The sequence below is a fragment of the Prinia subflava genome, chromosome 1 (genome assembly GCF_021018805.1).
Source record: "Prinia subflava isolate CZ2003 ecotype Zambia chromosome 1, Cam_Psub_1.2, whole genome shotgun sequence".
In the NCBI taxonomy this organism is placed as follows: Eukaryota; Metazoa; Chordata; class Aves; order Passeriformes; family Cisticolidae; genus Prinia; species Prinia subflava.
In genome coordinates this window covers 68,595,078-68,667,166 of record NC_086247.1, presented here as the reverse complement: position 1 = coordinate 68,667,166, position 72,089 = coordinate 68,595,078, and the positions used below count along the sequence as shown (strand labels likewise).

Sequence of the window (72,089 nt, the reverse complement as noted above, 5' to 3'; positions counted from 1 at the left end):
TCCAAGTGCAGTTTCACCAAGCCAGTGAAACACTGACTTTCTGCTGGATGTCTCCCTTACCTCTTTGCACATCAAATGCTTAATATCCTCTTACCCTAATTCTGCTTCCTGGCTTTTTCTTGCTATGTATTCCTAGTTCTTGATTCTCCTAATGTTTCCACACTAATGTTCTCTATTTCTTTACCCAATCCTTCTGAAAATAACCAGTGGCTTGTTCCCTGTCTTTTTTTCTTTCAGAGTTATTATTCTAATGATGGTAAATCTGGACATTATTTACACATTGAAAAGTACACGATATTTCATTGATGAGTAGTTTTCAATATGGGTGAAAAGAAAGATAAATCCTGAAAGACTTTCACCTTTGAAAAATGCCATTTCAGGTAAGGAAGATGTTACATGAACCAACCATTATACAGCATGCACCCAAGATAGCTTACTTGAGAAAAAGTCACAATTGGGAAAAAAATGGAATCTCTGTCTTTTGGGAAAATTTCAGTGTTTAATGTTTATTTTCCAACTAGCATATACCTACTTGTCAGCAGCCAAAGGCAAGGCCATCCATTTAAAATATTTGTAGAGCTGATGGGTCAAGGTTATGAGAACAGATTACCTAATGCTCCTAAGGAGGAGAAGTATTTGGAGAACCACGATGTATTTATCCTAAGTGCTCCAAACCCTTTCCTGGGGCTACAACACTTGGGGTAGTGAGCAAGCACTGCTTCATTTTGCACAGAATGTATAGCTCTTTTTGTCCAGGTGGCAAGAGAGAAAGAAAGCATGATGCTCCTGCAACACTTAATAGTGGTTTCTTAGATGCAAAGGAGGTCCAAGATTGTTTTTATACCCAACAGCTCCAGTAAAAATAGGAACCCTAACCCTCTGGTCCACATTGCTTCTACTTTACCTTGTATGTCAGTAATGCTCCCTCCCCCACTCTTTTGGGAACACCAGAAATTCAGTCTTTTCTCTGGGATCCCCCATGAATGATAGACATTATTCAAGAGCTTGTCCACATATCTAATAATACTTTCCATGCACAGCAATATAAGAACTGGTGCTGAAGACAGAGAAATAAAATCTTATAGCACTGATGGTTGTTAATATATATATAAGTATCAAAACCCCAGGTTTATAACTGGGCATGGGAATGATTAGATAGCTTATGTAAATTTTATTTTGCATTTCTGTGAAGAGAATTGATTGGGCATGCACATTTTCAGATCACACAACACTAAGGGACAAATTCTAATCTCAAATCAATAATTTTCGGTGTGACAAATCTTTACTATCTCCTTGCTGTCATTACAAAAACGAGTTGCAAGAGAACTGTTCACTCATCACGTGAGATTCCCTGTTCTCTGCTTGAAAAATGTGCCAGGAGTAAATGCTATGGATGTAATATACTCATCTAAATTTCTCTAAAATGTAACTGATAAAAAAGTATATATAATTAAAATATTTGTTTAAACCCAGTGTCTATTTGATGATGTAATCTCTTCTCTGCTTCTGTATCTATTTTGTTTCAAAGACTACATTGAAAAAGAAACCGTAACTTTTCCAGTTTGTATAAGTTTGACTATTTTTTTCTATGCGAGTCACAAAGTGATTCAACATAGAAACTTCAAGAAAAATTTAGAGGTCTTTAAGAGCTGTGGTATTCCTAGAAAAAAGTGTTCCATAGATGATACTTTGGAACTGAGTCATCCTAGAACAAAATTTTCCATGAAACATTGCAGAGAGTGCAGTAGCCACATTGTACAGCCAAGTCATTTCTTAAAGAAAGGGAGGAAGAGCAGTATAGAGGAATACTTAGAAGAAATGGAGTTAGAGACATGGAGTAGAAGGATGAAGCCTTCACTAAAATTAATGTTTTAACAATGTTATTCAGCAAAACTGAGGTGAAGAAAATATATTTTCCCTAACACAAGATAACAGCTGGTCTACCTATTTTTTTGTACCTCCTGCCACTTAAGATGTCAACCACTTTGAAAGGTTGATGAAAAGGACAGGGGTTGAGAGACAAATGACACATGGCTTGGCAAGTCAGCATGCTATTCTAGAAGCTAAAATGGGCAGCAGGACAAGCTGGTGGAGAAAGAAAGGGTGAACAGAACACAAAAGGAGTTAAAAAGTAATAAATTTTATTCTCCAAGAAATTACAAAGTCAAAAATTGTAACTTTGGAGAAAAAGAAGAATTAGATTTTTAAAGCATGGCTTATCATCAAATTTCTGTTATCTGCTTTTTCAAAGCACTAACTCATGTTCTAGAGTTGCTCTCAAAAAATATAAATAGTGAAATTTTTTTAAAAAAAATTAAAGCTGAGATTCACTCATTCTGTTTATTTCAGAAAATAAAGTTTATGAAAAGCAGTGCTGGCAGAAGGGATGGGCAAAAATCCAGTAAAAGGAGGTGGAGATGCAATAAAAATTTCTGTCATTAATGCTAATGAATTTAATCCTTGCTGTTCTGGAGCTGGGTTACGTTTCATGGGGGTTTTTTTGGGTTTTTTTGGTTGATGGTCAACTGCAGTATTTTTGGGTCCTTTCTTGTTTTTTTTATTTTTGTGGGGTGAAGGCTAACCTAGGGGTCATGGGGTAAAGAATTTTTTTTCTGTTCCTGCATTAAAGACTGTTTCAAATGGAACAGATAAAAGATACAAAGGACATTGTAAAAACAGTAATTGAAAACAGACTAGAGTTTTACATAAGGCTACAGAGCTACAAGCTTTCTGAGATAGTATGCCATTGAAAGGACATGGACATTTTGCTTCCTCTACAGACCAAGAGTAAATATGAAATTTAACAAGGACAAGTGCTGGATTCTTGGCATAGGGCAACCCTGGATGTAGGTACAACCTGGGGAATGAGATGCTGGGAAGCAGAGCCATGGAAAGGGACCTGGGGGCCTGGTCTGTGGCAGCTGAGCATGAGCCAGCAGTGCCCTGGCAGCCAGGAGGGCCAAGCCTGTCCTGGGGGCATCAGGGACAGCATGGCCAGTGGGGACAGGGAGGGGATTGTCCTGCTCTGCTCTGAGCTGGGGCGGCCTCACCGCAGGTTCTCTGTGCAGATTTGGGTCCCACAATATAAAAAAGACATGAAACTATTAGAGAGAATCCAACTTTGATCATCCTTGTGGGTCTCCTCCAGCTCGGACTATTCTGTGATTCTGACTGCTGTGTTGGTCAATTGGTAATAGCAGAAAGAGTCTATCTTTTAGGAGCTCATCAGAACTTTGTTTTTCAGACTTTCAAGAGCTGTTCATCTTTAATCTGTTGTTCTGTCCTTTCTTCTGGCATTATATCTTCCTTGTAATATTAGCTAAGATATTTGCTGTCTAAAAGTAAAGTAAAATTAAATTACATAAACGTGATTTTATCTGAAACAAAAATGAAATCTTCAAATCAGTCAGTTCAATGACAGGTGTATATTTCCAAGGAAGACCTAAAGGAATGTATTTTACTTCCTATTTCATATGTTATTTTCTAATCACTGGAGACCAATTGAACACTGAATTACTTTGAATCAAATAAAACATTTTATCTTTTACCTCCATACAAGCTGAAAAATCACTTTACAAAGTATGTCTGCACCAGAGGGTAAGAATCTAGCTAGAAGCTAAAGAACAAGTTTACTCTATATTCCTAACTTTGGCAGTATGGCACAAGATTACAAAGGAGCGAATATCTTCATGGAGAGCCCACTAGAGTCCTTGGCAAGACTTCTCCTCCAGAAAGTAGAAGCAGATGTGTTCACCCCATGATGCTATATAATTGCTCTGAAAGATACCATGAAGAGAAACCTCCATATAAAATGTATTGTTGATGACCCACAACCACAAAGTAGAAAAAACAGTTTGCCAAGGGATAAAGAATAAAATTCATGAAGACACCCAAGTGATTCAGAAGCCCACACTGGGCCCAAGTTCCAAAACTGAAGTATGTTTGTAAGCTCAAATCCTCAGGGGAACATTGGACTTAATACAAGATGAAATAAACTCAGTGGTGTCAAAACCACATTGCTACCAGTACTTGAGCTAGTAAATTTAAAATTGGCTTATCTGTGATTGCAAGACTACCCTAAGGGTTATTGACTGAAATGCCTAATTAATTTATGAAAATGGGACTTGGGATTCTTAGCTGGCTTAGGCCCTTTGGAAACATATTGAGCATGACTCAGCCTTATAAGGCCAAAGAATCTTTAACTACCATTGCCATCAGAGGAAAGTGGAAGTATAAGAGGAAAATCAGCAAAACACAAGTGTGAGAATCAACAGAATGAAGAGAAAGAGGTTTTTGTTTGTTTGTTTTAATGTAGCCACTTCTGTACAATGTTTCATTTTTAATAAAATACAAAATTGATTTCATCATAAATTTATCTACAGCTGGACTTGATGATCTTAAAGGTCTTTTCTAAGCTATGTGTTTCTGTGACTGTCTATAACCACAGTGATTATATATGGTGTTTACATTTTTCTACATATATTATATATGTCTGTGTACATTATATATGTCTACATACCTTATTGACACTGCTAAGTACAACATGACAAATAGTTAACCAGGCATAAATTCAATGCACCTGGGCTAGGAAATATACATATAATGATTAATGGACTGAATGAATACCACATATAGAGTAATCTCCCTTCAGAAAATTCCCACTTTAGATAATTAATTACTGATTCATCACATTTTACTGCATACTTTGTCAAGTAAGAGAATGTTTCAAAATATGTATGTACTATCAAAAGGTATCTGTTCTTGTACAGTAACCATATATTTTTAGCCTTGTCAACAAAGAGGTCAGATCAGACAAATATAGTTGCTAATATAGAAGTAGCTTCATGAGAAAAAATTGGAAAACAGTATGTTGTGGTTGTCATGTTCTGAAGATTTTTCAGAGCAAGAATACCAATAGTTTGCTTCAATATTAACCTGTAGCAGTCATATGCAAGGATTGTGTTAAAAATGTTTCCATTTAATTTATGGTGAATACTATATCCTCATCTAATCTATTGAAAGCATCACTCCAGCTAATGATAAGATTTTTCTATGATGTCAAGGAAAAGAATTGCTCAAGAAAGTCAGTCCTCTTTGTTTGATTTCTTGATAATCTTTAGCAGATCACAAGTTCTGAGTGTTACTTGGCCCTGTTTTTCTGATTTATCTTACCACTTGCCCAACAAGTTTTTGTTTCCAGCTGCTCCATCCTATATACTCTCCATCTGAAATTCTTTAGCAATGTTTGGTAGAAAATATTTTGGTTTACTACTTGGATACTTGTAGAGTAACTCTTTTCTAGAAACTTGAATTCATTTTCTGATCCTTAAAGCTGCACTGTCTTTATTAGTGAGGGACATAATAATGTATTATCTGGAATTGTGACTTTACCACTGTTTGCAGTAATGACTTCTAGTTTGCTTTTAACAATGTAGGCACATATTTTTTAATTCTTGCATTTGAGCTTGGTATCATTGAGATTAAAATATATTTGCCTGGGCTCATTTAAGGTGAAGAGTCCCTTCAGTATTCACATTATTACTTTTGTCACTTTCTTCTTGTCTTGTCTTGTAAGGATCTCATATATTAATTTTTCTTCCAGTTAAAATGGTTCAGGTCTGATAGTGCCCTCATTACCCAAACTGTTATTTCTCCCTCTGGCCTAACAAACTGTATTAAATGATGTTTCTTTTGGGGTAGTCCAGCAATGACATTCTGAGTAATGTTTTAAACAATGGGTCTCAAACTGGATTTAATTTACATTTAGTAAGACATGTATGGTATGGAAAATTAATTATTACTGACAGCTGAACATGAGTTTTGAGAATTAATAGTTAAGGAATGAATAGTATGTTTATTATATTGAGGGTTGCAGAACATCAATTATATTTCTTTCCAGTAATGAAGTGCTATTTGTTTGACATAAGTGAATTATTTAGTCAGGTTTAAAAGAATAATTATCTAATCTCTGTAAACAGGCTCTGTTAATTAAAACAAATAGATTGAAAGCTGCACATACACACACACACAAAATCAAATGGATTTTTATTTTTTAACTACCTCTTTCTTTACTAAATTTTTTTCTACCAGAAATTTTGGCTTTCACAACTTCTGCAAGGGACTTCAAATTAAGTATTGTCAAAATATATTTTATCCATAAATTTGTACTCAATCCACTATCAACAAAGGATAAATCAGGTATCATATTTTCAAGATACAGTTCTTTTTAAGATGTAGATTTTAGTGGGGGTTTTGTTTCTTTGTTTGTTTGGTGGGGTTTTGTAGGTTTTTTACTTGGTTGGTTGGGGGTTTTTTGTTTAGTTTTGTTTCTTTTTGGTTTTGTTTCTTTTTGTCATCTTTGCACCTAAATAAATCTGAAATAAACGACTTAAAGTTTTCTTGGTGTATGAATTTTTTGAATTTTTTAATTTTTAAAGTATATATTTCAGAGAAAGTTTGATTCCGAAGTTCTTGTAGCTTAGTAATTTCCAATGATATACTGAAATATATCATATTGGTTTGGTAATTTTGTTTGTGGAATTTTTTTTTAACATTCTGACATTACAGTTAAATTTTTTATAGATATAACATTTCCTGACTGGCCTTTATATCATCTTACTTTTACATGACAAGCCTTGCAAAAATACATTAAAGTATTTCACACAGATATTTAATGAGTGTTTCAAAAATTGTTAACTACTGGCAGTAGAATGGACCTGATTGTTCATCATCTTGCCCTTTCTGCACTCACTGGCCTTTGCAAAGTGAGGGTAAGCAAACGTAAAACATGGCAAAGTATTTTGTTAATTTACCCTAGTGTTCATAAGTGTGAGTGCTTAAAGAGGAAGTAAAAGTGACCCCAGTCACTACAGAATATATCTCTTTTCTCCTACTCCCCATTCCTGGTTGCAAGGCTGATCACATGCACTGACATGTAATTTTAATTCTTGTAGTTCTATTAGAAAAAGGATTTCCAAAGTTTGATACTGTTTATATTTTTGAACTGATACATGTGTATGGTATTAAATTGACCTTTCTGCTAATCTTTTGTTTTGATTGGGTAGCCAGTCCACTTTTTCTTCTATAAGCTACCATAATAAGGCTATAAACAATGCAGGAGTCAAGTGACCACCCAATCAAAGTATAAAATATTGAAAAGGTCAAAAGAGTGCAGCTCACTACTAAGATTCATTGAATATAAATTAGACATTAAACTCCTGATATTTCATTCTCTTGACTAAGTAGTAATGAAAATGGAAAATGGCAGAAAATTAATCCTTTCTCATTAAAATGCTTGTAATGAGAATGTGGAACTTACTAGTAACATAACCTGTTCTCATTACCGTCTTCAGGAAAGGGTCTATGTGGTCTTCTCCAGATGTCATAGCTGTGATCTTTTTCTCCCTAATAAAATAGTGCAGTGACTGTGGTTACACTGCATACTACTCCTCTGCATAGGTTTTCTGCACTGCAGAACTGCCCCAAAGTGACGTAACCATTTTCATTCACTGACACTGGAATTTCTGCTGTACCTACACCTTATATTAATGCAAACATACATCTGTGTCAGGTGTATTTTCAGTGCTGCCTAAACCAGTTGGATGCCCACATCCTATTGAATTTCAGTGTAACTTGCAAACTGAGGTTTCTCAGGAGTGTTTTGCAAAGTCTAGCTTAAGAGAAAATTAATAACCCAGGGGATTATCCAAATAAATATTTGTACACATTGCCATTGATTGCAAATTATCAATGGGATAAATACCAAAAATATGTTTACATACCTACACACAAACAAATTTCTGACAGAAAAGGACCCATGAATATCTATTTTCCATATTAAATTCCTCTGTGCCCACAACATATAATTTATTACACAGAATTTTACTGTCTTCTTGACTTTGAAGTACTTCCAGACTTTTCCCTAACAGTATTTATACTCTGAGACCAGGAAAAGTAAAACCAAACAAAGTAATTGAACTGAACAATACTTTACTTTGTTTTCTGTGAAAAAAGTAGGTATATAATAACTTACTTTGATAGAAGTATATAAGTTAATGTTCCCTTTCATTCTCGGTAACGGAACACAAGTCAAGGAAAAATGAGTACATTTGTTTTTGATACTGAAAAATAATGCCAGAGCACTTTGGTTATGAAATATGAAGAGGAAAAATATATATCACATAGTGTTCAATTAAGTTATCGGAATGACCTGTTCCCTACTCCGTAGAAGTGATGGGATGCATTTGTTCTGGTAGGGAGAGCAATCTCTGCACACTGGCTCTGCACAGGAGTGGATCCTGGCAGATGGCCCCACCTCTCACCTCTCCTGTCCTGGGACCCATGTAACAAGTGTGGTTATTTAGCCAGCAAGGCTGCTCTGTTGTGAACTTTACATGACCACATCGGGAATGAAACCAACCACAGTGCTCCTCTGCAACCCATTCCTGATGTCATGGGAAGGTGTTGTTATAAAAGGTGGGAGGTTGTAATGAGCTAGAGAGAGAAGGTCTTCTGCAGGAGAAAAAATTCCCAAACCTCTCATCTGCATATAGACACACTTGCAAATTCACATGTATTTTTCTAGGTCCATAAAAACTCACATGCCAGAGAGAGGCAGTCAAACTGAGGGTCTTTCCATGCAAGCTCCAGTCCACTTTTGTGCAGTGGGAAATGATGGCATGCAACTCTGTGGCTGCTCCAAATACCCTTGACAGCTGCAGGTTGCAGAACTACCCACAGGCAACCCAGGAAAAACATCTGTAACAGCACAGCAACCTGGCCTGTTTAAATTATGCTGGCAGCAGCTCTGGTTCTCGAAACACTCTCCAGCCTGGAAAGTAGAAGAGGGCTAATCTCACCTCTTCCACCCCATCTGTCTGTCCAAGTGTGTGAAATGACTTCAACTACCAAACTACATGTATTTTCTTGAAGTGGTTGGTGAGTATGTACAATTATACACATGCTCATGTACACACTTTCTTATGTAGCCAGAATTTCCAAATAGAATTGTTTTCCCTGAAAGTGGTCTTGAAAATGCCCGTGGTTTTTTTGCCCTTTTTTGCAAAATTATTGCTAACTTCTAAAAGAAATCTACTCTTCCTAATATTTAATGCAATTAATTTATTAAAATTTTGGTCAACTTCTTTAGCAAAATATTTTAGGATATGCCTAAATAATTTAATTAGGTTATGCCTAAATAAGTTAATTTGATGTCAGTATCTATGAAAAATAAAATCTTTTACATAGAAGTGTTAACTAGGATGACAGAATTGCACTGCAGATCCAAAAAAAACCAGGTACACTGCACATATCTGTTCTCCCCAAGGGACTTGGAAAGAGTACTGTCTCAATGAAGTTAATTCTCTCCAGTGTCCTTGTGCAGCCTATGGGGACACACAACTTAGAGCAGATCGATGTCACTAGCAAACAATCAACCTGGTAGAATCAGCAAATCTACCAAGACCTAAGACCAATGCCATAGATAAATTAGTATCTATAAAGTTCGTGAGATTTTGCTAAAAGGATCCATTTACTTGCAGCAAATTTTTGTCTCTGTACCAAAAACTCACTAGCACAAAGATAAGTGCTCAGTAGCTATCTACCCATTTCTTATCCCACAGGTTTTGGTAAGTGTCTATGGAATATTTTCTCAAATGCAAAATTTTATTTATTTTTTTTATTTTGTTTTCCTGAGAATTAAACTGCAGATTTCATATTTTCCTCTGCCATGGGCCCATGTGATTTCTTACCTTGTCTCTAAATACTCTCTTTCCAACACATATTTTGAAATACTTCTTATTTTATTCTGGTTTTCTTCATGTAGAGTCTCTGAGAATTCATCTATATGGGACCAAAATTTTCCACGTCATTTAATATCAAGAAGTGTCTGCCAGAAATGACTGTTTTCCAGGTATGCTAGTCTGTGTAGTTAAGAGGTGAGAATGGCTCCTTCCATTATTTCATTTCTACTCCAGTAATCACCATTCACAAGTAGCAGCCCTCCTCTTTCCATCTTCTGTCTTTGTAGTATCATACTCTTTCCTCATGAAGCATTTAATTTTCTGGTTTTTTTCTGAATGACATTGTTCTTGAGAACTCACAATATCAAAATTTGCATGGACAGTGGGAGCCATTAAAGATTTCCCTACTCCGTGAAAGTTTAGCATTATAGTTGTGCCCTTCGCCTATTAACCCACTTGTGCAAAATCGATTAAACATCCTTCTCTGGACTCATGTAGTCAACAGCTTCAAAATTTTTATTGTTGTTTGAAAAGTACAGATCCATAATTCAATGCCCTTTGCAACCATAGTTCCTGACCCAACTGAGTGAATTATTGATAGTGGTCAATAGAACTGCATTTGTTTTTGATTAACAGCAAAGCTTTAGAACCTCCCTCCTGAATCAAAATGGACTGCTTTTAGTTTTAGTATAGGGAATCTATTTTTAAGTACATTTAAAAATCCAAAATTAACAGTTGAATATTAGATTAGAATCTATTAAGTGGGAACAACTTCTGCAAACTTAAATGTTTGCAGAGATAGAACATGTTTAAGACATACTGTGTTAAGAGATGTCCAAATGGCTAATACCATTGGGAATGACTCAAAGAATACAGTGATGGAAAAATTCTTTCAGCTACTTGCATTAGTGTTCCTTGGAAAGAGAAAAAAGAAAAGCTGCTAGACAGAAAACTGTCACAAATCTCTTGATCACTTGTACTTATACTGACTTTGACCATTCCATATTTCCATCCTTCCTAGCTAGGCATGCTTAGCTCAGCAGGCTGACTCAAGTAGGATTTAAGCAGAAATTATGCATGTGCTTAATAGTAGATAGAGAGTTAAAAACACCTTTTTGAGCACTAATAATTTTAAGAAAGAAAGTATATTTTGTTTTCAATTTAAACACAGAAATGAGCAGAACACACCCAAATGCAGTACAATCTCTTTTGAATCTGTAGTAGGGCAAAGATGATGTCTGGATCTTCACCATCACCACGGAAGGAAACCTTTAGTAGACTTCATAAACAAAAACTTACCATGTGATTAAGTTACTCCATGTGTTTCCTCTAAAAAGAAATCTTAAGCAAATGAGCAGTACTAATTGATCTTCAAGTCAAACCTTTAAAAAGAATACACTCAAATTCTATTTTTGGGAATGATGTAAACATATATTTACACCACTGTATGGTGAAATAGGGTTTCTTGGAACTTTCACCCATTATCTCTTGGAGACTAGTCTATGATACAAAGACACAAAAGCTGATACTGTTGTAAAACAATTATTGCTTCAGGAAACTGACTTTCTTGAGAAAACTATTTTCTCTCTTCTGTGAAAAAAATGTCAACAGTTAAGTGAAGCTGGTACTAAGGTGAGCAATATGACGAGAAAAATAGGCAGTGGTGGAGAAAAAGGCATACCATGACTATCCCATTTCCCCACTTCTGATCATCCTTGATTGGTGACTAGAAATTATCCTTAAAAAGGAGAATGGAAGGTTACTCTCCAAAAAAAAAAACCAAAACTGGGACCTTTAGTTGTGTAAATTGTCATATAATAGATGCATTTTACTAAAAATTAATTTTTTTGCCCTGTTTCTATTAAATTGTTGTTGATTAAGCAAAAGTTAGATTAAAGCATGTATTAAATGAGGATCCTTAGGCATTTGGCTAAAAACAGCATTAGCTTCTCTCAGGCTACTAATTCTTACTGTGGAAAAGGTCAGCACAATGACATTAGTAAAACAGAGCTATTTCTCAGCCTCCTACTTTGTCTACCATGTATGAAATCAAGAAAATTGTACATTCTTCTTTGGCCAGCACAAGAACATGACCTGTGAAGGAAAGCTGGTTTGGAAGGAAAGATTAAAGTATTTGAAATTAATAAAATCAAAACCAAACAAACAAAAATAAATAAACTTCTGAACAAACTTTTTTTTTTATTCTCAGGGTCAAATTATTCTGTCCAGAAATGAATGAGTTGATCTGAAGAAAAAGTCTGAGCATCTCATGGATGAGTTTGGATTCTACATGTTGACAAAGTATCTCCTTTCTAGTCTCTAGGACCCATGGTATTATATTGTTTATTATCTTCATACTTGTGGATCAAATGGAAAAGGTCACTTGAATTAGTCAAAAGGTCTGCAATGCTCTCAGGAGTCAGAAATTATCTGAAATTATATGCTTGTTCTTTATAAAACTACTTCTTAATAGGCAGCAACACACAGTAGGAGCTGAATATCATTTAGGTATTCCTACTTTACATGCTAGGCACAGTTACAGTGCACTACCCTGCCAAATGATTTGGAAATTCGTACTGTAATTCTTTGAAATACAATAAACCACATACCTTCGTGAGTGCATGGTGCAAAGTCACTTGGCCTGAATATTTTAAAATGTACCATATAATTTTAACTTAGCTTTTAAGTAATGCAGCTATTCCAGCTAGACAAACATCATTCTCTTAGAAACAGATAATTTGAGCTATACTGACACTCAGACATCCTTCATGGACACTTTACAAATAGGCCATTGACTCTTTTCTAAGCTCTAGCTCATGAGACATCAGAATAAACCAGATGTAGACTGGTGATGCAGCTGGCCTGGTGACAGAGACTTTTCACGTCTTTGGATCTTCAGCTCTCCTCAAAAATTTTCAAATGGCCTCAGCAAATACTACATTATCAAATTTCTTCTCTGACATAGGAAAGGCGTGGGTGATAACTTTCTTTTTCCCATTTACTCTCCTTAAACTGAGAACAACTGTTGAGCATTGCCTGGTATGGGACAAGATGTGGGGTTCTTGTCCCATATGCTGTTCCACAGTCACAAGAGCTGCCTGAAGGCCTGGGCAATAGCCCAGAAGAGAATGCAAACACACTCCCTGTCACATTTCTGGTTGATGCTTGGTCTTTGTGTCTTTTATTTCCATTGACTGATGGAAAGCTACATTACCAACCCTGCTTTGCTGGAAGGGGTGCATTATACACGTCAACCCAAGTATTAATCTTTTCTCTATAAAAATAGAAACAATACATCTATATTGCCTGCACCCCTGGAAGCATTCTTTGAGCAGAATTTGGAAATTTAGATTAAAGGAAAAAGATGCCATATTAAAGAGCAAGCCTACAGCTAAAAACCTTGTCCTATGGCATGGGAGTTTCTGAGACACAAAGTTCAGTGACAATAGAACACAATACTACAATATTTGCAGTTTCTTTAGGGGGTTGCAGCGCATAATGTGAACAGGTCATCCAAAGAGAGCTTTTCCACAGGAATTCTATATTATTACTACTATTATTGTTATTACTGTGAATCTGTAATGATTGCTTTGTTGCTGTATATTTCCCTCTCTGACTCTCAGGTACAGAAATGACAAAACGTTTCAACAGATGAAAGGCTGTCCTTAGGGTATTGCCAGCTCAATAAGAAGTGGCAAGTACAAGACAACTCACAAGAAAGCCTATCTTTTAGCAATTTATAGCTGTATTGTGCACAGCCTGAATCTTTTGAGCAGGATCTTTGGGCCACTCTCCTTTTGTCCATTCTGGGTATATCTCCTCGCTTGGAGATATATGTCATTCTTGGTCTTCTTTTTTTTTCCCCTTTCCCTACTTTTTTCTTTAAACAAGGGTAGCTGTAGGCTGCTCCTATAGTTCCACTATACTAAAGTCTAAAGCCTTCAGTATTAGGTTATATCTGTGAACGGTCCTGTTCTGTTATGTTAGAAACCATGAGACAAATCCTAGGTACCTTACAGCCCATGAGAATTTTGTCTTTGACTGCAACAGGACATGATAAAATACAGATGTTTTGTGCAAAGATCCAGGAAAGGAAGAATTTATTTTCCTCCCCATTTAACTCTTTGGCAGTTGATATTTTTGGTCTTTGAATGTATAACTCCTTTGAAATAATAAAATTATATAACTCTGCAAGGTAGACTCTCACACATATGTTTATTAATCCACTCTGCTGAAGGGGTGAAGATCATTAGCTACACTTAACAGATATTAAAACAAAATGAAAGAGGCATTTAGTTATGCTCATCATAGTGACTGTTAAAAGGCAAATGAGCTAAACTCAAGGTTTCTCATTTCAAGACCTATGGAGCCAGAATAGCAGCCAGAGAGAGATGTATTTACTGAGGGTTCTTTCATTGTGTTAATTTAGTTAGTGAAAAAATAAGTGGTGGCTTGTGCTCTGAAATGGGAGTCAAACTATTCCTTCTACTACTACTACTACTTCTGTGTCCAAATCTCAGAAAAAAATCTCATATTGTGACAATCAAGGTTTAAACATATCCATATTTCATTCAAGTATCAAGTCCACAGTTGAACTCAACAGGTAATAACTAGCGATAATTTATCAGACTTAATTAATGAAGAAACCCCTTCAGTATAGTCAGGCATAAGTTTCTGCATGGATCAGAAGTGGGTCAATGGCTCAATTAAACTGAGGTGCCTAAACACCACAGCATTAAAATGCTGCTGTGATTAATCCTGTATCTAGTGGAAACGCATATTTTTTAAAACTGGGGGCTTGCTACCGTAAGGGACTCCCACAGGTTGAATATCTGTGGATTCATCAACATCAGAAGTGCTGCAGGTGCTAAAACTGACCATGCACTAGCTAACAGGTCTAAAAGTTAAATAATCATTTAAACCTGGTTCTGTAATCACACTAACAGGAATAGTGCAATATTGATATATATTGCATCTTTCTGAGAGCAAGGAGCAACATGTCTCTGCTCAGAGCTGCCTTATACCATGATAAGCTTTCCACTTATCTGTCCTCTACTTTGTGCTCTGTTTTGAAAAAAATATCAGTTAAAGGTGCTCAAAGTTATGGTTTTCCAGTCCTGTGTTGCAGAACAAAAGAGGATATCACAGTTTAAATACACAAAAATTTGAGAGAATTCTGTTCCTTGTGCAGTTTTTGTGCCACTCCAGAATGGCTTCAGGGGAAGAAAAAAAGGTAACTGAGTTTATATTCAGTGAATGATACCAGTATGTTTTTCATTGGTTTCTAAGAATTTTGTAGTAGAGAAGAGTTCATGCATTTGGGAGCATAAGATAAGCATTGACAGAAGTACAGAAGAGTATGTGACAGCATGGTTACAATGTTAAAAACCGTAATTTACAGTATTGATTGACTGTGGCCGTGACTCACCAGGGCTGTGCTGGCTGCACACAGTGTGCTGCTGCCAATATCACACTATCCTCTGTTCCTATGAGTACCCAGCTGTAATGCAATACTGCACTGAGACTTTAGGAAAAGAAAGGTAAGCGCACATATATTAAGAATATGGATATAGATTTTACAGAAAGGGTGAGCTACTGGGTCAAATTTTGCCATTGGCTGTTCCCCTGCAACAGCTACAGTGAGTGAAGAAACTGCACAGCTGAGGTTGTTGAATCTCATAAGAATCACAGTTTGGCCTACTTATCTGTACATAGCATTTTTTATTCCTGCTACACTTTCAGCCTGCACACTTCTACCAACAAAAAGTACTCCTGAGTGTAAAAAGTTAATTTCCTAATTCCTCACCTGAGCTGGTAAATGTGGTCCCTGTTTTACATAACTGTGAAGGAAATAGAGTCTTCACTTATTTTAATAAGACATTAGGATGCTTACTGAAAAAAAAAATCTATTACAAGCAACAACCTAGGAAGAAATATTGATATGCTCTTAGATGTAGTCTTACAAATCCTCTACAAGTCTGCAGTTCTTCCCTGTTGGATGACAACTTCATGTCCTCAAAGTCATAAGACACAGCATACCCCCGTAGTGGGTAGACTCTGCTATGCAGCATAACAAAGAGCAAGGGCAGACTGGGCATAACTCACAATGCAGGCTCCTTTGCAATGCTGCAGATTCCCACTGACTTGAGAGAAACCCAAATCAAGAAGTATGGCAGGTGTGTATAAGTTCCCTATGCTTCAGACACTGATGGAGGAGCACCTAGGAAAGACTGGAATAGTGAAATTCCTGCACTTTAGATAATAAATATATATTTGCATTTGTTTGGTCTCCAAGTTCTGTTTGAGTAAGGTTAGTAAAAAAGATTGCAATCAAAAACTTAATGGTTGATTGAACTCCAATTTCACTTAGTGAAAGTCAAGATAAGTTGTAGCATGAAACTGGTTTATTGACTCTGTAATGGACAAAGATCAGATTGTCCATGCTGAGTAAGAACCATTGAGAAAACATTTCTGATACTGTGGCTCTCCAAAGTCGTAAAGAATTGCCTCCAGACTTTCAAGAGAACAAACTGTGTCACCACAACTTGTCATGATTCCTGCCTTCCTTTTTTAAGAAAAAGTTCGAGGTGGGGGTGGAAAAAAGATACAGCTATGAAACAAGTGTCTCGTGCAGATTTTTGCAGCTTTCCTTTAATAACAAACTTAAAACAACTTAATTACATTAACAAGTACATACCTCTACAGTATATGTTATGTTCTTATGCACATTTTTGCTATTGAAGGGAAATAAGCAAGTCCTATCCATAGTACCTTCCGTGAAACCACAGTAATCATCATGCTATCTTCTCTGAGCCTTCAACAGAACAATTCTTGTGCTTGGCTGAGTTTGAATAACCAGCAAGAAGAAGCTGTTTAAGATTCAAGTATAAGAAATAAAGACAGGCATGTACCACAACCTTGTGAGCAAATGAGAAGGAAACACTGAAAATATTAAGTAACTTGTCCAGTTTTGAAATCTCAAGGTTATCTTTAATGGAAAAGTGTCTGACTGAAAAATCAGGAGTTTTTAGTCCTAGGGCCAATGAAGGAATATTCAGAAGTGTAGAAGTAAAATGCCAAAACTGCGCATACATTTCTGGGTAGAAATTTTGTGCATTTCTAAGGACAAGCAGTCATGATTTTTGTACAGAAAGGTGGCAGGTTGAAGTATATGCTCTATATTGTAAAGACATTATAGTTACAGCTTTAAAAAAAAAAAAAAAATTAAACTCTTAAAATAATCACAATAAATCAGGTGACAGAACGGAAGATATCAGCACCAGGTTATTTTGGAAGAGAACCAAACATTGGTTGGTGTAAAATAAATAAATAAATAAATAAACAAATAAATCCCAATTTGAAAATGAATTTATGTTTCATTTCGACTTTGTGATGAAACCATCCCAAATGCTTTTGCTGGCCACTTAATGCCACTCTGAACCTAGACTTTCAGAAGTAAACAGAGTTCTGGTATCTGCCTCTTGCATTATCTCCTTCACAGTCCTTTATGTCTGAGGGTGAATATTTTCAGGCTTTGTCTTATTCTCACAATGTGAAGAGCTTTGTGGAACAGCTTTTCAAGTAACATTTCAAAGAACAGAGCTCTAATGATTTCATTAACATAATGTCTGTTCACAGATTTAACTGTAACTGAGCCAATGCATTGCCATCGCAGTGAGATATTACAAAATTCATTAAACCTGTATGCATTTATTTATTACCCCTTAATTTAAATTTAAATATAAGAAATGTGGAGGACATTAATTTGCTGGCAAATTTGACAATTTTCATGTGTAAACATTTTCAGAAGGATTGAATATATTTCATTTTTTAGAAAAACTGTATTTAAAGAGCATTGGTCAGTACTGCACATTCTTCATAATAACATGAAAATCTAATGAAAATGGGGAAGATGATTAGTAAAATTGCCTTTATTTCCTGAATCAAGTCTGTAGAGTGAATAGCTAAGAATTATGCTGTCTTCTATTTTATTAACAAGTACAGTTTAGTCATTCATTTATTTCTTTTATGAATATTAACTGGATGATTAAATTAAAAAAAAAATTACCAAAGAAAAATCCATCACATTTTAGAAAGGGCATCACCTCTTTCTGACTCAAATTGAATTTCATATGGGGTAGAAATCATGCCAAATGTGGCAAAGAAACACATTTATGTTATTGCAGTTGTTTTAACTAGACAGTAGATGAGAACTTCAATTGAAGGCTTTAAATTGCTTCAGATGCTTTTTGCATTATAATAGTTTACATAGGTGGCTGTTAGAAGCATCACCCTAATTCTGTGCTTCTTTTTTTACCCCTACACATTTCTAAATTGTACCAGTTTCTAGTAATCATTCCTCCACAAATAGTATCAAGATCTTTAGAAAAGCACTAAAAACCACCTTGAACACACGAGAGGATTCAGTGGCATCAGGGTAGCCCCTGGTAGAATGGTAGTTTAAGCTCCATGTTCCTTCCTTTCTGTAAAATCAAAATACACTACCTGGAATCTGATTTACCATAGCATAAAGACCAATCTTCCCAATTTTAATATTTTTAAATGATTTTCTAAAGCTTTCCATTGCACGTCACAAGGAGGTTTTAAATTTTTTTAATTGGTTATGAATGAAATTTTGGAAAGCATGCTCTGAATTTTACATTGTTCCAATGGCTCAGTGGACCCACCCACAGCTGCCAGCATCCTGCAGCAGCTGCTGTGTGTCAGCCTCCTTCAGCTGCTGGCTGTAATGCACTGCCTCTTGCTGTGCAATATCCTTGCTGAGCAGGTCAGGAACATGCTAAAAGGGTCTTGTGTCCTTTTAATGATAGCACACCCTGCAGCAGCTTAATGGTTTTTGCTTTTGCTCTTACTACACCATCTCTTCATCCATAAATGTCCATTCTAACTCTTTCCCTTCTGCAGGCATTTGGGACTCCTTTTTCCACAATATCCTGCTTGTGCAGATTTTGTGAGAAAATAAAAACAAAAAAAAAAGGATCTCAACAGAAATCTCCTTCGAATCAATCTCATTGAATCAATCTAGTTAGAAAAGGTTCTTGAAAAACATCTCATTTTCCCCCTCTTACGTGAATCCTTTCTGAAGCTCACTTTATAATTACCTGTCACAATAAGGTATTATTTTTCTCTTTAGAGCTCAGTATCTTTTTTTTTTTTTCATTCATATATGGCCTATATCCATGTTTAAACCAGCTAAAAAACTTTTCAAGATTTCAACTGGGTGTATACTGAACTTTATCAGTTTGTCCCCTACATTTCCCACATCTTTTCATCACACCTTTAAAGGTTCCTTTTTTATGTTTCTTCATATTCAAGTTATTGGTAATAATCATAGCATCCTTTAGCAGGGTAGCATGGCTGAATGGAGCTAATACTGTTCAGTCTGTGCAATGAGAATCTCGGCAACTAAAGATGAAAATAGAAATCATCATCAATTTCTCATAATGTAACATCTCATACTGTTTATACAGTAGGAAAATCCATTCCTGAAAATCCCAGATAAAATCTTGACATCATCATTACTCTAAATGTCACAAATCCTAGTGACTTATGTAGATGAATACTGTTCTTCTTCTAAAGGTCGAGGTCTTCCTGCTGTTGCTTCCACAAGATTTTCTGGGAAGTCTTGTGTCCTATAGCCAAAGAAAGCAGTTCTGCCATGTCTATGAGCTGGGCACTGATGTTCAAAGTCCTCAGGTCTGTGATCCCTCTGACATGATTTGTCCAAACTTGGGTTTTGTCTCCTAGAGCTTTGTTTTGACATACTTAGTTGCAACAGAAATTTCTCCAATGACCAGGTAGATATCTAATTTTATTTGTTATTTTTCAATGGTAATACCATAATTTTTATATGTATAGCAGTAACAAACAGCTATTCTGGGTAAACTAGATTATTCAAAACTGCAGCATAATGATGCAATGTAGAGAAACACAGACCTAGTATGACAGCAGAGCCCTTGAAGTGGAGGACAAGGGATAGAATGCAGCAGAGGGCTGGCATGGAATGGTAAGAGAGAGGCTGACAGTGAAGACTCCAGACTTAGAAACAGCTCACCAAAGGGCAAGTAAGGAAATGGAACCATGAGAGCTGGTTGAAACAAATCCAAGAGTAAAAAAGAGAACAGCAACCAAGTTCTGAACATATTTAACCCATACTGTATACAGGAAATTTCAGTATGACTTGGATTTGCAGACCAAAGAAGACAAGGGTGTAAAGCATGTTACCAATTAGCACCATGTGGACCGTATAGTGAGGAAAAGGACACCATTGTCATTGATTTCACACTTTTTCTGTGGAAAAAAATAAATTAATATCATGACTCACTTCCTGGTGAGCAGTTTGGGACACTGTCAGATCATTTTAAATAAATCCCCCTTCCACCAGTCAGACTGGAGCTGCTCACCTTAGAATTCAGAGGGTTCTGGATGGAGAAGTGTAAGAGCAGAGAAATGAAATAAGTTCTAGAAAAAGTGCATATTAATTTTTGAATGGTATTGTACTTATTTATTGTTGTTAAGCCTTTTTCTGTGATAGTTTCTTCATTTTCTTTCTCCTTTGTTTTCCATAAACTAATTAGATCAGTACTAACATTTATTTCATTAGGCTTTTAAGATTTCAATGACACTAAAAATAAATTTGTAGCTTTGCATGTAAGATATGTTTCTGTTTTGCCAATGTAATATTTTGATTGTAATGGGCTATCTGATTAATGTAGAAATATTCAACCAGAAATCTATATCTGAACTACTCACCTTAAGCTTCCTTTGGAAGCAATATAAATCAGTCCATGATCAATGGAGTCAAAGATGTAATTCATCTTAAAGCAAATATTTAAATTATATTCTGTTTCTAGTGATTATAAAGGGATTTTCAATTTGTAGCTTTGACAGAACATTTACACTGAGGTCTTCTGAAGTTAGAGATGAGTTTTATTGTGTTTAGTACATGAAAGTTAGCACAGCTTTTGTTTTTATATTGTGTCAGAAGCTTTTACTTCAGTGCACATTCAGCACAACAAAAAGAGTATAGCTTTGAAGTAGCTAATACCATGTTGCAGGGATTGAAGTAATCAAACTGCTTCAGTATTTTGATCAGTAACAACGAAAAGATAGTGAACAGTGAACCTTTATCTGCCATATACACCACAACAGTTTTTGGAGATCTTGTACCCATATAAGTAAACCTGGGAAATCTGCTCTTTTCCGTGCTCCTGACACCCTTTTCTCTCAAACTTTCCTGCAATCATTTAATTCTTACAAGAGCATGTCGCATAAAGATAAATCATCAAATGTTGTAATCAGAGTATGATTGTTAACTATAATGCCATTGGAGTATTTACAAGGAAAAGGTCTGCTCCAATATACAACATAATACAATAGGAAAGGAAAACAGTCACCCAGTCTGACATTATCTTTCCCCTTTTCCAGCCTCCTTAGCAGCAGAGCGAAGAAGCAGTCTTATAGTTTCCCCATTCACAAAACACACAAAAAATTATCATTCAATTGAATATGACACTGCTCATCTGTCATGCTTTCATTTCACTAAGGGAGGCTTCCAAACAGCAAAGATAAATAATAAACAGCAATTTCAAACTTAAAAGTAAATGTGTAATATACCAAATATTTACAATAAGATAATTGGTAATTCTACTCAGCTCTCCCTTCAAGAAATAAATTAATCTGGATCCTGTATGTGCTAAAGCAATCAGCATCCTTTCCAAACAGGACCAACAAGAGAACGCTGCAATTAGTAAGTGTGGGCACAGCCTTGATTTTTAATGAACCATGACATAAAATACTTTATATACATGAACACAAAACACTTTGCATTCTTGCAGTGATCTGATCTTTAAATTTCATTTCCGTGCTTCTGAAAAGTGGCTCAGATCTTTGACTGAAAAACTTTTCACATGTAAAAGACTTTTTTTCTTACTTTCACTAGCTTCCTTTAAGTAATCAATAAGTGTTGCTTGTTTTTCATTAACTAATGAAAGACTAATATAAAATATTGGTGAGAAGTATACTTTGAAACCGCTTCCAAGTTGGAAATACCTAGCTTTACATATATTTTATTATCAATTTGTTGCAACAAGTTACAGAGGGGTTTCCTTTTGTTTTGGTTTGGTTTTTTTAACTGGGTAATTAGACACAAAATCTTCTATAGGCAAAAGGAACATATCTAGAAATTATATTGTTATTCTGATTAAATCTTAACACAACAACCACAGAATTATTATTACTGTCCTACCCACCTACCTACCCTCCTCTGCCTCTCTTACCAAGTCTATCCCTTACTTCTCCACACAGCATTTTTACCCAGGATCATGGGTAGTGCCTTTGACAGAATAAATACTTATTATTACAAACTCTATGTTATATGTCCATAATGTGTATTAATGCTATGTCTATTTTTGTGTCTTAGTAACATACATACATATATATATATATGTATATATATATATATATATATACACCATAGAGTTGTACAAAATTTTAAGTATAGGATGTAAGGGTCCCCCAGTCATTAGATAATTGTTTTTAGATACACAAACTGAAACATGGCTCCAGAAAATCCCAGAGAAATCCAAACATTGTCCAAAAAACACTGAACCATGTGCTGTGAGCTTAACGTGGTCTGTTATTTTCAATGGCAACATCATATTTACTCACTACAAGGTTATAAGTTCTTATAAAATGAAACTAAATATATAGTTTCCAGATAGTTTGGAGATATAATTGAAATAATTTTCTTGGGCAGTATTGTGGCCGTGTTAGAAAGAAAGACCATACCATAGAGTTCTAAAGCATAGCTTTCCAGTAACAAAAAAGAAGACCCATGCATGAATAAGTAAAGATCAATATTCTAAGCAAACTCTCACTGATAAAAAAGTTGTGCTTGTATGAGACAGGATGGAAAACCATGAAGTTGTGGAAACAGAACACTGGTACCTTCTGTTGATGAAGAGGGTGGGGCAAATTCCTTCTTCGTGCCACCAGGCACAGAACAAAACCTAATAGGGATCATTCAAAGGAAGGAAGTTAGATTTATATATCTTTATATATATGTAATCACAAAATTTTTTTACAATAAAGGATACAAAGCAGAATAAATTTCCTGAGAAGGTTGTACATTTCTGAATAGAGAAACAGCCCAGAATAAGCTGGAAAAACATATTTAGATACAACACATCATTATACTCCTTGGACATAGTTGCTGCACTTAGCAGTCTTTAGGAATCCTTCTAGTTTTTCTCTCAAATTCAAGAAATAAAATAATTAAATTGTTGGTGCCTACCAACATTCAGTGTTCCACTTTAAGACACTACTAAGACTTTGGTTAGTATTGCTCATTTCCTCTGATATATTGACCTAAAATGGTGATGGTTCTTGCTGTTTTTAGAGTCATGAAGAGTTTAAGTAGTAACAGCTCAAAAATGTTGTACTCACTGCGGTTTTTCACTACAGCTCTGCATAATCACCACATGCCCAGTTCTTATTTTACCAGCAGTGCTTTAGTTCTAGTAATAGGACTGATTCCAAGGTATATATTCTTGGCAGCCTGTAAGCAGATCCTGTGATTTTAAGCGTAGAGATTCAGTCCTCTCTGAAATAAAATTCACACTATTTTGCCAGCAATTTTTTTGAATTATTAAAGCACATTGTTGCAAAGCTTATGAAGGTAAATCGTAGAGTCTTATCCATATACAAGTACAAAACAGACATTTACTGGACAGAAATTTAAATGGCTTGTGTCTTTAGATGAATTCTTGAAAATATGTTGAGTGGAATGACATTTTTCAGAGAGTTATTACATTCAAAACATAATTAAGTCACAAATGCATACAAGGCTCATTTTTTTCCAAGCAAATGATACTAACAGAACTACCATACATAAGTACACACATGAACACCTGCTTATCCCAGGCAGGAGAAAATGTCTACTCTTCACTCTGCAAAGTCAGTCTAGAAAATGTAAGGCTAAAAATACTAAGCTAAAGCATGCCATGTTACATATTAGTGTTGTGACAAAATACACTGAATCATGGTATGCTTCTGAACTTTCAGAGTTCTTGGGAGGGTTATGTATGTCATATCACTACAAAATCAAATTTGTATTCCAAATATAATTTCAAGTGCATCATTAGTATATAATACTCTCCTTCTTTCATAATCAATTGCTTTCCTAGGAAGAAGATAAGTGAAGTTCACTGGTTAGAAATGATTACCTCAGGCAGAGGGTGGGTCGGTGGTTAGCTGCTGACAATGTTTGTTGAACCACTTACTTTATTACTTCAGGGTTTGAGTGTGATCCTCTCCTTTATGGCAAAACTAGGTGTGTTAATATACTCTGCAGTGATGTTAAAAGGTTTAAGGTGGTGATGCTGTCAAACTAGCTGTGTCACCACATTCAAAACTTTAAAGCACAGTTACAGCTTTAAAAATGATTATAAAACTCCCATATTCCTATCCAGTAGATGTAGTCCCCATATGTACATGATATATATCTGCTTACTTTACTGAATAAAACCAAGCCTTTTTAATATTAGCACTGCAAAACCAAGACAGTTCGGAAAGACTGCATGGGTTTTACTCTGGTGCATATTTCACCATCAAACTTGACAGAGGAATTCCAGCTGAAGAATATTTATTACTGATGATGATATAGAAGAGAGGAAGAGCACAATCCTAGTTTAATTTGAGCAGTAGGCAGGTATAAAAATTCATCTTTTTACTTTCTCTCTCACACACACAAACCTTAAACAAATCAAAATAAACAAAACCACCCAAACACAAAAAAGCAATTAGGCAATCATTAGGACACAATGGAGAATATTTATCCCTCTAATTTTGGTTTTGAAGGTCAGATTTATTCAGAAGAATAAAAGTGGGGAGCTCAAGTCCTCCATCAGTCAATGACAAAAGGTAGTTGTCTGTCTATGAGAAACAGGGAATGTATGCGTTTTGTAAGTGTGAGATTTCAAGTTAGATATTTATAAGAAGCTAAAATGTGGGATGTAAATTTATACCAATATTACTCTCCATCATTTCAATAGTCTTTTTCTGAAGTACCAACACTGTTATGAATATGCCCAGGGGAAATTTCTTAAGCATAACCTTCCTTACCAAGAGGACTGACACTTTTTCTGTGTACTTAACAACATTAGTTTCTGAAGGGTTTTTTGGTTTGTTTTTTTTTTAGGTAGTAGCACATATCATTTCAATAAGTAACAATCTACTTACCTACCTACTTACTTACCTATCCGTAATTTTCAATTCCTTCTTAGTACCTGTATGTATCAGGAAAAATCACTCTGCCATAATAGTTTTACTGGAGTTAGGATATTTACTACTCTTGTCTGTTTGTTCCTGCATGGTTAACATCGTGGCCAGCTAAAGAGAGATAAAAGATATGGATGCTGTGCATGTCCATATGCAGCTGTTTCAGAAACTCTGGGCAACACTGTGCAATGCAAGTCTCAGTACATGTTTGTGTAGGTTCCTCAGATCTGTGACCTTGATGCACTGCACACTAGCTTTTGTTCATTTTGAACTAAACTCACAAACTTTATACCTCTGTACCTTAAAAGAACCTTGATATATTTCATTATCAGGAACCATGTCAAATTAGTAGTTCACTGTAGCCAAAAAACGTTAAATTATATGTATGTAGTCTGCTTTGCAACTCTCCTGAATGTGAAAAAGTGCAGCAAGATTTTCTTGGACTGATGTAATCCACAGCTGAGACCCAAGGACTTTGTTCTTTAGCTGCTTCATTTCTAACCAGTACCACTAATTGTGATATGACTCAGATTAGATAAGAGAGCTACATAAGGCAATGACTCTTCCTTTTCTCTTTATGGTCAGAAAAGAGATACAATTGCTCAGTATAAACTTCTCTCTTAAGAACTTACATGTCAAATTTCAGGCTCAGAAGAAGTAAAGCATACAAAAAAAGGTTGCAGACAACAAACCTTAGGAAGAAACCAATGTGTATCCTTAATCAGCATCAGTTGTTTTATCTTGTACTGCTTCCATGAAGATGTAATTCCAGCATCTGAAATTCAGGCTGTTCCCAGTTTAAGGCAAATCTTCAGGTCTTTGGGAGGTTTTTGAGATCAGATCTATCTCCCAGACATCACAATGTCCACAAGATCCCAGCAATAATATTTTCTCACTAGAACCAATAAATTTGCTGTGCTGCAGGAGGAGATTTGTGAATGTGGATCACAGAATTTGCACAGGTGCTTGGCTGAGAAATGACCTTTTATTGCTTTCAGCGCTAAATACAAAATTCATTTCTTTCAGCTGGCACTAAATACAAAATTCATTTCTTTCAGCTGAGCTTTCTTCCATCAATTCTTCACACATGTAAATCCAATAAACCCTACCCTTACCTACAAAAAGAATCAATCTGTCTCTCCCAAAGGATATATTAAAAGGATTGTTCATTTCTGTTTTAAAATATTAGGAAGGTTTTACAGGGATCAGGACTTAAAAAACATGAAGACTAAAAGAAAAAAAGACACTGAAGCAAAGGCTAGAATCATTCACAAAATTAATATGAAACTATATGTTTTCATAATGAATACCAGAAAAAATACATGGTTGATGACTATTCAGTGATTTTTATTTCTTCCTTTTCTTTACATTTTTTGGTAGGCATCTTATTTTTCTACTAGAATTTTATAGATAAGCAATACACAATACAATATATGAGGGAAAATAAATGGTTTATCTCTGGAAACCTGTTAGCTCACACTTGACCAAAAGTCCAGTAAAATTTAAAAAACAAATTCCAAAATGCAAAGGCTATTTCTTACTCTCCTAACTGGCTATTTCAGGACAATACAGAATCATGTGGGTATGGATATGTGGTAGACACGTGAAAAAAGTCAGAAATAGTGTTCACACAATTCAGTTTGGAAAAAAACAAGATTAACTATGTTTCCACAAAGCTGACATACCTGAGATATTTATCCTAAATCTCACGTACAAACACTTCTCACACTTCATCACACTTTTCCCTCTGAAGTCTTTTTCCCTGTTTCACTTGCTCAAAGTATCTGTTTTTGTATGGCACCATCCCTTGGATGGAAAGGCATGATTATTTTGCTATGGGAGTCCTAATTTCTTTTTTGAAGTACATTCTGAGGCTACAGAAGGGCTTATCTAGAAAACATCAGGCAATCTATAGGAAATATCAGGAGAACATTCTACTGACTTTGTCAGTGGCTCTGAAACTAATGGAATGCACCCATCAAAAAATTTTGACAGATGGCTTATGACACCAGGTGACTCTGGGATTCAACCAGCTCCAGCAGCCACCATACAATTTGTTGTTGGTAAAATTGGCTGTTGGGAGCTTGGCTCTCAATTTAAAAAAACCCCTTGTCTTTGGATATAATTAACAAGAAAAAAAGTGAGGTCAAATTTTTCTTAATAATAATTGTGAGCACAGTTAATTTCATTTTCATATTAGCTTGTAGGCATATTCCACATATATGCCATTAAAAACACCCCCAGTGCCAGAAAATAAAAGCAAATGACAGACATGCAGAAAAAGTCACCCCTGCAGTGTTATTTCAGTGTTGTGTTTTTTATTACTTGGTCAATCCTTACATGTGACCCCAGTCTTCCTCTGTAAAAGGATGGAGTCCATTCAGGGAAGTAATGAGGTGCTCTTTTTTTTTCTTTTTTTTTTCTTTTTTTTTTTTTAATCTTTTTTTCTGTAAAGTATGGCCTTAGGTCATGTTTGCACTGCATTATTTAAACTCTCCTTTGAAGCCATTTGTTTAGACTTCTCTGTGGTGCCCATGACAATATTTCATGAACGGCAATGCCTTTAGTTTTACAACTGCCTATAAAGTATGACTGCAATATTCTCCTCATTTTACACTGGGTAGCTAAAGCACCAAGATTAAGAACCACTGATATGGGGAACTCACTGTGTGGGCTGCCTCAGACTTGAGTGCTCTGCCTGCTCACCCTGCTCAAATCTCACTTCCCAAAGGCTGCAGTCCATCACATCCTCCATGTGAGTCCATAAACACCAGATGCTTTGCCATTTGGGGAACTCCTACCACCAAGTATCAAAAGCAGGTTGTAGAGAAATGGGAAAGGTTATTAGTCAGCACTCTAAAAATGTATTTTAAGTGGCTTGCCTAGCATCAGACAAAAATTCTGCAGCTGTATCAGGGACAGAAATAAAAATAAGCTTTTCAATGACCTCATCAGGAGGTAACCTTTGTAGACTTGCCTCATGCATGGTACAAGTTCCAGCTTCTGTAAGAGAGAGGCAGGGGGCCCTAAGGAAGTAGCCTCCCTCATGCTCCCAGACATTTCATTCCGAATTTCCAGTCTGCCCTCTCTGAGACTGAAGTTGTGTCCTGTGGTATCAAAGAGCTCAGAGATGTGTCATGAAGTGTGGAATCTATAGGAAGTGGGATCTATGCTGGAACAGACCAAAGGTCACTCAGTATCATGTCTAACAATGGTTAATAGAGGTTACTGAAAGAAAAACTACAAGAAACAGTTGAAATATGGACTGACATAACTTTCTACCGTGCAAAAATAAGAAGCTTAAGGTTTCTCTCACCTATACCCCCTTCTCCGTCTCCTTCTTCTTCTTCTATATTTTTTTTTTTTAAGGCAGGAGTTGCATCCAGGCTAGTGCATTTAACAGTCACCAATGGACATTCATGAAATAAAGCCACCTAATTAATTTCTAAACATTTTTGTTTCCTGCACAATATCTTACAGCAAGAACCTTCATTAACTGAGAACTATAGCAAATATATTTATCCAAAAATAGCCTACAGAGCTGTTTAACACATTGTCCTTGTGGAGTAGAACTGAACATTTGAAACCCTTGGGTTCAGAAGAGAAATTATACTGAATCCTGCACATTAAAGGATGAGTGCTTTAACACAAATGTACAAATCAAGATAGTGATTGCCATGTGTAACCTAAGACAATGAATGAGTCAGGTAAGCTGTTTGGATGCATATACTATTCTGGCATCTCAGCTCTCACTACAGGGAGAAGTTTCTCTGATAAACACCATCCACAGGAGTAACTCTTTAATAATGTCTTTTGCATTTCCAAGCTAATACAAACACAAGGTGTTCACAAATAATTAAGCAGCATTATAGACTTGAAAGCAAATTATATCAAGAAGCTTTGCTGATATTGCTTAATACACCTGAATGCCCAGTAAAAATAGTCCTCCCTACTTAGTCCCCTTGTATAAATATACATGTCTACATACAGAAATTGCATGGGCATTTTAATACTAAAGAAAGGGTGATTTTGTCTCTGAAACAAAACTGGAAGATGTTAAAAATTCTTTAAAAATAATATGTATTTTTTAAATCTCCTCTGCAGATACACTAGATACCATTTCACCATATGATGAAATGTTGAGAGCTTCACCTTAAATTTCTTTCATTGAGTCCATAGAGATTGCTAAAACACTAAACTCCAAATAATTTATGAATATTCAACTCACATGATTAGAAAGGTTCTGCTATGTACCCTTGAAACAATTATGTCTTGCTGGTAGGTCAGAGTAGTAGCCGTACAACAAAACCATACAGGTATCAGTTAAATGAACCACAATTTAAGGATAATACGAATTACTGTCCTTTGTCAGGTAGTCATAAAAAAGAAAATCAATTATAAATCACCCCCAAAAGCTTTTTTTAAAATTTCAGACACTGTTAAGTCCACTATAATTATCCTAACTTATAAGCAGTAAAATGTTTTGTGGGACAGTTTAAGGAGGCAGAATCTCTGAGAGAAATTATGCAGTTAATGAATAATTGCTTAAGGTGTAATTTACTAAATATCATTGTAGATTCCTTGGGTCAGGCTCCAATAAAAGGAAGATGTTACTAAATTAGTTTATACTGGTTAATTAACTCCTAAATAATAACTAACTATACTTTTATGCAATGCAAATCCAATATTTTAAGCCAGACATCTAAGGTTAGATATCCAAAGTCTCATAGCTGCTGTACAGATCTTTAACTTATAAATGGCTGAAAGCAGACAGCCACATTTGAATATTGCTTTGTCACAGCTCTGCTGTACTGATTCAACAATTAATACAATTTGTTACTTAATTCTGATTGGCCTCTGTATATCTGACATACTTGCTAAAATATTTGTTCCCTGAAAAATGAAAGTAAGGATGAAAAATGAAAACTGGGATTTATGTGGGTTATTATAAACACTGCACTAGAGTACAGAGGAGCATAGTGTGTAGTTATTTATTTGAGTGGCACATATTTACTTGAGAGTGCTGGACATTCTTCAATAATGCATATCGCCTCAAGCTAGGAAAATGTGACTGGCTAAAGGCAGGGATGCAAATGATGCTGTGTAAGCTTTTTCTTCCTTTCTTCAGTCCTTTATTTGCAGTGGGGAGGGGGGCAGAAGGAGATGGGTGGAAAGAATTTATAAGAAAAAGCTTGGTGTGTTACATTTGCTTTCTGGACTTGCTCCCGCTGTTTATCTTTAAAGTGGTCTTACATGGCTGGTGCTCTAAGAATAAATAAATAAAAATAAGTTTAAAAAGCATCACATTTTCAAAGAATTTGTTTTGTGAAAACCTTGACAGATTTTTAGAACTAGCTAAAAGGAAAAGCAACAGGAAGAAAAGTCACACCTGCACCCCGGCCTTAAAGAGAATCCAAACCAAGTTATAGTTAATAGTTGAAAAGGTCAGTTTTGCTTTTTTTTGGATATGGGTACAGACAATTGGTCTGAATTTAGGCTTCAGGCTCTGCCAGTGTCTGTGTGAAAGGCAAGCGAGCAACTTTCTCATTCTGGCCTGGGAAAATCTTAAGGAGGAATTCAAACAAACCTTAAAAAGTGAGAAACCATCCGCAGGTGGTGTTTTTCCAACATGTTTACTGGCAAGGTTGTTGACAAAGGTGTAGACTCTGAATAACCAATCATGTTCTTTGTACTGAACTACTCTATAAAAAGAGAATTTAGAACAATAAAGATTGCTCTCATCTTCACCATCATATCGACAGTCATGTTGTTATTCTGTGCTGTCCAAAAATCATAACAAGATTTGGGCATCCATTTTCCTGCTCATTATCCTTTCAAAGTGTGGAAGAAAAAAGTCCCTGATAAAAACAATTTTTGAAACCATGCAGGTAATTGTCTGTCCCAGTGCATTTTTAATACTAAGACTACAAGATACAAACTGACACAACTCACTGAAGCTGACAAGCCTGAGGATATCACTTGAGGTTTTTTCATGTTGCTCCTCTGACATATGGCATTCCCAGGAAGGGCAGTACCATGCCAGAAAACCTCAGTTAGACCCTGACATTACGACATCACCCTCAGAGGAACTGGGCACAAAACGTAATGACATAGTGCTGCAGCAAGCAGGGCATTTTAGTGAGTGACCACTGGCAAGTTAGACTTAGGACCAATTCATTAGCTTTCACCTGTGAATTCCAGAATTCTTTGGACAGAGTTATCATCTTTTAACTCAAATCTGGATAAAGGACTTCTATGCAGCACTCCCAATGCAGGGAAGGTCAATGCCAGAATAAGGATCAGAGCTGAGCTCCTCTGAATTTGTGCCTGATAGGATTTAACCATCTGGCTGGACTGCAGAGTTTTGTCAAAACGTTATAAAACTTTATATTGACATGCAGATAGTTCACTGAGGGAAAGAAACTCACACTGTTGGTTGGTGTTTCCTGATACTTACTGGGCATTTCAGATCGATTTAGGAAAAGATAATGCTGGGGTGGAGGCTGGCCTTTTATTTTATTTGTTGGTCAGTGATAGACCAAAAAATCTGTATGATTTCACAAAAGCTGTCACTAGTCACAGTGCTAAAGTCACCCTGCTCTCTGCCTTGCATCCTTCCTGTGAGCTGCTGGTGGGAGGCATTTCTCTGCAAGCATCACTTTGTGGTTTTCCAGGACAAGGATGGAGTCTTTTATTTTTTTGCGTAAAGCAAGGGTAGTTGCTGCTGCTGGGCAACTTTTAACTTCCCTATTGCTCTTCGCAGTACTTGCTAAATGAGACCAGTGTGTTCAGAAGAAAAGTCCATCTTTCTTTATTTTGTGCTTTCACAGTCCTTTACAATTTAGCAAACGTTCCCCAGGGGTCAGCTCATGCAGCAGTGCTGTGCATTATGTGGTCACTGCCATGGCAGTACTTACACCGGCACCAGAGAGAATTACACCTGAAACGCTCACTTTGGTTTTATAGCACAGAGCAGTGCCCTCTGCAATGCCTCCAACTTTACACTACAAAGAGCTAGGATGATTCACTGTCCTACTTCAGATTCGAGAGAAAGCAGACTTTTGCCTTGCTATTAAGGAAAGGGAAAAAAAAAAAAAAAGAAGAAGAAGATAAAGCTTTTAGACATGTCCTGTTCCAGCTGTAAAGATGTGGCAGGCAATGTAAATTGAGAATTCTTGGCAGGTAGCTTCTTCCTAATGTTTATGGGTCAGGTTGTCAGACATGAACAGCAGGGTCAGCCAACTTCTTTCCTACAGTAAGTGACACACATTTTTACTTGTAGAGATGTGATTTTTTGCTCTGGCCACCTTTTTTTGTTTTTATCCCTGTTTTTGTTTACCAAGTAAAATTTTAAATGAACTTTTAAATTATATTTTAAATTGTCTTCAATCAGATGGGTATCTAGATGCAGAAGGCATTTGATTTTACTTTTTTCTGATTCAAGTACTGTGCCAACAATTCAGATTTTCTTAGCATTACTTTGTAATAATACAAACCAGCCACCACCAAACACATTTACTGCTTGTATATGCAATTGAAAACAATTAAAACAATTAAAAGCATTCCGTAGATGGGATTTTCTGAAGGAGCCTGTATAGAGATGTGAAATCAAAGTTCATTTTTTTCCTCCAACTTGAAATTTTTTCTTCAGCATCTTCTGAAATTAAAGTATCAGATTATTAGGAGTGCAGGATAGCCCTTGAATTCATGGTGAAACACCAATGATACGACATCTCTCCTGGCACCAGGAGGCAAAGTTTTTAAAGTTTAAAGAGATAGCTTTTTCTTCCAAAACCCTACAAAAGTCTTTCTGAGGAAAAAAAAAATTATATTTATATTTATTTATTTATTTATTTATTTATTTATTTAACCTAAGAGAGACTTTAGGGAGAGTCACTTGATCTCAGTAACAGAAGAGTCATAGAACCATTTTCCCAAAGCTTTCCTCTGTTACCAAAACTTAATATCATACATTTGTACAGAGAACCAACATCTTTCCCAGAAAATATTATTTCCATAAGGATTTTGTTTGATTTTTCATAGATTTCTGTATCTGTATTCCATCTTATGTTTTTTCATCCCTTTAAATGATTATATTAGTATAGATAAATGTTAATGTCTTTCTCTTGGACATTTATTTTATGGAAGAATGAACAGAACCATGGAAATCTTATAAATGCCTAAGCATATGTACCTTGTGCCTAGATGGCACCTCAGGATATCCAACCTCATGTCTAGCTGCACTCTCAAACAGATTTAGGATCATCTGCTCTGTCGTGAAACTGCCAACCTCATGCCAACACCTGGAATTGTCTAGGAAACCTAGTAATATCAGTAGACACCTTTAGGATACGCAGCTGGGTTGCTCTCCTATTTCAGCGAAGTGTTAAAGACCCAAGTCGTGCCAGTAAAACAGGACTTAAGAGTTGTTACTTTCATAACCCTTGTACCTAGAGAGCAGTGGCAGAAACAAGAATGAAGTTCAAAATACCTCCTGGTTCTCCTTTTAAAATACACCTCATGTAGTCAGAGGAAAGCTCACTGCAACACAGGCTAGGTCCCAGAATTAGAGAATTATCTTGGACAGACATCCTTTCACTCTTCCAAATGGTGTATTAATTAAATTCTCTTGTAATCTTCTGGAGTGGCAGCAAAAAGCTTGTGTTGTGGCAACCCTAGAGCTGTCCCTCATGAACAGGCTCATACTGAAAAATTCAGTTTACAACAGCTTCTTCTAAATAGCTCAGATACTTGGCTTTACTGGTATTGCAGATTTCAGAGTAATTGTGATATTTTATTTGTATGATTACAGAGAAAATATAAATATTTCAACAGAGGGATGGAGCCAGTTTCCATTTAGATCAATTAATATTCTCAAGTTTTTCTTCTGAAATTGTATCAAGCCCTTAATAAATAAAATTTTATTTCAGTTAAATGGAATATGGAGTGGCAGTATTCTACAGAAGGTAAAAGTGGTCTTTTTTTTGTTAATATGTCTGTATCTGCCGTTTTCTTCTATTTTCAACAGATGCAGTATCTTCATGTTTCTATTTCGTACTTGATGTCATAATATGATATTAAAACCCCCAACCCTGGTTTCTCATTATGATGAGCTTTACTAGCATAATTATTCTTCAGGCTTCACTTAATTATATGCCCCACCATGTGTTATTTTCAACATCCTAAGTGGTACCACCTTACTGCTAGGAATATTAAACAATGAAAGACAACACTCTTTTGTTTGGTTACACAGCATGCTGTGTCTGAATTCAGTCTCCTCTCATAGATCCCTCTCTCATCTTCTGAATTATATCTTTTATAAGGTTTCAAAGAAGAACACTTACAATCATACTTGTTCTAAAATGTTAGGTTTGTGTGCATTTTTTTTTGTATTTCCCATATCCCAGATATTCCCTGGTTATTCAGAAGGAAATTTAGAAATTAAAAAAAAAAAAAAAAAAGAGCGCGAGAAGAATGAAAAAAGAAAAAGAGAAAAATTGAAAGAAACTACACACATTCAGTTTTATTTCAGGTAACTTTTTTCTTAACCTGTTAAAATGACAAGCTAGTAACCAAGGTGAAAAATAAAGCATTGGAAAAACTACTTATCTGCAAATACTTAAGAATAAATGAAAAAAATAAACAAAACAGAGAGTGATTAAAAAGATACTGAAGTTCTTGATACAGTTAGAATCACAGAATCAATTAGGCTGGAAAAGAACTCTACAATCATTGAGTCTAACCTAAGACCTAACACCTTCAAGTCAACTAACCCATGGTAATAAATGACATGTCCAGTCTTTCCATAAGCACCTCCAGTCCATCCAATGTTGGATGAGAGTTCTAATCAAGACTTTTACATTCCCAAAGTTTTTTCATTATAATCCAAAACCACAATCTTTTGACCACATAAAAGTTAAACTTTGACAGTTTGACTAACCAACCGAGAAAATGCTCGTTTTAAATAAGAGTGTGTTTTTTCCTGAGAATAAGTTTAAAGAGTTTGAAATAAGAAACATATTGGTAATGCCCAAGTAAGTGAGACAAATGGAATTTTTATATAGTCAACACTCTACCATTTGGAGAAACTGTGAACCCTTGGCCACTGAAGTAAAAAGTCTCCCATTAGTTAAATCAGCTTTCTTGTCAAAATGAAAATGAGGAGATATTAGGAATATCACAAAGAAGGAAAGCTATTTTAATATATTAGCCCAAATAAAGTTCATTTTGCTTTATTTTGTGGCTTATTTTCTTTCATAATATTCCAAGTCGTGATTCTAAAACATAACCTCTTCAAAAACAAAAAAGGAAACCAACCAACCAAAAAAACAAAAGCTCAAATTAAATCTTACTGATAAATCATCCTGAAAAACAAAGTAACCTGTCAATCATTTCCAATCAACAAATCCTAACATTTAATCACAAGCATATTCACACTTGAACATGGATCCACTTCTGTCTTTAAGCTTCTAATTAATAATTGTGTTGTCAAAATGCAGAATCATGAATAGTCCTTAAGGCTTTTCCTGTACAGAAGATGATGAATACTTGTACTTAGCCAATCAAAAGTTCATTTAGTTGTTAAAGAATATTTGTCTTTAAAGTAGAATCATTTAATTATAAAATTATTACAGTTGGAAAAAGCCTTTTAGATCATCAAGTCCAACCATTAACCCAGCCCTGCCAAGTCTACTAAGCCATGTCCCCGAGTAGGTTCAAACATTCAAAATCACAGGTTTTTGCCATTTTAAATATAATTTTGAATGTTAAAGAAAGTGAATAACTAATTAATGATTATTGAAAAAGGCACTTCTCTGTTGGTTGTGGACTACTGTTCCACGGATCTTACTGGATCAATAGTTCAAAGGATTTATTGCACTAGGGTGGATACTATGGGGAAAATTATGTCACCCATACTGATACTTCATATCAAGGATGTCATTTTCTTTACAGAGTGTAGATGCATGAAAAAACAGTGGAAATAATTTTTACTGAGTCACTGGATAATGAAGACTATACAAACATATATACATAGAGAGAGATAAAAACCAGATTATTTCTGAGGTGAGTATGTCAAATGCTGGACAGTTTCCCTCTGCTAAAGCTCAGATGAAAATTAGTCTTCAATGGGTTTCTGCTTACCAGATACCTTTGAAAGAAAAGCTTTCTCATTTTGCAATTAACTCTGGAGCTTCCAGCTCCCTCTTGGCTTCTCAGTCCTGCATCATGAAGGACCTCCCAGTTATCAAATTTACTTGAAAACTATTGTCTCATAGGCAGGCAAATGCAGTCAAATAATGCCCAAAGACAAATGCTAACACTCTTGCTTTTTGCCTCTCAAGAAAATTCCTTTCAAAGGCTGAAAATGCTACGGTAGCTGTTTCATTGATCTATATAAAAATTAAAGCAAAGGAAATACCTGTAGTTAAAATAATGAAAGTGAATTTATTTACTGAAAAAAATGAATAATTTTGTATGCAAATAGCTGAAGCTTTGCCAGTGTTTTTCATCATCTCCTCTCTGAAGTTTTCCAATGTGTTGAAAAGGCATTACAGTAGGCATTTTGCATTGTCATTGGCTTACCTCAAAGGGATATGCAATATCCATTGTTGACACAAACAGCTTATTTTATTTTGAAATTCTTATATTTCCTCTCATCAGCAGCATAATGAAAGATTACAGTTTTATTAAATCAGAGATCTCTCCCTTTTCAAGCTAAATGTGCTTCACTACATTGGTTTATGAAGCATGCTTTTGGGTTTTTTTTGTTGGTTTTAAAATTAACAAAAATGCATAAAGGTATTTGGGGAATAGCTAAAAGGAACTGAATTCTTTAGCTGAAAATTTTGCACATGCTTCATGTTTTTCTGGATAAATAATCAGGAATAATGTTCTTATCCTAGCTGATCACAGACAGATAATGATCAAATGGTACCTTTCACAGACTGTTTTGTTTAGGAGTTGCACTGACTGTCTCAGTTTCCAGTTTCCCAGCTTGCTGGAAAAAGTTGCAGTAATCTGTTCCTATCCTCAGCTTTCTCCTTCCTTAAAGAACTGTCCACAAGAGGGCTAGGCATAGCATAGATTAAAAATACAAAACAAGATTCCTTAAATATTTAATAAAGACTGAAATGTCATAATTTAATCCTGATGTAGACTGGGATTTTACTGAAATGCAACAGTTATCGTAGAAAGAAATTCATAAGACTGTAATATGGTTAAACTTGTACAACTTGTGGATGTTCATAAAGCTTAACTGACAACTGAAAATTGCAATGTAGCAAAATGACCAGAGAGCAGCATTGTTCATGAAGACTTATTTGACTAATATTTTGTTCCAAAACCAAACAATCAGATAACAGGTACTATGAAACAACAGAAGAAGTATTTTCAAGTGCTAAATAAGTAACTTGTCTTGCAAGAAAACAAGTTCTTCCCTAAGGCTACTCTCTATCTTCATAATTTATTGTAAGCCTCCAGAACTGGAAGAAAAAAACAACACAAAAAGGCAAAAAAATCCACAAAAAACAAAACAAAAAGCTCACAAAAAAAGAAAAAAAAACCCAAAAAATTAAAAAACCCCACAAAAACACCAAAAAACCCCAAAAAACAACCAACCAAACAAGAAGAAGAACAACAACAAAAAAACACCACTAAAAAACCCTAAAAAGCACCCAACCCAAAAAACTAAAACCACCAAAACCCACCCCCAATGTAACATCTATTCTGTTTTCTTTGCTGCTTTTTCAGTGTGCACTTATACCCAACATGCCTGTGCCAGTGAAGACAGGGGAAAAAAGAAAAATTAACAATGTGAAAAATAGAAATTCACTAGGATATATCCATCTGTTACTCCTTTAAGAAAGTTAAATATGCTATTTTAGCCCTATGAGAACACGTTTTTCCTTCATCAAACTGACAGGTCTTAACGAATCAAGAGAATTTTGGAGCCAACTCTATACACAAAAGAAAATCTAATTCTTCCATGGATAGAATATTGTTTGCTTTAGCACTGTCCAGAGAAGGGAATGAAGTTTTCTATCTGGCCAGCCTGATAATTATCTCCAGCCATCCCCATTTTTGTTTTGGACATGGTGAGCACACCCCTCACCAACAGCGTTCCAAATAGCGTGGACAAAACAGCCTAGTTACTGTCCTGCTCTCCAATGCTGCTTCCTTCCAAGAAACACCCCCAGCTTCTATTTTGTTTGGGACCAACAACCTCAGGGATACTAAGAGCTGAAAAAAGGGGGAAATCAAACTGAAATTTCAGTGAAGGTTGAATTCAGAAAAAATTGCAGTCAATATACATAAATCAGGCAGTATAAAATCCCACCACAGCATTTCTGCATCTAATTTTTTTTTGTTTGGTTTGTTAAAAAGTTCTGATCATGATTCTAAGCAACTTAGGAACTTGAGGTTTCAAAAACTTTCCTAAGTCAAAATAGATGTATCATACTACAAAGATATTTCTACATTATTCTGTGTATAAAGAAACTGGGTGGAAAAAAGTTTATAAAAAGAAGATTTATAAGAAGAGTGAAACAGCATCAAGGTTTTCTCTATAAAAAACTTAGTTTCACATGTTTTCTATAAACTCAGGCTACAGACTATGTTTAATCAGTTTTTTTTTATTTTTTTTTTTCTTTTCTTTTATAAAAGCTAAGAAAAATCAGGAAAAAGCATTTGGATTCATGCCTAAAGTCTCATTTTAAGGTTCTGTGAGCTTTTCTCCCAGCTGTTTAATGGTAGAGAGAGACAATGGTAGAGAGAGAGCTATAAAATGTTCTACTATATGTAAAAAGCTGTATTGAAAAGCCATTTTTAAAGTTTCAAATCAAGTATTCAAGAGACAACAAAGCAAGAATTAACTCCCTCCCTTCACATCCAAAATTATGTAGTCTTTAAATGTACCATGACACAGGGATTTTTTTCCAGATCCTCCCCCCATCTCATATTGAGTATGGGAAAAATGGAGTTAAATTAATCAGCAGATTTTCAACATTCTGTTAATTTTTATTTTTCAGTGTGTGTCTCTAGGCCTCACCCATGCACACCACTCTTACACTGAGCTGAAGACAGAATTATTCATTCCCTTCTGGGCTTCCCTATGGTGCTCATCATGCAAAGCTCTGAGAGCTTCCTGAAGGTTAATTTATCTTAACAAAACCTCTCTGAAGTGACAAGGTAATATATTCCACTTTACAGACAGGCAGCAGTGACACATAGACAACAGTCAGTGCTGAGCTACCCAGGGTCCAGGCTGTGGGATTTTGTCACATTTTATAATTATCTGCATCTTCAATCATGGCATCCATTCACTTTAATTGCAACTGTGACTTCTCAGTGCTTCTTCATCTGAGCCATCAGGGTCCTGAGGTGGGCATTCAGAAATGAGAAACACATTGTTATTGACCCTATGTGAAACATCTGCTGTAAGGGACTGTGAGAGTCCCTCAGGAACTCTGATGGTCAGAGACAAACTCTGCTTCTGGGCACAGCTTAACTGCCTGGAGAGGAAGGCACTCATTCTCTTCCAATGCAGAAAAGCACAATGACCACATATGACAGCATCCTTTACTTTCCAGGCCTAAGCAATAATCCATTCTTAGACTAGCAGAACTTTTTCTAATGAGTGAAGTATGAATCCAGGTTAAAAATAGGAAGGGTTCACCTGAAGTAGATCATAAGTGCCTGGAATGAAAGGAATGGATAAAGATAATGGACAAACTTCATTATGATATTTTCTAACCTTCAGCCTTTAATTGATGCCTCATTTTGTTGCAGAATCATTCTTTTCTCTTGCTGTTTCCTGTTTCTCCAGATACTAATTGCAGGGGGGTTGTGCAGCTTGTTCCTTTGCATGTCTGTTCACTCTGTGGAAATGTCATATATGCACTAAGTCAGCATTCAGGGCTCTGAGGAACTTCAGCACCATGAATGAACACAGACTTCTAAGGAATGTGAGCTGCTATTGAGTATATGCAACTCATATTTATTTACATTTTGATATTGGCCAAATGTGCAGGAATTTTCATAAGAGTAAAATGTCCAAACACAATTGATAGCTCTGTAAAATATCATGCTTCTCATCTGAAGAGAAATAATGTAAGAGTATTTAAAATAAAAGATCTGAAAATTAAAAATAATTTCTAATATTTTTATAATCCTCTCCTCTTCCACTTCTGGTTTCACAGGTAGTTGATATACATTTGAATAAGTGGAGAAAACCCAAAGGTAACAACCATCACATGAAACCCTGAAAGGCAAATCTAGCACAGAAATATTACAACACAAATATCTAGTTTCACCAAGTATGGAACTAGAAACTATGAGTATGGCTTGGGTTTATGCTGAACAGTAATCAGAACAAGCAGTCTCAAGGAAGTAACAAAAATCATCACTTGGCAAGTGTTCTTCAAACTGGCACTTGTCTCAAATGCTTCTGGTTCTGAAGGATTCTGTTTATTCTCTGTCATGAGCGAGGTTATGATGTTGCTTTCATCATAAAATAGTGGTCAATTGTATTAAAATTTCGGGGAGCACATGGTGACATCATATACATATGTGAGAAATTCTTGTCCCTAAAGAACTTAAGACATAAAAATTTGTTTAGATTTTCTCTCTTTAAAGGTCATAAATTCTCTGAGGCTGTCATTGGTTTGGGTACTATATAATTCTATGGATGTGTTGTCTCCTTTAACTGAATGAATATGCAATTGTGTAACAAGCCCCTGATACTGTCAGGTTTGATAGTTAACCTGCACAAGTTCTTTTCCAAATTATTACCAAAATAATTACTACTGAGTCATGATGCTACTTCTGATATGTAATTACATACTGTTGAAAAGATACCTCCTGGGAGAGTCTCATATGAGCTCTTGGGTTAACAAAACCGAAGAGCATTCCTCAGTGAGGAGAACCAGCCTCCATTTCAACTTTTATAAATCACAAATTTCTTCAGATAATGCAAAATTTGCCTTGAAATTGTAAAGAAAACTTTGAAATAACGATGGAAAAAGAAAAGCCAAAAATATCGAACAGTAGAAATGAAAGATATTTAAAATAACTTGTTTTTGTTTTTTTTTTATTTAGCTTGTTGGATAGCAACACAGTCATGGTCTCAAACATGCGTTGATCATTTTCCTGCAGGGCAAGGTAGCCCATATGAGTCCATGTCTTTATGGGACTAGAGCACTCCAACCTTATTGCTGATTAGATGAGCAATAACTTTCATTTCTAACCTTTACTGAGCTTGGAATCACAACCTCCATAATACTTTTTTCCTTAAGAGTTAGAACAGATGCACAGACCTGGGATCTGTAAGCTGGGCAGGGTGATGAACATGCAGAGACATTCCTGATTTTGAACGAGCATTTGATCTGGAACATGTATTGAAGTCATAATAAGATACAGAAGAGATCTACATAATTCAGCACCAAGGCATCATACATGGGTCTTCCATTATTACATGTCACTGGCATGTTTGAAAAGTAATTCCACTGTGCATGGATGGGTTTTTTTCTGACCTGGGAGGATGTCCAGTGATGCCTCATCTGTTAGAATCATTGTGAGGGAGGAGAAAAGGCATCCGGAAGCTCACATGAACCATATCATGCTGTTATAAAGCACAACTGATACTTCTCTCTTAAGTTAGACTACATTAAAACTCTTTCTACAGCACAAAAGACAGAGATTTCACACAAGGTAACTAGACAAATTCACTGCCCAGATTCATACAGCATGGTTGATTGTGAAGAAGTCATACCCATCATGGTGAAATTTAACATTGATAACATAAGGTGGATTATTTCTGCTTTCTATTTGAAGTATTTCATAGAATCATATGGCTTGTTGCAGCACATGAATAAAATTAAAATAATAAACATGTAACCAAGGTGTAGGATTCTTTCCATTAAATCCATTTCCTAATACATCCTCTGTTCTGATATTTTAATAACCATATATACTATTCTGTACATCCCTGGGACAGTAATTTAAGATTTCATTAGTTCCATTGACTCCAAGATATTTGGGAGAAATATTGAATCTGTAAGAATACTTGCTTCTAAATTACAAATTGATAAAATTAAATTTATCTGTCAAGTGTCTTGAATTGGAATAAGGCAAATAAAAGAGAAAAAAGTGATCTGTTTTTGTTTTCTGCATTCCTTCTAGACCAGGTGATACTGCTTAGATTCTTTTTCCTCCTGTCTAATTTACATTTAACTTGTCTGCTGATAATATGTCTCTAATTTGTAATTTTAACTGATTGCTGATGACGTACATGGGTTTGAAGTGAATCCTATAATCAGCCTTTATTTTCAGGAGTGACTTAGGATTTTGGCTACCCATCTGAAAAGGAACTGATTTCTTTTATAGAAATTATTGAAACATTCACAGTCTGAACCTGTAAAGATCTCTACAGTGTGTATTTAATCATTGAATGACTGACAAACCTTGACTATTTCTGTTAATTTAGGTCTACCACCTTCAAAGACTGGTGCTTTAGTTTTGTTTAACAGGCTTTCTTTGGTTTTGAATATATCCATCATGACCTCCTTTAAAGTAATTAAATCTCTGTGCTAATAGGAAATCTTTCAAGTAATACAATTCTTTCCCATTTAGGGGATCACTTTAATAATATAAATTATATTTAATTTATTGTATTAATTTTTTACTCAGAATTATTGCTAAGTTTAAGTTATGAGTGGAGTAGGTTAATGCCATGGAGAAATGGCTCCCTTATTTTCATAAATAAAAATGAGAACTCAAACAATTATAAAAAAAAAAAAAAAATTTAGACCAAAAGATCGTTCTCCAGTCAGATATCATTAGTCTGTGAAACAGACCTCTGCAGCTGTGTTAGATGTCTTACATGCATACAATAATTTGGCTAGTGCAGTGAGTAAGGTGAAAGTTGCATTTTGTGCCATTGTGCAACTGCTGCACTCCCATTGCCAGAATGACAGAACCTGTCCTGTTCCAGAAAAACATACTGCCTATGCAGATAAAAGTCTCTTAATTTGGTACCATCTTGTAGCTGTTTTTAGTTTGTGATTAGCAGTTAAGTTCAGCTATTTGGCTGTCTGAGTGATTTTCAGGTGCTCTTTTCAGTTTCTATTTAATCTTTGTCCCAGCCTTCAGAAGGTATTTGGTGATTTCTTAGTGCAACAAGCACTTTCTAGATGGCTTCTTACTGCAAGCAGCAGGGCGATTACAGCCAGAGAACTTCTCTCAGTGCAGATGTGTTTCAGGGTGTTTTGAATACCTAACACAGTCAAGGTTAGTCTCTTATCTGAACATTATTAATATACATAGGCATAAAAGAGGGAATGAGGAAGAAAATATTCACTGCAGAAGGAAGAATTCTTTAATATACTGTAAACACCTACTCTGGTGTACATAAATGTATCCATTAATGTGAGTAATCTGTAAGATATAAAAATCCATTTTTATCTAGCTAAATATTTTTTCTGTAGAAATGTCTATAATGCAACCTAAGCACACTCTAAGTATCTTCCTCTTTATCTGCCTTTGAAGACAAAATGAAGTAATTTTAATGTAAGATGCTGGAAGCATAGTTATTTGGAGCAGGCAATAGCAGTGCGACAGGATTACTGAATAACTATTTTCCCTTCAGATCCTATAAGAGGGAAAGAAAAAGGAGAAAACAGAAACAGCTTAAGTCACGAAAAATCAAACCACTGCATTGCCCTCTCAGCCACTGAATGTTTTGGGATGAAAGACCGAAGATTACATCAAAAAAGAAAGATACTTCCTCTAAGCTATTAAAAAAAACAAAAACAAAAACAAAACAAACCAAAAAAAACCCCCAAAAAACCCTAAAGAAATAAAAGAAAAACCCACCAAAAAATCACAGATTACCCCAGCATCAGAGGCAGTAGAAGTTAGAACAGGTAGGGGCATAGAGTATGGGGAGGGAGAGGGAAGGGTTAAAGGCATTATCGCAGCCATTAGAAAGAAAAGTTGTAGCAATACAAGCACAGTAGACTTCTCTTTCCCCCCCTACTCCCCCTCCTTTTCTTTCCCCTACTCCTCTCTTCCCAAGCTGGATCAGTGTGTAGGGAGGGCAGTCATCACGCCATCCTGAGCAGCAAGAGCTGACGTTGGACGAAGCTGCCAGGTAGCTGAAAAAAGGCACAGAAGGCAGCTGATACCCACTTTTCAACGGTTTGTGTTTTTTTCTAGTCTGTATCTGGACTTCAAGCAACACAGCGCCTGAGACAGCTCATCTGAACCACACTGTATTGCAATACTCGCTCTTCTCAAAGAAAAAGGCTCCACTGAGCAGCAGAATGCTGCCAGTGTCGCAGCTAGGGCTACTATACAGAGCCTTTTTGTAACATTGCAAATTTCTTTCTGTTCAGAGATTTGAAACACATACATACACTTATATATCAGTTCTTTCTTTTTTGAGGACACCTTTGGCTTTTTTTTTTTTTTTTTTTTTTTTTTTTTTTTTTTTTTTTTTTACCCTGATGTGACTTCTTCATCTTGGAACGATGGGGATCTTTCTAGCTTATATTGGATTCATTTTCTTTTCTGTTATGTATATTCAACAAGGACTTTCTACCCAAGGTAAGATCATTTATTGTCAAATATGTGTGTGTCTGGTTTGCTATGCTAAAACAGACTGAGAACAGGATTGGGGTGGGGAGGGGGGGTGAGGAAAGGAAGAAAGGGGAAAAAGAAGGAAAACAACAAAAATATGTAAGAGATGAGGGCACCAAGCATTAGGCTTACATCTAGTTTGTACAGACAAAATTGTCTGTAAATAGGAAAAGAAATGAGAAGTTTCCCCAAAGTAGAAATATGAAAGGCTTCCTTTACTTAAATGCAAAGAGGGAAATAGCAGGCACCTTGCAGAAGAGTGAAGGGGTGCTGGGGAATGGACATGCATATGTTTGGGTTGTGATGTTGCTATACAGGCATGTTTGCATACAATAAACACCTACCCGTGCATGCATAATTATTGCATTCAGACCAAGTACCAGCTGGATAAGCCTACTGCTTCTCTTAAAATATTGCAGTCACCTTTCGTGCTGCGTTCCCTTTCCTCTCCTATTATCCTGCAATCCTCAGAGTGAGACCCTTACTCTTATTCCGTGACTATGTGCATTTCTACCACTCTCAGCCCCCCCAACAAAAAAAAACCAAAAAAAACCACCACACACACACACACACAAAAAAAAAAAAAAAAAAAAAAAAAAAAAAAAAAAAAAAAAAAAAAAAGGACAAAATCGACTTCTTTGAATACCGCCCCCACCCCCGTCGCCTCCCTCCCTCCCTCTCCGCCGAAAGGCGCGCCTTGCATTTCAAGCAGCCCCGGCGCTGCGGGAGCCGGTGGTTCGGGACCCCGAGGCTGCGGCGCCGCGGGCAGCACCAGGGACAGATCCCGCCGGCAGCACCAGGGACAGATCCCGCCGACAGCACCACGGACAGATCCCGCTGCCCTGCCCGCCCGCTCCCGGCCCGCCGCCCCCTCCCACCGCCCTGCCCGCCCGCCCCTGCCCGCAGCTCCCCGCGCCTTTGCGCTTGGCGGGGCCGCCGGGAGGAGGCCGGCGCTATTCCCCTCCGTCTCCCCGCGTCGCTCACTCACACTGACCAGAAGGGGAGAGAAGGAGCAAACCGCAAAAAACCCCCAAACCCAAAACAAACTTACTAGCCCCGAACACACAAAATGCACGGTCCTTTTGGCAGTTTAGCTCGGAGACTAGCAGTGGCTGGCTGGCGGGGCTGGGGGTCAGAAAAAGGGGCACCGTGGAATGTCAAGCTTGAAGCTTTGTAAGTATTTGTTGCCAGGCACAAATGTAAGGGGAAAGAGAAGTAACACTGGTTACCAAATTATCCCACTAATTCCAGGTTGGCTAGGAATACTGTATAAAGAGAGGGGGAGAGGGGAGGAGACAATGAGCAATATTTCTTTCGCATCACATTTCCTTCCGATCATAATATGCTCTAGTCAATCTGTAGCAATTCATAACAGACAGAGACATTGCAGAGTCTTTCCAAATTTTCCTCTTCCTGAACCACAGCATTTATTTATTAGATTGTTTGTCTGCAGTCCCCCTCACTTGACTATCATGATTCATTATGTTGCACAATTTTAAAGTGAGTGATAGGAAGGATGAGAAGGAAGTAAAGACTGAGACTTACAGAATTACCGATGTCTTGGACAATGTCTATCAGCATTAGCTTTTATACCTAGCATTGGTAAACTGAAATGGGCAGATCCTGTTTGTTGAAGGACTGAGATACACATATGAAGGTTAGTTCTAGAAAGTGTCTGCTGGGACTGAGAAACAGAAGGTGAGTTGATTTTTGGTCTGATTATGCAAGGAGAGGTTCTCAGAATCTGACTAAGTCATGTAAAGCCTTTGAAAAGGACATTTGACAAGTGATTGTAACACTCACTCAGAAGAGTACCCAGAGGTGCCTGTGCCAACAGCTGCTTCAGCTGGCTGTGGAACGTTTAACAATTTACAAGTCTACATCTCAGCCCTACAAAAACAATAAATCAGTATGATGTTTTTCCCTCTCCTAAAGTGGTCTTGTACAAAATCCCTCAGTGAGTCTGGTGAAATACTGCATTATGCCCGAGGGTATTTGGACCTAATTATGTGAAACTTCACCAGCTCATGGGAGCAAGCAGGGGGATCTATAGCTTTCCCATGAGCAGAATTGAGAGTGTAAAGAGGGTGGATTTGTGCATAGGGGAGGAAAAACATACCTGAGTGTGAGAAAAACCAAGGAAGATGATGTGTAGGAAACTCAGGGGAAAAAAAAATGAAAGGAGTGGGAATAAGAAAAGAAACAGATAAAGTAAAAAGGGGGGGGAGAGGAGGGAACAATAAAAAAGACGACACAAGAAACAGAGCATAAACAATTAACAGGTAGCAACGTGTTATGCATTTTTTTTACAGCAAAATTCACAGAGTTTCCCCGAAATGTCACGGCCACTGAAGGGCAGAATGTGGAGATGTCTTGTGCTTTCCAAAGTGGCTCTACTTCGGTGTACCTTGAAATCCAGTGGTGGTTTCTGCGGGCAGCTGAGGACCAAGAGACTGGAGCTGAGGTGACAGGCACTCAGGTACTGATCCTCTGCCATGGGGTCCTAAAACCATCGGGAGAATGCTACAGAAAGAATGGGGAGGAAAGAGAAGAAGGAAAGAAGGGAAGAGCAGAGGGAAGGAGCAGACAGAGGTCCTGTATCTCCCTAGTGACTTAATTTTGACTATGAAATAAGAGCAGGAACCTGCAGAGAAAAATGCCCACCTCAGGGGTTGGTGGCTTTGGTGCCTGTCACTTCCATGATGCAGCTAGGGCTGTTCACAAAACCACACAGGTTTTCCAAAGTCTACTTCCTACTTCCCCATCTCTCTTTTTTTTTTTTTTTTTTTTTTTTTTTTTTTTTTTTTTTTTTTTTTTCTGTTCTCTATTTTATCTTCCCTTGGAAAGCAGCTGTTCAAAGCTTGCTCCTTGTGGGAATTTTGCATTTCCCATGTGTCAAGATCCTACACGTGCCTTCCAATTTCCATCTAGCGCAGTCGAGTTGGCAGCCCTAACTCCGTATGCAGCTGCCACAGGAGGGCACACGCAGGAGGGGGCGGGGGAGGCACGGCGGAACCCATGCCCCTAACGAAGTAAAAACCTCAAACCAGTCTGCGGCGTGACTTCATCCTTCTGAGTGGGACAGGAAGGGCCCTGTCCACTCACACTGCCATCCGGGGACGCTCCTCCCTATGGCCGCTGCTATCTCCTCACCCGGCCTCGGCAAAAGACCCCCCTGCGAAGGCGGAGGGCGGAGGGTGCGGGGGTCTGCGCCCCTCGGCCGCCCGTGCGGGCTGGCCCCGGGTGTTCCCTGGGTGTTCTCCGGCTGTCCCCCTGCTGTCCCTGTGTGTTCCCCGGCTGCCCCCCGGTGTTCCCCGGCTGTCCCCGGCGCGGCCCGCAGGTGGCAGGCGTGGAGCGCCGCTCCACAGGCCCCGCGGCGGGGCGGGAGCGGCGCGGAGTGGGGTGCGCAGTGGGGCGGGGGCCGGAGACCCACGGCGGCGCTCCTTTCCCTGCAGGTGGAGTTCCTGCCCGAGCGGGACCTGGACAGCGACGGCACGAAGATCAGCGTAAGTGTCGAGGAGGGCGCGGGCAGTCCCCGCCGGCCGGGGGTCCCTTCCCCAGTCAGGGCCCACCCCGCCTCCGGGCGCCGGGTCTCTTCCTGCCCCGCGTCTCCTCCCCATCCGCCCCGCAGACTGCGGGTAGCCCGCAGCCCGCAGCTCAGCGCTTGGACTCGATGATCTTAAAGGTCTTTTCCAACCTAATGAGCTGATCCTATAGTTCTGTGACTATTCCTTGACGGCCCTGGCAAAGGCTGTCAGGACAGCTTTTCCTCATGCAGCCCCCCACACCCCTGGACACGGGGGCATCGACCAGCCTGGCCGAGGCAAAGTCCATTGGCAGACCCTGTTTGTACCCTGTGAAGAGTCCAGTCTGCATCCATGCTTGAATTTCTTGTTTTCACTTACCCTGGGCAACTGCTGAGTCTGCCTTAGCACTCCAAAGTTGTTTTTAAGGCTGAAATTTGTCCATGAAACTGCACTTTCCTTTAGCGGGATGTGCAACTGCTTAAATGGGTGTCTTCTCAGGTCCATACCCGCTGGCAGAAAGAAAGCTAAGAAAGGCTTTGGAGAAAACCTCCCCATTGGGAGCAATCTCAACCCTTCGCCACTGAGACTCTGTTTTACAAAAGTGCGATTCTGACACCAGAGTAACCAATCTGCTGCTTGGAGATTAAACCAGAATCTTATCTCAACAGAATTATAAAGCAGCATTGCTCCATTCCCCCTCCAGCGGTTCCCTGCAGGGAGAGGATGCTTTCCACAGCCGACTCATGTCCTGAGTCAGGCACAGCCAGAAGGCTACTTCTGACCTCAGAATAGGTCAGATCCTCCTCCCTCAGCATCCCAAGAAATGTATGGTGGTGGGATGATGGTGTGGTGCTCACTGCAGTGGAAAGACACAGATACACAGCAGATATTGCAGCATGAATATTCCCTTTGAGCCCAGAGGAGTTTTCCCTTTCTCTAGCACAGTCATTTTGGAAGTGCTTTTTAGCTGAAGACAAGGCTTTAAGTACCAGCAAAACTTAAGACAGCAACAAATAAATGGGAATAATTTCTGACAAATCCTTTACTCTGCTGTTTTTTTGATGCCTACAAATAACAAAACAAATAATTAAGTCAGGTCAAAGTACACCTAAGTATAGCTGAAGGGCATTTATAAATGAAAACTTAGGTATGCTGTGTTCAATACAATACATATTCTAGCCACAATTACATTTTCTGGGATACTTCTCACCATCAGCTAGAAACGATTTGTGTCATGGACCATTTCTTCAGTTGCATTTGTAGATGGTCTTACAAGTGAGGCTCCCATGAGGCACCCTTGGATACTATTCCCCTAGACACAGGGCTAGCATAAAATTCATTCCTTATCAATACTCGCTCATTTGAAATCCCTGAAGTGGTCCATAAGAACTGAGACACAATATAGACTGTAAAGCTTGTCTCATCTTTGAAGTTACAGATCTCTTTCATTATGTTTAATAATAATTCATGAGAAGGTATTTACAGTGCTCCTATAAGGTTGCATAAAACATTTATGTTATATTTGTAATAAAAATAGTCAACATTATGTAGATGTCTAAATCTACTTTTTATCTACTTTTTACAAATGTAACCTTTTTTCTTTTTGAAGGCATACACAGCTCCATTAGTGCTAATGTAAATTATCATTATAAAGAGAAAACTAAAGTACATTTATGTCTATTTAATAAATATTTTTAAAAATGCTAGATATGTGCTGAAATACACCATTTCTATTTGTTCTAAATGATACAGCAGCACAAACTAAAAACATGCATATATGTTGCCTGCAACAATTTCTAAATTTCAAATGCAGAAGTCAAAACCAATTCTGTTTCTCACCAGGACTATGCAGCACCGTTAACTTTGTGGCCCTTGCATAGGAAAAAATGAAGGCACAATACGACCTACCAATCCTCTTTCCATTCATATGAATTGTCTTTAATCCTTTTGCTGAAAATGAATTGTTCAGTAGAGATATATTATTATTGAATATGTTTTAAATAACTATCCAGCACTTTCTGTGCAATTAATATTGCATACATTATGCCTGTAAGTATGTAATCCATACTTTCAACTCAGTTTGCCAAGTATAAATTCAGAGCTGGGTACAACACAACAGGCTATAAAGTCCATCCAATACCTTAAAGCAATGACATATTCACGACTATTGCTCTTCAATTTATCAAGAAGGCAGAATAGGTGCCTTGCCAACACTAGTTACTACAGCAGGCAAAGCTATCAGAGGCAGTATATTGTACAATCCCCAATAACAAGTGTCTAGCTTCAATCTGGCAATTCTCTAATTTTGTGATCTACCATGCATCATAATCTTAATATCTCCTTATTGGCTGTCATTGGTATGACACAAAGCAACCTTTGCATCCATGTTTATGTAATAGTGGAAGTAAACCAGGTTCAGAAGTTCTTCAAAGCTGAAGATTTATATCCCACCTTTTAGCTTGCATCCTGTGGGGCAACAGATATTAATTCAGATAGAGAGTAATAGAAAATTAATTAAAAACAAATTCTCTAAAGTGATGAACATACAGAAAGGAATCTATGTTAACTTTTCCCAATGCCTCTTAATACCTATCACGTATTTCTGGATGTATAATTTACTCGTGTGTTTTAATTATCTGAACTAAAAGTATGTTATGTTGGTCTCAGATATTAGATATAATTAAAAATAAACCAGGAGTCTTATTTTAGCTCACAACTCTTAAAACAATTCTGAATATGTGCTTCTAATGAGTACACAGATAAACAAGACAAAAGAAACAACCTGAGACAATATGACTTTTTATCATTAACAAAAAAAAAACCCTACCAAAAGTTTAGACACATTTGAAGAAGACAAACTGAATGTAAAATATAGTTTCAATGTAGTGAAGAGTACAAGCTAATCTAATAAATAGTTATTAATTATAGTAGTTAAAATTTATATAGTTTAAATTTAGGCAAACATCTGCAACAAAATTGTTAATGCACTAGTTCAGAAACTGAATTATTCAATAAAACCAACTAACTGGAAAGGTTTAACCAATAAAGTGCACAGATACTAAGTTTACATAAGAAATCTCATTAAGAATGTTCATGATCTTAAGCAATTAATTGGAATGAACATGGTAGTTTGGGGTTTTTTTCTGAGGCTAATTAGATTTCAGAGCAAAGCATCTAAGCAGATTTGGAAAAAAGATGTCAGGCATCCTCATAGATACAATTAGCCATACTCATCCTTGATGTAACTTCCCTGCAGTAAGCACAATCACACCATTTAGTAAATTGGTGTTATGCCCATAGACCTTTTCCTAAGAAAGAGAAATTCATGACAATGTTTTTTTCTCTGTTTCCTCCCCCGCCCCTGGAAAATTTGCAGACAGTGAAAGTACAAGGGAATGACATCTCCCACAAGCTGCAGATTTCAAAAGTGAGGAAAAAGGATGAAGGCTTGTACGAGTGCAGGGTGACCGATGCCAACTATGGAGACCTTCAGGAATACAAGGCACAGGCATTTCTCAAAGTCAATGCTAACAGCCACTCTCGGCGAATGCAAGCCTTTGAGGCATCCCCCATGTGGTTGCAAGACATGAAACCTCGTAAAAACATCTCAGCAGCTGTCCCAAGTAGCATCCACAACTCTGCCAATCAGCGTGTACGTGCCACCTCCAGCCCCGAAGCAGCAGCCAAAATCCCCAAACAAAGTCCACAATCAGGTATGGTAAAGCATTTTGAGCTTTCATTTGATTGCTTACCAGCTTGTAAAAGGAGGCTAAACCATAAGGTAACCAGGAATTGTGACTAGGAGGAGTATGGTGCTCATTTGTTCTTCCTTCTCTCTGGTTCTATTCTTCCTGCTATCTTTTTACTTCCTAAAATCTGAAGAATAAATTTCTGAGCAGAAGCAGCAAAAAACCCTAAACTTCTACACGTGGTTTTTATCTCTACCAGTTTTACCCACCTAAGGCTAGCTCTCAAATCAAAACTTAGTTTTCCCTGTAGGGTGTGTGAAGAGACAGGGGTATGTAAGCGAATGACTCATCTCATTTTAAAATGTCTGTGCATGATTAATTAAATAAACCACTCATCCAGATGTGTTTCTTCCTAAGTTATTTTACACCAGTCACCTAACATATCTTCAACATTTGTTAAAGTTAATTTATTTTCACTGTCAATCCTATTTTCATAAAGAACTTGACTTCTAAATCTAAGCAGACCTTAGGTAGACCAGGTAGTTTCTCTCTTGTGTAGGCTTTCAAAAGACCATGGCTGTGTCAGAGAATGTGTGTTTGTCATTTTCAGGTGCTTGATCATTGGCTTTGAACCAAGGGTTAAAATAGCAGTGCCTCTATTATCTGTCACGTAGAAATTAACATTCTATACATTTTGTTGGGGGTTTCTTCAGCATTGGATACATAATTTATAATCAACATCAGTCTTCATTTTCTACATTGATACTGTAAAATTCACAGTTATGCAAAGGTACATGAACATACAGGAGGTGCAGTTCTGTATGATGGCAATAGAGAAATGGACAAGATAAAAAACAGATGTTGTAAATACTTAAATATCCTCTGGAAAAACAAATTGCAAGTTTAATGGTTTACTGAGTTACTTGTATTTACACTGAGGGCCAATGTAAGGCACAAAATCACAACCTACCTTAAAATATGTAATGGAAGCTAATTAACTGATGCATCATTTTTCTGCTAGTGTGTTGTTAAATTAAAAACTGAATACAACAAATTTCACAGCACATCTCTTGTGAAATCACTTCAAAGTTACAGCCGAGACAAATTAGAAAGATTTTTTAATAAGGAATATGTATTTCCTTACAGATTGGAACAATCTGTATTATTCATATAAAAATTCTTATTGCTGTTAAAAAGGGTGATGCATATACTATCACTCTGTATATACTTTTTAAAATTTATTTAAGTTACATTCAGTTTTCTTTCCCTGAAATGGAGCCACTTTCATTTTTAAGCTCTTTCAAAACTATCTAAGCTATTAGAAGAAAATAATTATTTCACTTTATTTTAAACCACCATTTTACCATGACTTGCCTTTCAGATAAATATATATACTTCTTATTTTCCATTGGACTCATACATTTCAAAGCAGCAGACTTTTCCATAAAGGAAAAACTCTGCTTTCTATTCCATTCTACATGAAATCAATTAAAATAGTCAGAGGTTTATGAAATCTGTAGCAACAGACTATACTGCATTGCAGCCAAAGTGTGGACAGAGCAGCTAATCCACTAAATCATTTTGGACATATAATTTATTCTATAGAATTGTTTATGTTCTTAGTCCAACCAATATCTTTATTGATTAATGGACATTTCTTATTTGAGATCTTGTAGGTTATTACATGGAAAGATCCTCATTTAAAAGAAAAAATATTTAATTTTTTAGTTGAGCAAAGATTAATGTGGATCAACTACAGGCAAACCTAATCAAAAATAATTTAAAAATTAAACAGATGAAATATAATTTAGTTTATTAGTTATTTTTTATGACAAAGTACAGACAAATGCTGGATTCATCAGAGGTGTAGCTTATGTACTGAAGAAATAAAAGTGTACCAGAAATCATCCATATGCTTAATTTCAATTTAATGGTCACTTGCTCCACAAATGATAGGGGATATTTTTGACATCAGATTTTAAACATCAGTTCAACTGTTGAGATGCAAGGTTTGCTTTCCTTTACTTGAGAATATCCTGAGCTGGCTCTTCCAGCTGTGGTGAGATTTGGATTTTCATTCAATTTTACAGTTGTTCTACAGTAATAGAAATACCCACAGGAGCACAAGGAAGGGGGAAGTTTTAGCTTTACCTAACTTAGAGAAGCAACTTCAGTGAAGAGGGGATATGTCAGTTGTGAGACCTCAAAGAAAGCAGAAATGAGGCGTTATAGATGTTAATAGTCTATCTTTTTATGATACAGAATCAACACAATCTCCTTAGTTTATCAAATGAGAAAGTCTTCCCCTCTGTAAGATCATGCTAACCATATTTATGCATGCACAAGACTGCTGTGTGATTACATTGTATGTAAGCAATGTATCCATCCAGGCTAGAACTTAAAAAGATGTTCCAATACAAAGGTATCATAATTAAGTGGATATTTGTACTTGAAAGAGGTACAGGTTGTGATGTTTGTTCATGGTGAGTAAAACATTGACTTCAGCACTATTTTTAAGAGAAAAGTACTAATAACTATAGGTAATTGTATCAAGTACTCTCCACTATAGAGAGCTGGTATGCAGTTATTGGCAAACAATAATTTTTACTGCTCACAGATTATTGTGAAATACATTTACAACAAAGAGAAACATGACACGGTGGAATTATTGGGAATTCTATATTCCCAATATAGAATATTCTATATTCTTCTGCTGCTGAAGAACTCAACTACTAATATATGAAAAATGGATTCTGATTATATGACTATTTTGTCCCCAAAATTCATTTTTAAAAGGTAGATAACACTCTACTTGACTCCTCCTAGCCTGAAGTACACTGCAGAATTTTGTTTATTTCTTAACAATGGATATTTACTACGTATCTCTATAAAAGCATTTTACAGTCACTACCATTTAAAAACATCAGCACGTCCCAACATATATTTCTGCTATTCTCTTACTTTGCTCAAAAGTAAGAACATCTGTGATAACTGTCAGGGAGCTGTATAGCCACAGCTGACAAATTAAAGTGCTACAAGGCCCATTCGGTATTTTGCACTGCTCTGAAAAATATTATGTGTATGTAAAAAAAAAATATTTGTTACTATAACCATAATAGAGATTCAATAATGGAAAGAAGAAGAAATAGATAATGAGAACATCTCCCACAGAGAGTCTTCATATAATATACTAAGAAACACTAAATGACTATCTCAAAGTTGAAAAAAGTCAGGAAAGCAGAAGTTAAAGCCAACACAGCTTGACCCTTTCATTTCATAATTATGGGCCGCAGCAAATGAAGTAATTTGTCACAGCTTAATAGGAATCTGAGTAATTTGACAGAGTAATCTGCATACTTCCGAAAATGTCCTAGGCAAGTGGAGTGACAGACATTTTTTTTCCCTGAATAATTCATAACAACCTATCTTAGTTTAAAGGTAAAAGTACAGAGGTGTGACAAAGCTTTGCAGTTCTAAAGAATTAAATGGGGTCCAAGAGCTTAAATGAAATCACGTGAAAGGAAGGTAAATAATCTCCAAGCTGCAGCAAATGTCATTGTTTCATGGATACAAATCTAAACTAATTCTGCTGCCTGCATTCAAATCACTCAACATTTATAGCAACAAAACCAGCCGAAGAATTTGTTGTGCTGAGAATGAGTATATCCCCCAAGTTCTTTCTGTTCTGCCAATGCTCTGTTAAAGTGCTCAAAGCCATTACTTGCTTTTCAGACTCAAGAAGAGCAGTCTCAGAGAATTACAAATGAAGAAGTGATGATTAAGTCAATTTTCTGCCTGCTTATATACAGACTCTGCACATTTCTAGCAACTTTTTGTTCTTTTATGAAGTAACAAATTCATCCATTAACCTATCTACATGCCAAAACTTCCTGTGATGGTGGCAGAGTTCCAACAAGTGACTTGAAAAGGAACTCAAAAGAGAAGGTGGTACTTACCTAAGCAGAATCACCTGGATTCTTGGCATCATAAATCACACTGAGAAGCTTATCATCAGGCACGAATGCAAAAAAAAAAGTATAATTTTTTTCTTCAGTCTGTTTGTACTGATAAACTGAGGACATTCTTTCTCCATTCTTGTCTAGAGAATCTAGGAAACTTTTATCATCAACCTATTTTAAGCACAAATTTTATGTCCAGTTTGGCATCTTTCAGGATATAAACCAGTTTCCATGTTGGGATTTTTATTCTTTTTAATTTATGTTCCATCTCATCTCAAAGCAAAGGAACAAAATGTCTGCTCTAGCCTCCACCAAGGTGAAAGCCACCATTATTGCTTTCTTCCCTAAAATGATCTTTGGCTTTCATTGTTACTTCTTTAGAAACTGATTACCCATAAGGTTGGGAGGCACCAGCCATGACTGTGATTGTGGGATAGCAAAAAGTCAAGTTTCTGTTTCCTTTGGACTTCATGAAAGTGAAAGCCCAGTGATGGTTTTGTTCTTGTTCTGAACCTAATTCACCTGTTTTCAGAAATGGTTGCAAAACCACTGTTCCAATTTACAGCTGTATACACTGCAACCTCTGTTTTTACTTGAAATATTCGTTTTATTCCCTTTTTCTGCTGCTCTACTTCTTTTAGCTTCTCAAAATAATCAAATCAATTCAAACCATGTTAATTGAAATAGGCCTCATAAGTAGTTAGCTCTTGACCTTGAAACTGTAAACATCTTCTGAGATATGCTAATATGCTCTAAATAAATTCATTGACAAAGCAACATCTTTACAGCAGCTAACCCTCCACTCTTTGTTTTTTAAGGCCAGCATTTCCAATGAAAAATCAAATCAATAATGCCTTATGTTTCTTTTAAAAAACCCACATGTTAATTTCTACTCTGTGTGTACTTATTGATAGAACAAAATACATACAAGTACTTAAAATCCCATTCCTAATGCTCAGTTCATTTAGACCAAGAAACAAACTCTTCTTGGTGTATCTGCAGTCCTAACTCCTGTAACAAGCACAACATTATCTACTTTTGGTAAACCATCCCTCATTGTCATTGCCAGTCACTGATACTATACCACTGTCAATTTCTATTAATTTCTATCCTGCTTATAAAAACACCAGTTAGAGAATTAAGAAGAGAAAGGAATTACTAGCCAGTACTTGTTTCTCTTTTTTTGTTCTATAATTTTGGGCAGTTCTGCAATCCCACATGCCCATATCAGACTGAGTACTTGGGTAACATACTCTTTCTGAAATCAGAGATACTATTTTCAACCTTATTTATGCCCATGGTTAAACACTAACAATAAATCAAAACAGAAAATAATTCTGAAATTTCTTGAGACAATAATGGGATTTGAGGTTAAATATGACAGCATCACTGTAACTCATATTTCTGTAAAAATGATGGTATTTGGATGCTGCATTAGTTATTTTTCTTTTATGAAGCCAGTCATGTGAGAACAGACATAGTTGAAACGAAATGTACAAAGTCTAAGAAAATAATTTTGCTCTTTACCCATCTGAATTGTAGTTTATATAATGCACATGTACTGAGATCTTTCCTATTCTAACATTACTAGTGTGTTTCACTGTCTGTCATTGTTACGTAAGCACTTCATCATACGTCTTCCTTTCTTTTAGCACTTAAAATAAGCCTTTCAGACTAACATTACTTTTAGAACAAAATTCACATACAAAAATCTGGTAGGAGACCACTTAAGAGCTCTCAGAATAGCAGAATCACGGTAGTTCTGTTCTACATGCTGATACAACTTTCTTTGGTAAATACCACTGGAAAGATTGCAGGTAGGCACACATTCAGTAAAAAAAGAGAAGAAAATGAAGGAAGAAGAGAAAAAAAAAAGGGTGGGGGGAAGCTGTGTATGATTTGTTTGTCAGCTCACTCAAATTGCTTTTCATTGCTTCACAATCAGACAGATTGCACAGGGTCATCAGAGATTGCAACATATGTGACAGGGCCTGCTCTTGAAATAACTGATGGGATTTCCTTGCTTCAGAACACAACCCATTTGTTACTTGACAGATATACAGCAAAGCAGAGGATATTTTCGCTTTTTTCAAATGAGGAGCAGGAAGTTTCCCATCTATGGTGCCCTACTTCATTATGAAAATCCTTTGCATCACATAAAATGAAAAAGAATGGGTGCAATTATCTACTGGCTGGAACGGATACAACTCTGCTGAAGTCTAAAGGATGTCATTCATCTAAAATAGCAAAAGAAATTGGCTAAAGGATGAGGATGAACATGAATTCTCTTCTACTCATTATGTGAGAGTGAATTAGAAGAATTGAAGCTTTGCCCTGCTTGTACCACTGGAAAAGGTTTAGGACAGTGAAGGTTTCAGGGAACTGAATGAAGGGAAGGAAAACACCTGAAAACTGCTCTTTTCAGCTCACAGATTCAGGGGGAGATGGCATTCTTGATGATGGATTTTGTTGCTTCATTCTTTTTCTGTGTGCTTTTTCTTCACCTTTGATCAACTTTTTTAAAGTGTTTCCCTTTGAAACCTTTGCCTAGAGTAGCTAGAAAGCTCAACAATTTCATTATTTTCTTACTCCCTAAAGTGGGATTTTATATTTGAATAAATCATTTAAAAGTTTCAAAGATATTCCAGATATTATATTTGTGCTACAGTAATAATCAATTAATTCTCCTTTGTTGATGATGAAGCTGGATGGTATTTGAAGAGCAACTAATGATCTTGCTGCCTACCTTGAGAAGAGAAGACTCTACTCCAAATTCCATTTTACCCTATCATAAGGAAGTTGCCACTGTACTTTTTGGCAGTGCAAATTGTTATCCTGTCTGTGTGTGGGTGTTCTAGTCAGATCCATCTCACTGAAGTTTGTTCCCCCCACCTACTCACAAATGCTACTATCTTGGAAAAAAGCCACCTAATTTTCTGTGAATAAAAATGTGAAAGTTATTTGCACAGTCCCGTTTACAGCGCTTCAAACATTCAATCTGTGTGTTCATCAACCAACAAAAATACAAAGCAAAAATCTGGATGCTGCTTCTGCTGCCATTCCTATTTTTACTACTGTTATTACCTCAGCTGCTGTTGTTTTCTGTGACACTGACTGAAGACTTTGGCCACCAAATCACAGAGTGATAAGGATTATAAAAATACAGGGCAATAAGGATTATAAAAATGACTTCAACAGGACTACAGAAGATGGAGTGTCCATCTCCAGTTCACTTTGTGCTACTGAAGGAAAGAGTTGAAAAGAAGATGTTTTGTCAAGCGGCAACAATAAATCAATCATGAATCCAAAAACTAGCAGTAGGTCTCACAGGGAGCTATAGATTCAGAGGATGCAAGGCCCTTTAGTAAAATTATAATGTTAGATAATATGACTACATAGGTTTGTGCCTGAAATGCTGAGAAAACAGGTCAATTATCTATTTTGTACTTTTCTGAATTATTACTACACATTCAATATCTACTATTCAGTGACCATCTTTTACCTGAAGAGTCTTTCAATATTGACTAATGATATTTCAGGGTTATGATTGATCCCACATCTCAGATGTATTCCGGAAAAATACTTTGAGCTTCATTCTCACAATCCACTATTTTCAAACAAGTGTACTGTGGTTGTAGAGGTAATTTTTTTTTTTTTAATTTTTATTTGCATCCTTTAAAAAAATATTTGCAAAACAGAAATAACAAGGATGAATGCTTTGGATTATGAACACTGATTTAGCTTTAGCAGTTCAAAGTGTTGCCACACAAAGTATTTGTCTTGCTCCAATCAGAAGTTATTGCCCCAAATCTGGATGGCAGGAGGAAATAGGTGTCCACTGCTCAGCTTTCCTAGTGTCAAGCCTCCAGATTGTCATAATGGCATCTTTGACAGCTGTTAAACTAAAACAGAGCTCTTAAATCGAGATAGGTGAAGAGATTACATGGGGTTTGCTTGTATCACTTCTCCTATTGGGGATTTAATTTCCATAAGAGGGGGGAGGCAGAGATGGAGGCACTATCATCCTTAACGGCTCCAGCTAAGCCCATTAAAAACTTGTGAGTCATAGCTCTTAGACAGAGGCACCCTGTGTTAGTCAGAGACATTGTTCTTATCTCTATAACAACTGCATCGTTCACCAGGCAAACAGGATCAGAGGAATGGACCCTGCCTCAAAACACTTACCATCTAGGAATGAGACAGAAGAAAACACATTAATCCAGTGGAAACCTAGCTGAATTCCATGAAAATAGCTCTTATAAAATGATATAAACGGAAGGAGACAGGGTTGACTGTATGTCAAACATAAGCCTAAGTCTAGGTGTGAAAAATGAGAAAAGAGGGACTGCATGTCACATATTGAAATAGTTACAAAGAATAATAATTTTTATTCTGTTTTATAATGCCCTCTTTGTATATGTTTTTCATGACAGTGCTGGTGAATATGATAGTGTAATATTAAGTATCACCCACTTAAATTTTCTTTCCAATAGATGAAACAATTAACAAGATACAAAAAACAAAGGGTCAAAAAGACAAGTGCAATTCTCTTTTTCTTCAAATAAGAGTCCTGTTGTAACTTTATGGTATCTTTCAAAAATGGTTCCTTTTACTGTTTAATTAAATGTGGCATATATCAAGTATACACACATTTATATACACATTACAAAAATGCTGAGCATTTTGTGTTGGAGTCATGTTTAGTTACAACAACACAAGCTGGCTACTAAATAAAGAGTCAATTCAAGTATTTTTGTTAACAGCCTAAATTCCACCTTCATTCAGTATAGGGCATAACAATATGAAAGATGAAGATAAGTTACAACAGAACAGTCAGAAAAAACTGCATTTGCTTTAGAATCAGCCATTTCATACAGATAAATACATATGCATAATTTTATATTTTTTCTGTCACACTTCAAAAAGCTCTAAGATATTTTTTACCCATGGTTATGAGAGATAGGATGAAAGAGAAGAATGAGAAGGAAAAGTGCCCAGTGCTGATAAGAGCAGTCAAAAAAACCTACAGCCAGTTGTTTTGAAACACTAACAATTATCAATTGCATTTGGTTAAGCTTGCACCCCTCCCCCTCAGCTGTGAACTACTGCAATAGACATTGTTTCCTGGACTGCTTCTCACACAAGTTTTATTTAAATAGCTAACACTGATATTTCACAGACTATATGCAAACATCTCTTTTAGCAACCATTTTCCTAAAAATTACTCTCTCACTGAAATAGAAACAGCTGAAGTCAATGCATTACTTATACCTGTAGAAAGATTTTAAAACTTTACAAGTCCAAACACCACTTAAAGGAAGGAAGAGAAAAAAGGATGTCTGCTACAAATGCGTGATGTTTGGACATTTGTGACTGTAGGCAAAATGTCATTCTCCTGAGAAAGTCAGGGAAAGTGTAGAAATTGTCTAAGTCAAGTACTCTATCCAGTTAATCTTTCTGAAATTCTGAAATTCCATGTTCAAACTCAACAGTCACTTTTGGCTGTTTTCATTAGAAAGGTACAAACATCTATCAATGTTGATGAGCTGCCCATTTTAATTGTATGTTTAAGGATCTCACACCTCCCTCCTGTCTGTTTAAGGCAAAAGGATGTCAAGATTGAATAATTTTGGTGATCTCGTTTTCATCTTTGAAAAAGACATTAGAGATTCTCTTAGCTCCTTCATAGTGCATGATGGCCCAATTAGGAAGCCTTGCTCATGAGATTAAAGAATGGGATATGAACAAGAGCACTTTTTTAAGAATTAAACAGGGAATGATGACTCTCAAATATGTTCTAGTAGAAAGGCAAAAATCACAAGAATTAAATGTTTCTCCAGGTAGGAGTTAATGTCAGGAATGATGTAGAAAGTGATCTGAATGTAAAATTCCAGGTTATTTCACACCACTATACTGTTAATTCTACTTCTGTTCATCTTTGCATTGTGAAAATGCAGAAGTCATTCAAAGTGCCACTCCTCTTTCTTCTCCTTTTATACTGCTGTTGTCCTTTTATAGTTTTACTATGGCTTGTTCTGGATTACTGCCTGAAACCAAGTATCATTATTCCTACATGCCACCAATATTTGAAGTCTCCTCTATTTTTTTTCTCTTCGAAATATTTCTATCTCAAGTTTGCATTAGAACATGACCTGAGGTGTAGCTGGCAGGAAGGTAAGGGCTGTGACCTGCCTTAGCCACAAAGGGCTCCAGAAGTTATAGTGGCTCAGATTTCTGGAGGAACGCTCTCCTCTGTTCAGGGTTGGAAAGTTCTAATTTTTTTTCCCCCGTTAAAAGACTGAACACCTCTGGGTGCCTTATCTAGTAAAAGCTAAGGATTAAGCATCCATCTAGAATCTCATCTCTCTCTCTCATCTCCTCTTCTGGGCATCACTAATAGAAAAGAAATAGATATCAGATGAACAGAGCTACATGCTGAAAGCAAAGTCTAAGTAGACATCAGGAAAATTCATAATAAAAAATACATAAAAATACATAACCTGTTCTAAATTTCTTCTGCTGTGTGAGACAAATTCTTTTAACCTCTGCAGTATGTGGTGAACAAATCTCATGATTTTAAGCTTATTACTGTACAGCCAATGGACAAAGATGGAGTAAAAGCCTAAGTAAAAGGGTCTTCATTGGATATGAATGATACTTACTGCTCATCTTCATTCAGTCATTCAGTTCCCCAAAATCAAACACAGACAACTGAGCCCTAAAACACAGTTGTGAAGTCATTCCCCCAAATAGGGAAAGGGGGACTTTATGTTTGTGGATAAGAAAATTTCTTCCTGAGTGTGGGTATATTTATCCCATCACTATAGAAGATATATACACAATTGTGATTAATGCATTTCAAAGGAATAAGAATGATAGCAATTGGTAGGCCAGAGGGAAAGAATCTATTTATTGAAAACCTGTGTGAGACATGTTCAAATAAAATTTCAAATAAAATCAGCCATACTTGGTTTTACATACCCTTATGGAAATAAAACTGCAAATATCCTCCAAGTAATCCTATGGTTCATTTATGTCCCCAGTAAAATTAAGGCAGATGTCACATGAACTTTTACTTACTTTATGTGGAAATAATGCAAAATTATGATTTTGTGTGGTTTCAACTGGGGCTGACAAGAAGATTATTTCAGTGTAAAGCAAAGATAAATGTTGCAAAACCAGGCACTTAAAGATAGAAAATCTCAGCACAAATTTCTGAAAAAATGAAACTTTCAAGGTTTCAACACCTCTGTGATTTCAGAAATCAGTAGAACAACAGCATTAACTCATACCATCACAGACCAAATATATGTCTCTGAAATATATGCATTGATATTTTGGCCTAATGTAATGTGTACAGAGAATTTGGGATGAACTTTGGTGTGACTGGCTGTATTTCTCCTGTACTGGTCAGCACAAAGCCAAGACTCTACTAAGGCATTACTCTTTCCTGTGATCAGTGGGCTACTACTTAAAGGAAACTACTTAAAGGATATACCCTAACTAAACTTATATGTTTCATAAAGTACTAAAGAAATGCTGTTGAATTTTCGGATTCCTTCTGTTTTTTGTATGAGAATACACTGTGCATTGTACACACAACTGTAAGGAAACAATTTTCAGAGGCTCTGACAGGTGTTGAGGCTCAGAATGCAGGATGCTATTACATCCCAGAGAAATCCTAAACTTTGGTAAGCACAAGGAATGTCAAACTTGCTAAATTTCAATTCTGACAGATGCAAACTGTTTGAGACCCTGTGTGCTTTACCATGTAAGGCACTCTTACAAATAGAAGATGCTAAAATTTTAGTTCCTGAGGCAGCTGTTTTATTCACAATTCAGTGTTTCATCCAGTTGTGAAAAATAAATAGGCAAAATTATTCAACCTTCTCTGCTTGCATCCCCAAATCCCATGTATCAGTCACAAATTTTGTCTGATCAATATCTTAGTGAAGGCAAGGGATCATGCCTGATTGCATTCAGGCATGGAACGATTAACTGCAGTTTTGGCCAGTTGCATTTTACTAAGAATTTATAACTTCTCATGGCTTTATTTTTATATTTAGAGACTCTAAAATCAATTTCATCCACAGGGCAAAATTGATGTTTAGCTCTGGGGTTCATTCACTATCAGCCTTGAAATACAAGCATTTGTGACAGAGATTTTATTTTAAACACTAGGGTCACAATTATTTATGACTATTTTTTTTCTATGTGTTCCTAATATTTAAGTAAATTATAAGTTTGAATAAAACATAGTTTCAAATACTGTAATGGCATGAACTAATCTTTTATGCTGTTGCACAAAAACTTACCATCACATGCCTTTGGCAGCATAGCATTTGTTTACAGGAGAAAGCGAAGTATTTCAGAGACATTTGCCCTTTTGGATGTATGTTAGAAGCAGGAAATAAAAGACAACTAATGGGGATTTACATACCACAGGAAGAATTTAACTGGATCCCCGTGGCTGACAGGTGAAACTGTGACAGTGGTGAGAATGTCTGACCCACACATCAAGTGGAGTTTAACTAATAATGTAGAAAAAATACACACATACATCACATGACATTTCTTCTCCTGAGTGACTGTCTTTGAGGATTACATAATTGCAGTCCAGCTTTACCCAGTGTTGTTGACCTGCAATAAAATTTGTTTTAGCTCTCATTATGTTAATTAGAAAATAATGCTTGAAATGGTGGGATAATGAGTAATCAGTTTAGCAAATCCACAGCCACATAGACAGCTTTTAACTTACATTAAAATGCTCACAGTTCAGGTGATACTATTCATTCATATAAACCATTCTGATTCGTAGTCAGAATGGTAGACTAAAACCACACCTGCAGGGATGTTTGAACTTGGATACAGTGGAATTGAGTCTCTGATTTAAGCACCCTATGACTTCCAGATTCTAAATCAAAGTGGAAATCTATGAATACTTTTTGTCACTTTTTTTCAAGATGAAAAACAAAATATGAGCAAAAATGACAGAACAGCAAAAGGAAAAAAATATGAAAAAGCTGCTTTCAGTTTTGCTATGTTCATGTTGTACCTTTGCAGGTTTCACTGTTGCAAACTAAGTCCATGAAAGAAAAAATACAATACTTTGGCTCTGGAAAAGAAAGATGAAGCTTTAGTATACTTAAACTTCAATTTTATTTCATAAAGCATCACTGAAAAGATGAGTGCACACTTAATAGCCATATGTGTCACTGTCTATTGCAAGTCCATTTTATGTGGGCTGATATATGACCAAAAATTTCTCTGTTTGGATTAAACAGCATTTTGGAAACTATTAAACCAGATTAGGATCTAATAACCAATTCCAAAAACCTTGCAGAGGACGCTGTCTATTACAGTTTTTTCCAACAATCCTAATAGCCTCTTTCTTCACATAGAAACAGAGATTGTTTTAGCTGTTATTTCCCCTATTTTTTTCCAATATTTTCAGAATTGATTAGCTTGCACTTACTGCATGTACTCTAATCTAAATCCCTTGCAAGTTAAACAAACTTGCTGTTTAGAGAAGAACATAGATGTAGAACATGTGAAATGAATTGAAGTCATGATTTATGCAGAAACTGAATATTATAATAAAAAGATTCTGTGTATGCATTATACATTACCCCCTAATTTGGGGATCTAGAGATTGAATTATTGAAAAAAGCAAAATTAAAACAAAAATCAGAGAATATTTGGTCTGCAAATATGGTGCTGCTTTTCCCACTGTCACATATTTTAAGTTAAACTTACTTCATATCATACTTTCTCTCTTCTGCACATTACAGCTTAAAATTCTCAAATTGTTACATCATTACTTGTTTTAAAAACTCTTTTAAAATACATTAATGAGATTCTTCCAAGTTCCATTACATCTATTTTGTTTAGATGAAATGTATCTCCAAAGGACTCTTTAGAGCTGTATTGAGACATATTTCCTTGGTTCTGTCAAAAAGAAAAAAAAAAAAAAGGAATAAAACAAGTAAAAATAATTTAATACATCAGGAAATGATCTAACACTAACAAAGATTCTAACTAAGTTTTGCTAACCTCGTTAGGGAAAGAAAAGCCTTCATAAAAATCTGTCAAACAACAGCTTTTGCAGACAGAGAGCATCAAAGTCATGCTGCGATAAAACCAAAACCAGAAATTGAACTGTTGAGTTCAAGATCGTAGATACTATCTGTGTGAGAACAACACAGAGGAAAAAGTTGCAGCAAATTTGCTTGTGCATTTGCTGTTTGTAATACAGAACACAGTTTTGTAATACAGTTTGCTGAGAAGCACAGCAAACTACAGCAGTGTAGTACAAGTAATGTTATCAGATGGGCAAGAGAACAGTAGGTTTCCCACTCATGTCTTCTTTCAGTAGAAACTAAGCTCAAAGTTCCCTTGGACTTGGAAAAGTGTTAGTAATGTCTTTGAGACAAGTTTTCATTTAAAAGTTAATATTTATTTAGCAATTCAGTTCACACATGTATAATTGAAATATCACTATTACTTAGAAGGTCTTGTGTATGTGATAGAGAACTAAAAGTGTTTTATGGCAACCACTACATATGAAACATCACATCATGTATTTGCCAAAGCAAGCAGTGTTTATCTAAAATCTGTGGTTTGGTTTAATCCCCATTTCAAGAAGAAAAAAATTACTAAAGATAGGAACAAAAATACTTCTTGCTTCACTTACAGTGAGCAGATAAAGAAAATGGTGTTATATCTGAAAATTTTAAAAAAAGAGCACTTGCCTGGATTGCTTTTTGCTTTCATTGTGTATACTCCTTATGATAAGATAAATGTGCTATTGGGGGCTGCAGTGAAATCCATAATTTAATTTAATATTAACTTCTTTACAAAATGATACATGATTACATGATACATTACATGATACGTTTCTTGTACATGCTTAATAGATTAAAAGAAACAAAATTAAACAACAATTTATTACAAGTCCATCGTTATTGTGGATTGCTTATAACACCATTGTTACCCTGTTATAGAACTGATGCCTCTAACCATCAATAATATTTATAATTTTCAAATATAAGACACAGATGTAAAATCTATTAATCATGTATCGACCTGTTATAATCTGAACTTCTACATACAGTGCTACTAAATTGCATTTATAGATTTGACCTCAAGTAATTAGTTTCAAATTCTGAATGTAATTCTAGATGATATGGGGAGTTATCAAGCACTGAGACTTGACATGTAAGACAACTAAATACTCGTGCCCTTGTTGTATGAACATTTCAGTTTAATCAGTCTAGCCCAAATGGTTTTATTATACTAGCATACTAAATATAAAGTCATGGGTTTAGAAATAATTATATGGACCATTGTTTTATAGCTTTTTAAAAAAAAAACAAAGTCTGGGGTAATATAATTTCTCAAAAATAAATAGTCCAAACCTTTTGGCAGTCTGTTTCCTCCTTGTAAATAGCACAGCCATTTGCCTGTATCTCCTCTGGTTTAAAAAAACCCACTCTTTAGCCACTAGATGACTTTTATGTTAGCAGTCAATGATGTCATGCTGGAAATGATTTTGTAAAGAATACTCTGAGGTGGAAGGTGTTTGGCTTTGTTCCTCTTGGTTTATGGTTTCATAGATAATATTGTATAAAAAGACAGACAAGAAAAAATCAAAAACAAAAACAAATCAAAACAAAAAAAAACCTCCCTGGGACTGAAATGCTTTGTATGTGTTGTTATTTGCAGTGCATGCCAAGACATTCATGGGCACCAGAGCCAACCTGGCGAGCTAATTAAATAAATAAATGTATATGTTTAAAACAGCCTTATAAGGAGCATTGGAAATCTGCAAGATGAGCGAATATCTTATAACTTCTTCCGCAGGTGCGAGGATAGCTACAAGCCATGGACTTTCTGTCCTGCTTCTTGTTTGTGGCTTTGTGAAGGGTGCTTTGCTTTAATCTAAAAGTGCTGACTTTTTCCAATATCACTTTCTCTTCTTAAAGCAAAGAGCAAATCGCCTGTAAAATCCACGGAGCGGACAGCAAAGTTGACCCTAACCTCCAACCACCACTCTGCACCCAATGTACTCTAAATCTCTACACAAGGAGCACCTTCTTCAGGAAGTACAAACAAAATTACTAAATAAATAAAATAAAATGAAATAAATATTATAAAAAAGAAGAGGATACCACGTTTTCTTGATATATCTTATTTTCTTTGGCGTATCACTGATATTTTATTTGAAGAGAACTGGTGTGATGTAATCAAACATTTTGTAACAGCAAGACCTAGTTTTCCTTTTCTTTCGGCAAGGAGAAGCCTCATCCTTGACTTCTCAGGGGTTGGCCTGCAAGTCCTCAGTATTACAGAATTAACCTTGGATGACATTTGGTTTCCTACGCTGAAAGAACCATTCCAGCCTGGAAGCAAAAAGAGGCCAAATAATGAAACAAACCAGAGTGATTTAACATAAATAGAATACAGACAATCTTTATCAAAAAGACCTTTTTTTTTTTTTTTTTCTTTTTTTTTTTTACACGAGGGATAGGGAGGAGAAAATATATTCTACAAAGCAGCTCAGCAGACTAGGGGATGTTGTTTCTGAAAGACATACGAGGATATTTTTCTTTTGAGATTTTTTTTTGCTTTTTGCTTTTCAATATATTATTCTTTTCCCCCTTTGAGTTTTTTTTCCGGTCTTTCTGATTGTTTCTTGTTCAATGGTGGCAAGTACCAACTTAGGCCAACCCCTGATGACTATGTGGAGGTTTATATATATACATCCTTTTTTTTGTGTGTGTGCGTTCTATATTTCAGTGTGTTTTCTCTAATTTTGCAACTCCTGTATATGCAAAACTAACTTCAGTTCTGTAAATTGCTTACAGTCTGTGTGATATAACTTCAGAGTAGACATACTTTGGTCCTCCTGCAAGCCAGTTTTTAATATTATCTATATGTGGTGCCACCAAGAAGCATCTTTATTTCATTTTTTGACAAAACACCACTTTTTAGTTTATAATTCAGTAATGTGTGGATTTTGTAATGCATATCTTCACTTTGACTGGTTTGACCCCCTTCAGCCCTCTGTTTACTCTGTAAATGCACATTAAAATTTGTTATGGTCTCTAGACAATGAATTATTTTAGTTTGTATGTTGTGTTGGAGTTCAGATGCTGAAAGCTCTTTGAACTTGTGATGTTTATAGAAGATGAAGTGATTCAATCACTAGAGACTGTAAAATGCAGGTTTGCAGTCAAGTACTGCACATAAAGGAAGGTAAGAAACAGAAAATAGACAAATAAACCAGAACATGTCTTTAAGGATGTTCTTTTGGTAAAGAGTTTTAGGAAAGTGAATTTATTACACTGATAAAATATATTTGCATCACAGCTCCTTCTACATGGCCAAAGAAGTGTCTTTCTTTGCTTTTTCTGAAAGTGGATTGTCATTACTCATTGATATTCTCAATTAAAATACTTTTTGTCTGTGAACTGAATGTGAGAATTTTGCTGTTGAATGATGTAATATGTGTTACATGAATTACATTCATTAATGCAGGAAGCAAAAATTGCTACCATTTGCAGCTGCAATCAGGAGGGTTTTTTTTCTTTTTCCTGTCTTTCCACTGATGCTGAAAAATTCACACCCTTTCATTTATCAGCACAGACAATCACATACACCACATGCTTATTATGATCTATTTATAGCAGCATTAAGTAGCTGCAGTGTGGTCAGCTGTGTGATTTCTCCTCACTTTGTAAGTACTGCAGAAGAAATTTTATAAGTGCGTTTATTGTCTTGCCAGTCTGTGGTTTACAGGCCTAACATTTTATTTCAAAATGCTTATAAGTCTGATGTCTTTCCCCATTTCTTTCAAAGGATAAAGAACAAATAAAGGCATAGAATCAACATTTTGTTAACTTAATGCTTTGGAAGAGGATAACATATTTGTGCAGCTCTAATTTCCCATAAATTCTGTGGTGTCAGCTTGACTGGAAATAGTCAGTCTTTCTTCAGTTTTAGACCAGTCTTAGCAGTAATAAAGAGCACAGAAGTCTGGCTTAATACAAACAAATCAGGAGTAACCATCAGGAGAAAAAGGTCAAAATTTCTTTTATTTCAACATAAAATTTATGACCCATTTGGAATGTTGTGTATTGAGAAAGTTTTTTTCCATAGTTATAACAGTTTATCAGCCTCCTGACAAAGAAATTAAAAACTGCCCCCATTAAAATATTCTGAATCAACACCAATATTGGGGATCAGAGAGGACACAAAGAGGATAAAAAAAGTAACAGGTCAGAGATTTTTTGAAGTCTCGCTTTCTGAACACACCTATGGAACCAAACTTTGAGAGTTCTGGAGAAAAATCTCCATTTGCCCTTTGAAATGGATATCTGTGACTTGATGATGTGAGAATCTCCTGCTTGGAGCTTGGAAACTTAAGTTTCCATTGGTCTTAACTGGAACCAAATGTTTAATGTCACATGTTTCATGTGTTTACTGTATCCATATATCTTGTATGAATATTCCATGTATGCACATAGAGACTATCCATCATGACATATGGCATTTGACAGCACAGTTTAGCCTCACATTGCTAAAGCTGTTACTATGTTAAACTGATACTGTGTTTTGCTTTATGCTGTTAGCTGCTTGGATATAAATTATCATGTACTAGGAATTCAGATTAAAGAATGAGCTGAAATTAAAAGCAGAATTCTAGACCACTTGGATTAGTGTGATGCAGGCCAGAAGACATAACCATATTGTGATTTGCTGTTGTACAACTGTGTCAGCAAAAAAAAAAAAGGACAAAAGAAATCTGTAGGACTTTTGAAAAGCCTTTTAATTTTCCATGAGATTCTGAAAGGACACAGAAATTGTCCTCCTTCCCCTCTCAAATCAACACACCAAAATTCTTCAGATAAAGCTGATCCAGCCCTCGTGGTTGCAGAGCTAGAGCACAGCTTTAGTTTCTGCAAATCTATGTGGATGCAGCAGCAACATCTCCTGACAGCAGCAGGTATTACATTTCTAAATTTTAAACTGTGTCTTAACAGCTATTCTTCAAATTGAGAGTCCACCTGAAGCTCCTAGAATTTCTCAAAATGGGAGTTAAATTACAGTAGACACTCTTGTTTCTAAGCATTTTATTATGAATAATATTTAGCATAGCAATGAACCTACTACTGTTTTCTGCCAGGTGCAGCTCTAGTTTGGATTTAACAAAAATACATTTAAAAAAAAGTGGCTTAATTAAATCCTGAAAAGCTTCCAACTCCTGTTGAGTAGGGTATCTAGAAGGGCAGTTTGCATCTAGCAGTCGTAACATCTCTCAATGTCCTTAACCTTTTCACAAAAAGAGTCCAATTCTGAGGTGTTCTTTTACATGCTTTTCAATTTGTGTCCCCAAAGCCTCATTGCATGTGGTGACTTTCTTCAGGTCATTCCAACAGGTTTTGTTTTTAATACAAGAATAAGTATGGGTGAGTATGAAAAACTTCTGTATTTCAAGATATATGCCATCTATACTCACATTTTGAGATCTGATGTATCATCAAGCTAAAAGAAACATGTTCCAGCTCCATGAGCTGTCAATGACAGCCTTTGTACTACATGAAAAAAAGATCCGTGGCATTTTGGTACTACTACCAGGGATTAGCACTGCAATAGAGCCTGTCTCAAAAATTCTCCTTTTCAATGGGTTACCAATATTTTTTTAACCTCTGGAACCTCCTGCAAACATGCATAACATGTTTGAACTTATCTTTCTTAATTGTCTTTGGTAGACTTTGCAAAGAAATTTGTGGACCATGAGGAGGGGTCAGAACATGGAGTTAAAAAAGCTTGTCAGACTAATTTAAGATTGACAGTTCCTCAGAGCTCCTATTAAGACATGTACTAGAAAATTTGAATTGTAAACACTGAATTTGTCAGAAGGAATTGTTATTTCTCTTCCATTCTCAATACTGAATATTTACATTACAGCACTACTTGAAGGCAAAGATCAGAACTAGGTATAAACATGAGACACCATGGCAAAAATGATAGGACTGTTTGGAAGTTCACACTTTTTCATCTAATTCAGTGCTGCTGTGATTCAAGACCAGAACCTACCCTAGAACCAGTTTTTTTCACATTCATTCTTTAAAGTACTTTTGCTTCTTTCAAATAAAATGAGGAAACAGTGACCAGTGCAAAAATCTGAATGTTTGCCTGATATTTTTCAGTGTTAAACATTTCTAATGATCTCTA

General features: G+C 36.3%; 1 protein-coding gene across 3 annotated transcripts; it reads left to right on the top strand.

Moving 5' to 3' along the window:
* Positions 1-42,326: 42,326 nt before the first annotated feature.
* On the top strand, positions 42,327-69,461 carry VSTM2A (V-set and transmembrane domain containing 2A). Of its 3 annotated transcripts, none has more exons than XM_063399173.1 (5): positions 42,327-44,642; positions 46,988-47,154; positions 48,131-48,181; positions 51,579-51,915; positions 67,713-69,461. In XM_063399173.1, exons 1-5 carry the CDS (start codon positions 44,567-44,569, stop codon positions 67,787-67,789), a joined length of 708 nt encoding a protein of 235 aa, XP_063255243.1. In that variant the 5' UTR covers positions 42,327-44,566; the 3' UTR covers positions 67,790-69,461. The 3 variants fall into 3 exon arrangements, with proteins under 3 accessions (XP_063255243.1, XP_063255235.1, XP_063255228.1); XM_063399165.1 differs by having other exon boundaries at positions 67,835-69,459; XM_063399158.1 differs by lacking the exons at positions 42,327-44,642; positions 46,988-47,154 and having other exon boundaries at positions 47,739-48,181; positions 67,835-69,405.
* The last annotated feature ends 2,628 nt before the right edge of the window (positions 69,462-72,089 follow it).

Coding starts and splice junctions, on each gene's coding strand:
- VSTM2A (XM_063399158.1), top strand. CDS start 47,807: ATGGCCGCTGCTATCTCCTCACCCGGCCTCGGCAAAAGACCCCCCTGC. Junction 48,182..51,578: donor GCGACGGCACGAAGATCAGC/GTAAGTGTCGAG, acceptor GAAAATTTGCAG/ACAGTGAAAGTACAAGGGAA. Junction 51,916..67,834: donor CAAACAAAGTCCACAATCAG/GTATGGTAAAGC, acceptor CTCTTCTTAAAG/CAAAGAGCAAATCGCCTGTA.